Source organism: Protopterus annectens, chromosome 8.part1 (assembly GCF_019279795.1).
Source record: "Protopterus annectens isolate FY-2018-M chromosome 8.part1, PAN1.0, whole genome shotgun sequence".
NCBI lineage: Eukaryota > Metazoa > Chordata > Ceratodontiformes > Protopteridae > Protopterus > Protopterus annectens.
The window spans coordinates 437209027-437281115 of NC_056742.1; positions in this window are offsets into that span (position 1 = coordinate 437209027).

Below are 72089 nucleotides of genomic sequence, written 5' to 3' on the forward strand. Positions count from 1 at the left end.
GAGCAACGTGGAGCAACGTAGAGCAAAGTTGCCTAAACACAGTCACACTCCCTAGCCTGTCTGGACAATAGTAAAATAAAATGCAATGACAAGGTTCGAACCCAGGACTCTGTGCACCATAATCAAAGTACTGAACCACTAAGTCATGACAGCTTAGGATGAACAGCCACTGTTAACATACATATACTTATAAATGGTAGATTAACCATTACTAAGCAGGTCTGCAGTCAGCCGAGAATTTTCAAAAACGGCCAATCACAAAAAAGTGTGGGGAAATGTGGCATATTTAAGCCCCATAGGCAGGAATACTCACCATAACTGATTGTAGCTCCCATCTGCAGTTAGAATGGCTGCTGCTGGAGAGGGTACACACTTTAGAGCGCAACGCTGGGGCATCGAGGAGTCAAAATACATGGTTTGGCTCCTTGTCCACCCTTCATGAGTCAAGACTCCTGCAGGGCCAGTTCCAAGGGATGGAGTACAAGGCAGAGGCTTGGAACCGGTTAGCTCATAACCTCACCAGTGTCACAGGTGTTCCTCGGACTGGTGATCAGGTCTGTCACCACCATGCAGACCCGAAGAGATGGAAGCAGGACCTACTGAACCAATGAATACAGGTGGCCCGTGGGATGCAAGATGCCCCAATACTGAGTAGGTAGCCATGGAATGCAGTATGTAAGACTTGCTAATTTATTCTATATAATGGATAGGTATGTCTCAATATCCCTTCATTTACTTCAGAGCTGCAGGCGTCCGTGCTGCAAATCAACAAGCCTATGCAGATAGGCTGCTAAGGCTGTGCCACCAGGAAGGTTAGTAATTATTCTGCATGTATTGTTATATAAAATAGGTGAGAGAGCTGGAAAAAAAGTGTTGTAGCCCAATTATACAGCCATAAAATGCCCTGAATAATTCCTCTGCATGTACTGTTATATAAAATAAGTCAGAGAGCCAGAAAAAGAGTGTAGTAACCCATTAAGAAAGGTAAAATATGTCCGGAATAATATCTCTGCATGTACTGTCATATAAAATAAGTGAGCGAGCCTGAAAAAGATTGTTCTAACCTATTAATAAAGGTATAATATGTCTTGAATATGTCTTCCATATGCACTGTAATATCAAATAAAGGAGAGAGTCTGTGGAAAAGTGTGTAATGTAATTAATAAAGGTATAAAACCTGGAGTGTGTCTGTGTCACTTATTTTGAAATGTTGTTGTACCCTTGCATTATACAAATAGTACTGTTTTAATAAGTGCTGGTAACCCACAGTTGGGCAGTCCCATCTAAAGTGGTTGATGGAAGTGCCAGTAGTTGTGAAGCATATATACAGTCCTCAACAGTCAATTACTGGCTGGCATGCATAAGTAAATCTGGCACATGAGTAGCTTGTTAATTAGAACCCCAAAAATGTGAGTGTTCTACACGAAATGTAGGGTTCTGTACAAATCTAACTGAAAATGTCATGTGAACACATCCAGATATGTAGATAAAGAAATATGAATAAAATCAATAAATATGTAGCAGTAACATCTGCATCTTGGACAGTTAGTATGTCGGATATAGGTCAGGGATATAATGAACTAGCCAAACCCAATACACAACCTAATGCATGTTGCCAAGTGTAATAAGACATGTAGGGGATATACACCTGCAGTCAATAGAAATGTAGTGTAGACTAAAAGTATTTATAAGATGTTAATTGAGGTTTCTTTCTACACCCTACTGTATGTGCATAAACAATGCAATTCCACAACTCAATGGATAAGTGTAATCCCAAAACATTTGTTGGGACATATGTCCTATTGTTCTATAAATATCTGCATTCACTTTGATGCATGTGCCCTGTTCAAACACCACAATCATGGTGGTCTGTTGCCACCAATCATCCCTGCATGCATGTGTTATGCTTGCTGTTCAACTGTTGGAACCTTGGTGTGTTGGGTTAATGGGAATATTACTGCATGCTGTTACAACTAATTTGGAATGTTGTTGTTTATGTTGTAATTAAACACACCTAATCACAGAGCGTATGGGAAGGCCGGCCCCAGCGGACCCACCTGTTCCACCTCAGCTGGCGAGTGCACCTTGCACCAGCTGGTCAGGTGCCCAGCCCCGGCTCCCCTCCTCCATTGGTCCTGTGCCACCTAAGGGTGGAAGTGCTGCAGGGGATGCGGCTTGTCCCCCCCAGTGCAAGCGCGGGTGGAGAAGGGCCACCTGTCACCCTTTGAAGGGTCCAGGCTATGGTGTGTAGGGAGATCCAACATTCAGTTGCTGATCCCCTACGCCATCTCTAGGTGAGAGTGGCACATCTCATGGGTGAGCCTGCCCATCCTACGCAGCCCCCAGCACAGCCACCCTCGGGGCTGTGATGGTGCAGTGGTGACTGCCCATGGGTGGGATCTTACTTCCACTGTTACCATCTGTGGGCTCATGGGCTTGCGATTTCCAAACACCCGTCCCCGTCAATTGTGTTCACCCACCCCATGTGTCATACACCGCCCCTGTATGCATCTTGTTTGTCTTGTCTGTTCTCCTCCCCAACCTACCTTCCCAAATATACCTACTTCCTCTACCTCACTTTCCACTCTCACCTGAAAAAAAAAAGAAAAAGGGCAATCTGTACCCACAAAAAAATTATGCCCCATACATAGCTGCCCATTTCGCACACATGTCCGCTGGACATGTAAACTGATAATTATAATTGGCAGTACAACATACTTAGTTGTCCTCTCCCCTGTCCCAGGGGTGGAAGGTTTCAAATTTCACTCCAAATTTATTGCATATGCACAGCTGTTGCTGGTAAAGAAATGGGCAGCTATGGACCTTCCCTACACCCATCCTGCACATCCTGAGCTTGTTTTCCTACTGTCTTTCCCTCTTTGTGCCCCCTTTTTCACCACTTTCCTATCTCCCAATTTTCTTTTCTTTCAAAGAAATTAGGGCGGGGGTTAGCAGGAGTAAGCACTTTTAAGCAGTAGTAAGTGGGTTTAAGCGAGTGTGCGCATGTGTGCACTTAGCTAAGTATCGCTAAGCATTGCACAAACCCACGCAAACCTGCTTACAACTGCTTAAAAGTGCCTTAGTCACTCTATGTCAGGGCCCTTGTTCTGCTCAGCAGCAAAATAAAACACCTCTGTTAGTCTCGAACCCCAGACCTTATGCCACACTAGACTGCATGAATTACCACTAAGCCACAGCAGATATGCAATAACTTGGTGCTAAAATAAATATGTCATGCATTACAATGAGTAAATGTAAAGGAAAAATAGGAAGGCCATAACACAAAGCCTGTTCTGTAGATCTTTACCAGCAAATGTTGTGGAATTGCATTACATGAGTGTGATATGAGAAGCAGCCATTCTAGCAGCAAAGAATGTTACAGAGGCACTTTACTACCCCCACACAGTATCATAGCAGGACAAACAGTGGCATATCTGACTAGAGCAGATGCCACACTACCTAACTGTGATTACTTTTCAGGGATGTCCCTGATTGTGAAACATATTTTAGCTGTGTCCCTCTGAATCCCTCTGAAAAGTATTGGCGTCAGTCAGAAAGGTGGGGTATTACACAATGAATACTGACAATAATAACAGTAGACACAGCTTGTACTTCATAAAAGCAGTACTAATCCATATGCACTGCATCACTCAATTCTACACTTACTGTCTCTATTATGTGTAAGGTGTACCTCACTTTTAACTACCTATCCCTGACTCCATGCAAAGATGTATCTGAGTGTTTCATAGGCCTGGCAGAGGCACAAACACACAGACATATCAGCTATTCTGCTGTTACACACTCTGCAAATAGCTTTGGTAGGACTTCCACAAGCATACCCATATGTAGGAGTACAACACAGAAATACCAAAGGATGTAGCCATGTACTGGTAGCAACTGACTGTAACAATGCCATTGTACCAGTGATGAAAACACTTGTGGGTTGCACAGACAAAGAATAACAGTGTAACATTTGACTACCATCTGGATAGGTTTACAGTTGGGAACTATGCAGACAAACCACCTGCCCTGATAAACTAACAGGTACACACCAATCCTTTAACTCCAGTAAGATAACATTCACCCAATAATACATAATGCTTTCTGTATGTCAGCATCCCCCCACAATTTAAATATACTTGTGTGTTTTGGGTCTACCAAGGATGTAGGTCGGCATACACAGTACTGGAATTGTCCAGTTGTCCTGAGAAGCCTCTGCTAATGTCAACAATAAAAACACAAACCCTGCAGAAGTGAGTACATTAATATTCACAGTATAACAGTTCACAAACAGTTCATGTGCCAAAAGAATACTTCTCAATAACTACATTTGTATGGCAGTTAATTATATGAGTAGAAAAGAAACTACATAGTCAAATAAATGTTGTGTAAGCATTTGTAGGGGTGAGTGAAACTCTACACTGATACCTCTGTACTGCAAGTGGCAACAGTCAGGTTTGAGTACAACATGTACATCACTGTCTACACCTCTAGCTTCAGATATAAGAAGTATACCAGCCTTCTGACTTACACAACAGTGTCCACAGCAAACAAGCATGGGCCCCACTCTTGAAATCTGAAAGGGCTACGCCTACATACCTTAGCAATTTATAGCATTGGGTTGCTATGACAGTGAGTACTGCAATTACCACACAGCAGGGTGTATGCATTTACCAAATGCTGGGCACCAATTGGTGCAGAGGGCATCATATGCACATGCGCAGATACCTATAAAAGCAGACTGTACTTGCTATCCCCACATGCAATCATTACATTGCACATGTCAGCAACTGGAGAGTAGTGACAAACTTTAGTACTTAATAAAGAAATATTTAATTAAGTAAAAATATATTTACTTAATTATAACATAAATATATTAATTAAGAAAAAAAAACTTAGTTAATAACCAAAAATAAAACTTAAGTAAAAAACTTTACTTAATAAATAAAAAAAAAATTGTCAAAGCATACACGGATGGACCTGAAAGTGACAAACAGGTATGTAACAGATTTGTAGTTACCGGCAAGTAGTAGATGTTTATGAATAGTACTGTACATACTCTGAAACATGCATATGTGGCAGCAGTAGGTATATATGCACTGATGCCATGCATAACTACTGCCATGGACAAATTAGTGTGTAGCTGTGTGCAGTGGGACATAACTGTGATATATGTAGCTCAGCATTAAATGTCGAACATCTGAACATGTTATCTATGGTCTGTACAGTACTGCGTATAATGGCAGTTTGGGGGAGTAGTGCAAACACCTATATAAACTTGGATGTGACAGAGTAAGACATGCATGATAGTCACATAATATGTAGCTTAGCACTGGCAACTGCTGTACCAGGCTAGTATAGTAATCTTAGCATTTGCAGCTATATATACTCCCTGTACTATTACTGTATGCACACATGTGACAACTGTCCATGTTGTAGCAAGGCCCAACAGGTCATCCGTGAGGTGTACGGACTTGCAACAGTGTGGACCCTGTGTGTGTATGGCACACACATATGGAGAGATATTTATGTGTCTGATATATTAGCATCTGAACATGTGCATAGAGCAAGGGACATACTGCAACTGTTTGTGAAGGGTGGACATTTATATGTTGGTGCAGGTTGTTATGTGCATATTTATATGTAGGTTGTAGTGTGTGGCAAACAAGACAGCATACAGTGCTGGCATATGACATGTGGTGTTTAAATGCCATGGGTATGATTTGTTAGGTTTTTAGTCTTCCAGATAGGGGATCCTGCTAAAGATACATGGGCTGAGAATACCTTCCATGCATTCTGCACAAGACTATGCAATATCATTACATAACTGCATCCCTCTGAATCTTTGCATAATTGATATTCCCACCATGAAAGGTAGACTGTATAGGTGCCTATATGTATAGCTATATGTACACCAATGGATGTTCATATGTGCGTTCAAGCTCAATGTTGTAAACGTATTGCCATCCCTTTTGTTAAAAACCCTGTACCCATGAACTACCAGATAGGTGGTAGTCTACTCAACACCGAAAGTGTGATAAGAGACTACGGGACACAGGTGGACAATAGTGTCCCTTTTGATAATCACAGTGCCACACTACTCATGTAAACTGAGTACGGTCCACATGTCATCAGAAAAGGTGTGTCATCCATGGAAAAAGAGGTCAGTGTTCCACTGTACTCATCAGTCATAACACCCATCATAGAGTACATTGGCCCTGTTGGTATGTACCTCAGAAGACATCCACAGCAACTGTAGATGCCAGACACATACCTCACAAAGAGTATTACCAGACTCAACAGATGCCCTATGCAGACTGTCTTACAAAACCACAGCTACACTGTGTCGCATACCGCCTACCCAGAGGCAACCTCTGCCTAACATACAAAGCTATGCCAAACCCACAGGTGTTGGACATGCTCCATATAAACAGATTAAACTCCATACAAGCTACACACTGTACTGATCTAAACCCTGTAACGTCAAAAAGCAGAACATGCTGGAGTGGTACATTATCATCTCAGACACATACCATACTCTGGAACTAACTACCTATCAATAGCAAATGAAGGTCCTCATTAGCAGTTGTCATGAATAATCATGATGACTGGATGTGAGATAGGAAACACAACCCAGGAATCACCTCTGTGGCTCTGTATGACAAGGGCACATGAACCTACATTACATGGGTGTTGAAGGGCAGGGTACCATATGGCTAAGCTTCCATAGGCCCTATGGATAATAGCCTATTAGCTACCTAGGTCCCGATACACACACGCATGTACTTGTTGCATTACTTGCTATGTGAGGTTGACTGGGTGTGATGGTGAATGTGTAGGCGAATGTGTCAAAGTTGTGTATATGTGTGATAGCCTAGTGGGAAACTGTGTATATCATGGTATATAGTGTTGTAGCTCTAATCCCAACAAAAGATACGTATGCTATTGCTAGGCAGGAAAAGCAGTATGGCGTACGGTGTGACGTAGTCCCATGGAGTTGACCGGAGTGTGCCATTGTAGGCTAAAGCAGTACATGTATGCTTATTGATTGTTAACACTAGTGAATACAAATCCTGTATGAACTGTAGTACTACCTGAAGCTGTAGGCCTAAACAGCACAGTATGGTTTATATCCACATTGCTTGGAAACACTGTTTTGTTTGTTACCTGTAGTCCTCACACATTACATACCTCAGGCATGAGGTTTTGTAGGTGCTGGCACACAGCACTGTATGGTACACAGGTAAAACTAATCTGGGTTGCCATATCTTTGTGTCTTGTAGGTATGTCTGATGTGTGTGTGGGTATGCCTGTAACATGGCCTTGGTGGTATGTGTGTCACAGGATATAAGTGCATATCTAGCAACATGTATAGTGTAGTATAGCAGTATGCCACCTATAGTGATGAATGTGCACATATGTTACTGAGGGGTTTGCTATCAACAAGTAGTATGGTGTACTGGTAGTGCTGTAACTGTACTTTACATTCATTTCAATGGATGACAAATGTCTGCATGCATTAGCTTCATGTACACCTCCTGTGGCTAGTGTGCCATGTACTGTTGTATAGTCTTACATACTGGTTTCACTTTGTTGCTGTGCAGAACATGGTTTGGTATATAGTATGTGCCAGGCACTGTCAGACAGTTGTGGGCTGAGCAGTCATATGTGGTATTAAAAGTGTGTATCTACTGACAGCCAATAGGTTGCTATATATGGCATTTCATTGATGTCTGTACTTTAGAATGTTAAGTGTGCCACATGACTTGCTCACAATTACTGTTTTATTGTCTTCCAGGGACATATCTCACAACAGGAAACCTGCGTATTCCACTGAGGAGGAGGAAGTCATCTTAGATGCCCTGATACATCATCACAACCTGCTGTTCTCCAGATCCAGCCAGGACCAGCATGGGCACACGGCACTGTGGCAGGATGTTGTCCATTGGATGAATGATGTAGGCATGCATAACCGGACTTATGAGCAGGTACGCCATCACTGCAGTGATTTAATCAGACATGTCCGGCAGCATGCCTCCGATGTCCACAGACAACAGCTTGCCACAGGTGGTGGTGCAGCAACACATCCCCCCCTCACCAGAGTGGAAGGGCTGCTCCTCAGCGTGGTGGCTCTTGGCCAACCGGTGCAACAGACATGTGTCATCATGGAGGCCAGAGTCGCCCAGCACGTCAATACAGAGCGTGCAGGTAACATGGCATATCTGTAGACTACTGTTAGCTCAATTGTTAGAACATGCATTTATCAGATGTGTACTGTGTATTCAGAAGATGTGGAGACTGGTGTCATGCAATACTGATAATTTGGAACATAATCTGTATGCCTGTGACTGTCACCTCTTGTACTACTGTAAAATTGCAAACACACAGCAGCAATGCCATAGTTGTTGACACTGACAAACTGTCTCATATCCTTGTAGGTCCCTCTGGTGTGATAGCAAGACAGCAGACCCATGCTGGTGAGTGTTCTACATTTAATATAGCATATAACATGTGCATGTCATAGAAGACTTGTAGACTATATACACATGTAAAACACCTACATAGAATGCATGCTCTGCATGTTCTCTGTGGGACTATGCACATCCCAGTAACATGAGTAGCTGCCTCAAACACATGCAATACACAGAGCATCCCAAACAATTGTGGTACACTGTAGTGGACATTGTATAGGCAGAGTCAATACACATGCACACAACATACACCACTTTGTCATATGCAGTAAGTATTAATATGATACACATGGCATATGTAGACACCTGCTGTAAGGTCATACTCCAGTATCCCAAATGTCATCAACACAGCACACATACTATACCTGAGGGGTAGAGGCCTATCATGGGGCGGTGTGACATGCTTCAACACACAACACATTCATGTTAATCAATGCTCCCTATTGAACACCTTACATACCCATGCAACAACTGGCTGTGAAATGGTTAATGTAGCCAAAGTGGTGCAGGTCAGGTACAGCAAGATAGTTGCCAGTGTGACATACATTAGTGGCTTGAGTGACCACATGATGCTGCCTGATGATGGCTCATGGTACTACACTACATCCAGTTACAGTAACTACAGTACTACACATAGCATTCATTGCTATACACCTGACAGTTGTGTGCATCTGGCCATGGTATGTATACCTATAAGTGATGGTGCACAGGACATTGGAAAGTGTTTCAGACTTGCACAGCAATGTTGTGTCCATGTACACATTGTGTTCCAGGGTGAGGCCAATCATTGAACAACACACATGCATCAACGACATGTATACTGTTATCAACAAAGACTCTCTACACTCACACTGCATGCTGTTGAGCAACACACATCCTGCATGCTGACACGTGTGATAGGACTCTTTAGCTTGTGATACGGTACTCCACCATCAACCACTAATGACTATGTTCCGTATTGCTGTCGGTGTGTGTGTGTGTGTGTGTGTGTGTGTGTGTGTGTGTGTGTGTGTGTGTGTGTGAACTTGACTGAGTAGTGTATTTGTGTGCATGTGTTCATGTGTTCATGTGTTCATGTGTGCATGTGTTCATGTGTTCATGTGTGCATGTGTTCATGTGTTCATGTCTGCATGTGTGCATGTGTTCATGTGTTCATGTGTTCATGTGTGCTAACATCCTGTGAAGTGTGTTTCCTGTCTTCCTCTCACAGGTGCTGAGGTATTGTTGGATGAATGCAGCAGGGAACCTGAAGTCACTGCCACAAATAGTGGACGTGATGACACATGTGTAGTGGCGCAGGCAGGTTTGTCAGGGTCTGTCGTTGGTCCGCCAATCGACAGTACACAGCTGTCCACCACATCTATGCACACATTCATACTGCCGATACATCCCTCAACACCAATGGCCTTAGTGGAGGAACAGCATACAGTAGGCATCGACCAGGATAGTGTGGTATCTATGGCACATGCAACCGCACACAGCAGACATACCCAGGCACCTGGAATGGTACCACATAGGCAGATGTCTAGGGGTTCTCGTGGGAGCACTGCTGGTCGTAATGCCCCTGGCAGACGTGCCCCCACAGGTCTCACAACCTCTGGTATGTTCCGAGCTGTAATGCAGGCACAGGAACATATGGAATGGTACACCAGGCAGGGACTAAGGGTGCACAGGGCGCACAACACCACTATCAATGACAGTATCTGTGACCTTGCTGGTGCCATCCGTAATTACACTGAGGTCATTGATAGATGTTGGGGGGAGACACTAGATGTCCTCCGCAATGTAATGTCCATGTGCCAGGACAGTTCAGGACAGCTGAGACGTGGACATATGCCAGCAACATCATCAGCTGGCAGTCGTCGCGGACGACACACAAGTCCCAGCTGCTCCTGTAGTGGCAGTATCAGCCCCAGCAATGTTGGGGCTGGGCTGTCAATAGACCATCCTAGATGACCACGTGCATGTGGCTCTGGCCAGTCCCAGCAGGGACATGTGTCCAGTCGATATCCCTCTGCCTCTGATGATAGCACCCAGTCTGGCTTAGTACCCGATACTGTCCTTGGCACCCCTGGCAGGCACAGGTACTGCATCCATGGCTGGAGACAGTGATCTGTACAGCCTGGCAGGTACAGTCCGTGGCTGTCCCACAACCTCCAGTATTTGGCAGCCACAAGGTGGAACTGTGTGCATGCAGACACACACACATAAACCAAACACCTAGGGCTAACACATACACACACACACATTACACCAACATTGACCCATACTGCACTGTTGTCCCTCACACACACACACACACACACACACACACACACACACACACACACACACACATATCGATTGGATGGGTCATTGTTGGGCTCTGGCAAATCAATAACACACCCTGTGCATATGATGAAACTGTGCCACCTCCTGTCATCTGTGACAATGATGCAGGAACAGGCTTACATGGTGCTGATGCACAGGTTGACCTAATAGCAGTGTAGCAATGTTAGCATGTTGTCAACAGCTAAGTGCACTGATATCCTTGTAGGTATATCTGAGCAGGCATGATGCATTAAAGCTATGATTATCAATGTAGTATTGTTTACACCAGTGTTAATTCCAAGAATGTATTGTCCGCCCATGTGCCACTTGGCTGATGTGTGCGGTACTGGCAGCATGTGTTGGTGAGTGGATGGTACATGTGTGATGTGTGCAGTACAGATTTGCAGGTGTACATTTGTGAACATGGTGGAGGTACACTGTCTGCATGGATGTGCATAGTGGACACATGGGAAGGGTGACATGCCCTGTATTATACAGTGTTAACACTTCATATTTCCTATTGGTGGCCAATATGCATTTTACTACACATATGTTACAACTAGGGTACACATGTGTGTATGACATGGTTTGACACTATGCTGTGGGTGATACTGTTTATATCGGTCATTGGTTTGCATTCTGGTCGTATACATAACCTCAACAGCCTGAATTTACCCAATCGTTAGATGATGTCTCGACAACTGACACACAGATGTAGGATACACAGTAGCATTTGAGTCCTTCCGGTATTATACTATACCAGTAACCAGTGGTATTGCCCGCCACCCATTCCTGGGACCACTCCTGCTTGGCATGTAGCTGTCCTAGGTGCAAGCAAACACACTAGGGATATGTCCGTCCAGATCTGGTAATGCATACAGTGGCCTACAATGCATTCTCCAGAGGAGACACTTATTCTCCACAAGGGTATCATACAGACAGATACCTGTTGACCAACACATGCTGTAAAGCTATAAGCCAACTATATCATAGTCATCCACATTTACTATACATAGTATCCTGACAGAACCACATTGGTAGTAGCCCACAACATATAGCAGGGGTACCGATGTGTACATACAGCCACATGTTATGTCATCTGTCCTTTGGTATTCACATTTCCAAAGGTAGGCTGATGTCCCTCAGTGCATCACATAAGCAAGAAGGGGTCTGTACGCATATCCACGGAGGTGTTGTACACCTATAATGAATGGCCATTATTGACAGACTGTGTTTTGTTTGAACATGTCTGAAATATACCCCAGGCATGAACCCTCACTCACACTATTCTATAGAAACTGTCATGGGTGTGTGTGACACAGATGGCCTAGGCCACAGATCACTACAGAGGCTGGCCTTGCCACATACAAACATATGTGACCTAAGGTTTGAGAAGCAGCAGCACAGACTGTCAATGGTAACGGATGTATTCATGTAGAAAGCAGGCTTCACACCTATGAACTAATTGAGGTCACATGTACATATATGTATTTGCCACACAGATACCATTTGAGGTCACATGTACATATATGTATTTGCCACACAGATTCCTGAAGTGTGCAATGCACATACTGTTGTTTTACTGATATGTCATACAGTTGTAAAAGCAAAACCCACACCACATTGACCGACAGTATCACACACACTCCGCAATTGCAGGATTCAAACCCCTACCTAACTGTTATGATACTAAAGAAACGCCCATTAACACGACGCACTATATGCTTTACTGGGAAATTTTATTTCCACTGCTATATTTGTGGGATACTGACATCATCAGACTTGCCAAAGAGGAGATTACCTCTTTGAATGTGTTTTCCCAGTCTCCAAAAAGGGCACTCCTCTCAAAGGAAAGCACACACACAGCAATTCTAGGATTCAAACCCCTACCTAACTATGTTGTGATGCTGGAGTGGTACGCATTAACACACCGCACTATATGCTTTACTGGGTGATTTCATTTCCACTTCTGTATTTGTGGGATACTGACATCATCAGACTTGCCAAATAGGAATTTACCTCTTTTAATGTGTTTTCCCAGTCTCCAAAAAGGGCACGACTCTCAAAGGAAATCACATTCACCCCCCCAAAAAAAACACTGAGCAATTGTAGGATTCAAACCCCTACTTAAGTATGTTATGACACTAGAGAGATATGCATTAACATGATGCAATATATGTTTTATTGGTGAAATTTGTTTCCACTGCTGTATTTGTGAGATACTGACATCATCAGACTTGCCAAAGAGGAATCTACCTCTTTTAATGTGTTTTCCTAGTCTCCAAAAAGGACACTCCTCTCACAGGAAATCAAACACACACACATAAATACACCCCCCCCCAAACACACACTCAGCAATTGCAGGATTCAAGCCCCTACCTAACTATGTTATGATACTACAGAAATACGCATTAACACAACACGCTATATGCTTTATTGGGTGCTTTCTTTTCTCCTGCTATATTTGTAGGATGCTGATATCATCAGACTGGACATGGTAATGTGTGTGCACTTTGTTTTATGCAATCCCAGGAATGAACCATGTGGGTCAGCAGGTGTTAACAGCTTGAACAGGACTCCACAATTCTTAGCTTGTGTGATCTATCTGTGGACAAATTGCCATTCCTTCATATGACAATACATATTTATGCACAGGTTGTTGATTTTGTGGATACAACATGTGTCTGTGATGTTGATAAAGGGCTATTCAGAGTCTATGTGGGATGTGTGTAGCTCACGTCAGTGATGTGTGTCCTGGGTGGCTGCCTTGCAAACAGTCTAGCAGGTTTGGGAACCATAATCTGCCCATGATCATACCACAGTTGGTAGGGCTGTGTGTTTGTCGGCTGCCAATAGCTCTGTTTATGACTTCAATCATGATGGACTCAATGGCCTTGTAGATCAGACGACATAGGCTTATAGGACTATAGTTTCCATGGTCTGTTGTGCACCAACACTTGTGGGGTGTGCCATATGTTGCTGTAACACATTCAACAGTTTCAGATCCTGTAGAGAGGGTGAGGCTCAACAGACTGTTCAGGTGCAGGGTCTGTTTGCTCTGTAGTTCACTTATGACACATATAGGGAAACAATGTAATCCAATTGATGCCATGTTTTCGGCTTTGGAAGGAGCTGTTTACCCATTCTACATGTAATATTTCCTGGTATGATGATAGGGACTTTTATCAGTGGGAGGTGAGTATGTATGTATGAGCCTGTCTGACAGGATGTCGGCATTGTCAGTCAGGTACAGTTGGCCCTGACTCAGGACATATATGAGTGTACATTGCTATGTATGACATAGCTGAAGGAAGTGTCATGGTTCTATCTGGACTCCTTCGCAAATAATCTTTCCAAAACACCGACAAACCTGAGCACTAAACCCCTGTTATACTCTTTTTACACACTTAACACTCTACTGATCCCTTTTGATCAGTCAACAGAGAGTATGTCATCATAATATCCTGGCACGTCCAAAGGTTGGTTTCGTGTGTACTCTCCAGTCCAGCTGGTGAATATGGGAATTTTGAGGCAATGTTACAACTGCCTTATGTACACAGACAACCCTCACCTCCTCCCAACAAACTCAGATATATGTGAGAGATGCAACTATATAGACAAACAGGAGGCTGAGCTCTCTCGACCCATGACCGGCACAGTCTATCAGTTGGTGAAGGTAACCACACACACCACAAATCCAGTCTCACATAGACCTATAGCGACAGCAAACAAAATACATTACCACACAAATACATACTCAGAGACTCTAAATAATATCTGCCTAAGCAGCAGAGACCACCTAAGCAGACACCCAAACAACTGCTACCCCACAACAATACCCACATATCACATGGTTCACAAAGTTAGTGTGCCACACAGTCACTGCCCTTAGGGTTAAACAACACACCTAATACACTTGTAATAGGTGACTCTATTGTCAGACACACTGATGTCCCACTCACCAGGCTGATATAGGAGAAGGGCACTTTGAGTTGTCTGTCGGATGGAAGGCTCCGTCACATAACACATGCACTCAGGTCACTCCAAAGCAAGTACAAATATTGCTCCATCATTGTCCATGCTGGTGTGAATGACCTCAGACGTTCCTCCATGGACTACATGACAAGAGACATAGAGGAGCTCTCTGATCGTGTAACCCAGGCCAGTATGACCCTGACCTTGTGTAGCATTTTACCCTCACCAAGAATGATGGCACAGTATACAGACAAGGTGATCAATTTTAACTGTTGGCTAACATATTGGTGTCATTCAAAGGGGATCCAGTGTCTGTCAGTCTGGGATGACATGCTCGAGATGCCACGTAGCTTCTCTATGGACAGCTTGCACCTATCACCCCTGGACTTTCGAATACTGGCTAAGGCTGTTGCCACCCCCATAGTGCCTTTTTTAGCCAAGGCTCAAAAGACAAACCCACCTCCATAGACAATACAAGGTAAAAGAAACTACGGGTAATGCTGCTCAACACTAGATGTCTAGACCTCAGAATGCATGCACTCAAGACTCTCCTCAGTATGGAGAATGTTGATATCTGTGCAGTAACGGACACCTGGTTCAGGCTCCCAAAAGCACCCCAGCACTACCAGGTTATACTTCATAACATGCTTTTCGGCCACAAGACTCGGACCGACCAACAAATATAGGAGGAGTATCCGTATACATCACAGATACACACACCTCCAGGTTAGTAGCACTGCACGAAGCATCAGAGACCATACATGTGCAACTAACAGTGGACAAAACTGCCTTTCAGTTTGTAGCCTGCTACAGACCACCCTCCCAAACTCAGGAACCCCACTCAGCTTTCCTGGGAACACTGGAGAATATGACGGTCTCTACAAAAACCATTATATGGGGTGACTTCAACTACCCAAACATTGACTGGGAATACTACTCAAATCCCAACACCCTCACCCAGCAGTTGCTAGAATTTCTAAACTCAAATGCTATGTCACAACTGGTCACCACACCCACAAGAGGGGAAAACATATTGGACCTGATCATCACCAACATGGGGACTCTATGTTCCACACCAGAGGTATACCCCTCATTGGTAAGGTCAGACCATACATTTATCTCACTAGACATCCATATCCCATCCCCACCCCCATCCTAGGTACTCTCGGTGAAGAACTTACCAAAAGCAAACGTCACACTTCTCAAAACCGAGGTGGTATCCTTCAAAGACTCTGGGACAGAGGTAAATATGGCTCATACTGCTGAATCCTTTACAAACACATTCTATTGACACCGACTGGAATGCATGGATCGTGCTATCCCAAATAAAAACAAGACTCACTCCTCCAAAGGCAGGGGACCTGTCTGTTGGACCCCGGCCATAAATAAGCTATACAACAAAAGGAGGGGGCTACTATATGATAGAGCACAATCCCAAAAAGGGAAGGCATCTCTGATCAGTACTAGCAAGAAGCTACGTTCACTCATGAATTAATCTAAGACTTGCTTCGAAAGGTAAATTGCACCAGACACTAAGGACAATCACAAGGTCTTCTTTAGTTATGTCATGAACCTGGATGCCAACTCCCAGATATGCTGTGAGTTACTGCAAAATGACAATACATACACTGAACCCACAGACATTACCAACATCCTGGCAAACAGGTTCAGTGCAAATGTCACCCCCCCATCTCCCCTAATGAGCAAATGTCCATCCCAACAGTGTAGCCTCCCTGACATCACAGATGATCAGGTGAGTGCTGCCCTCTCCAAAGCAGACAACACAGCATCAATGGGACTGGACGGTGTCCCGGCCTGCATCTTACACAAGCTTCATGATGAACATAACCCTCACATGAAGTCACTGTTCAATATCAGACTTACTACAGGATATGTACCCAAGGAATGGTGTACAGCAACAGTGGTCCCGCTCCACAAAGATGGTGCCACAGCAGACCCCGGACACTGTCACCCTATAGGCCTATCTAGCCTGGTCTGCAAAGCTATGGAGCATATCATCATGGAACTCATGCATTCAGACATCGGGAACCTACAGACACTGGATCCTACACAATTCGGCTTTGTTGTGGGCAGATCTTGCCTCTTGAACATGGTCGACTTCTTTAAACAGTTGCCAGGTCCATAGATGTAGGGAAGGTAGCCAACACAGCCTACCTGGACCTCGAAAACACCTCCAACACAATACCCCACTCGGGCATCATACATAAGCTCACCAGTTTAGATATTGACACATATGTCACAAGATGGATTGCTAACTGCATCAAGGATAGCACCCACATGGTAAGTATTGCAGGTGCCATGTCTGACTCTACACCAGTTACACGTGGCGTCCCACAAGGCTCAGTCCTGGGACCTCTCTTGTTCAGTATATATTTCTCTGACATACAGGCTAACACAGTAGGAATATGGCTGACCATGTTCGCAGATGACTGCAAACTCGGTGCCATATTTGACTCTCCAGCTGGCACAAGCATCCTCCAAAAGGGTCTCACAGAGATGGATAACTGGTGCCAGAGCCATGGCCTACAGCTAAATACCATTAAATACATAGTCATCCCCTTTGAGAATAAGAAAGTGCCCACACATTACCATATAGGTGTTAATCCATTAAGTACGGTAGAAGTTATTAGGGATTTGGGGGCATGAGTAGTTAGTAATCCCGCCTTTGACAATCACGTTGCCAAAGTGGTTAGACAGACCTTCTATATAGCCCACCTTATCCCAAAAGGTTTCACATCTAGATCAAGTAAAGTCATTGTGCCCCTATACACATCAGGCCCATGATTGGATGCAATGCCCCATTTGGGATGTACCTCACCCGACCTAGGGATCTAGGGACTCACACAGATGCCCTGTGCAGTTCGGCTAAAGTAACTCCAGCTCTACTTAGTCGCTTACCGCCTACTCGAATGCGATCTGTGCCTGTTGTTTAAAGCCATGTCCAACACAGAATTAATGGACATGCTCCACCTCAGGATATCCGGATCCCTTAGAGCTACACGCTCCAGGGACTTAAACCTCAGCACAGATATTAATAGGACATGCTGGAGGGACACATTTATATCCCAGAGGCTACCCTCACTCTGGAATGGGATACCAGTCCCGCATAGGCAGAGCTCCCCACTGAACCCCTACAGGAGACATCTTGATGAGTGGATGGGTGATTGTATGTTTACCCCTGGGATCTCTTCTGGGTCCCTGCTAGACAGAGGCACAATAAACTAAATGTACAAGGCCTATCTTGTGTGACCTACTATTCACAGGCACAGTCTACTAATCTAACAGGGCTGCGAAAGCCAAACACACTCTGGCTAGGCTTATAAATGCCCTAGGGCAGATAGCCTAGTATCAACCTATGTACTTATGGTAATGTTCGGGATGCACATTGTTTATTGATGATACTGATTGCAGGTTTTTTATCTTCTTTGCTTTCCCACTTTCTACAAACAACCTAAGTATCTGCAGAACATATTTTATTATGACAGGGTTCCAATATATTATATATGTGTCTGTTGTCATATAACTGTGTGCACAAGGTGGATTGGTGAATAGTGAGAGGTTCCTGGGTTAACACATGCAACTGCCGAATATGTGTGGCCCACTGCTGTACTCAGACATGGCCTAAGTGTGTGAGCATGCCCAGTCTGGCATTTCAGTGTTTTGTTGCCTGACATTTGTCTCATTTATTCAAGTGTGTGAGCATGCCCAGTGTGACCTTTCAGTATGTTGCTGTCTGAAGTCCACTACATTTGTTGATGTGTGTGAACATGACCAATATTAACATTTATACTATATGTGTGTTGAAAATCAGGTTCTATTCTTACTGCAGGGCTCACCTTTGTGTCATAACTCGACAGGGATTATGCTGTGCCTGCAGAGTTTCCATGAGATACTTTGCATAGACTTATCAACATTTCTTCATACAGGCTGCCCACCAAAATACTGTCATGGTTTAGTGGTTCAGTACTATGACTGTAGTGCACAGTATCATGGGTTCGAGGCCTGTCACTGCTTGATATTTTCATACTGAGCAGACCAGACTGCTTAAGGGCCAGTAGAGCAAATATGAGCATGTTGGCTTTTGTTCAGCTATGCCCAACGTAGACCAAGCTTGTACAACATTGCTCAATGTTAACCAACATTCCTGAATGTTGCCCAATATTGCTCAATATTGACAACAGTTGTGCTAGTTTTAGTGTGTACACTTGTTTTACATATACTAAATGGTGGTGAAAGCTGTTTAGCACTGCTTTATATTGCTTAACACATGGCAATCATGCCTCAGGTGGTGCTGCAGCACTGCCTATGTCAGATGCACATACTGCACTCCCTATACATGTTTGGAAACAGGTAGTGTCAAGTTAGGCATCACTTTTGCTATATGTGTGAGTCAGAGAGAGGTATCATTTCCAAGGTTCCTACTGAGCCAATGTATGTGCTATACCTTGCCTCTTTGCCAAGGCCAAAGCATACTGGGCACGCCTCCTTCTGCCTACTGGGGCGGGCTCAGGTTGTTCCTGCTCTGAGTCACGCTCTGCCTGTGATGGCCTTGGCAATGGTGGGGGGCTGTTTGGCCCAAGCCCATGCTGCTCCTGCTGCCGCTGTTCTTGCAGGATCATATTATGTAACATAGCACATACCATGACAATTTGGGTACATGTAGTTGGTCAGTACTGCAAGGCTCCACCAGATGTGTCCAGGCACCGGAACTGTGACTTGAGCAGTCCAAACACACGCTCAATTACATTTTGTGTTTGTGCGTGTGCTTCATTATGGCATTCCTGTTCAGGTGTGCGTGCATTTCTGATGGGTGTCATCAGCCACGGCTCCAGTGCATAGTCAGCATCCCCACTAGGTGACCATGAGGGATGTCCCCATTGGCAAATGTCTGGTACAGCTGTGTCAGATGCCAGATATGGGAATCATGGTAGCTTCCAGGGCAGCCAGCACACACATTCAGTATTATGCCCTGGGCTTCACACACAACCTGAAAGTTGATGGAGGGGAAACCCTTGTGGTTAAAGTAGACCCTACCCTGCTCACCAGCTGGTGCTTTGATGCATATATGCATGCAGTCTATTGCACCCACTACCTCAGGGTATTCCACTATTTGCTGGAAGAGACGCATATTGCTGGCTAATACCTCTCGGGAATTGGGGAAAATACATGATCACCGACATGTGCTGACATGGCATCCAGAAACTGGTGCAGTACCCTGGATGCTGATGCCTGTGATATCCCCATCATATCACCAGTTGGTCTCTGGAAGGTACCTGTTGCTAATATTCTTAGGCCAACACATACCTTGGTTTTCACTGGGATGGGTTCCCCTCTGTTGGTTCTGTGTGTGAGGCATGGCCTGCAAGAGGTCTCTGTCCACTCTATAGCACTCCACTATCTCCAGCTCATGTAGCCCCTGATAGGTTACCCTGGGTCTGTACACTCCTCTCCGTCTCCTCACTGTGGGTTGTCCAGCAGCATTCACATTGTCACCACCCTCAATATGTTGCATATGTCGCTTTATAACAACAATAGCAGCCCCTAACATTTCTTTGTATCAGTAAAGCTTTTTCAGTTTTCACTTCTATTAGCTTACTGCAGTGTTGCAGTGTCTCTGAGGGAAACATAGTGGAATGTTGTTTGCAGAGTTTTAAGTGCTGGGCTGGGCTGGGCTAGTGTACTGCCTGTGTAATTGCCTGATTCTGATTGTTTTCACTTGCTCGCTCTGCTAGTACTCCCTGGTTAACTTCCTACTATTTGTTGTGCTTCCTTTTCCCTTTCTGTTTACTCAGGGGTGCAGTGCCGCGCACATAAGCACAAACACGCACACACCAGCTCACACGCGCGCACACATGCTTACATGGAATAAAACTTGCTTATTCTTGCTAAAACGCGTGCACACCAGCACAAACGCACTTGCACAACTTTAAACAGCCTCAGACATGCTTACTCCAGTTTTAACACGCACACACAGGCATACACGCGCGCACACAGTCTTACTTGGATATACAGGCGCGCACCCGCGTGCATACACGTTGCAAGCACTTCAACGAGAAACTTTAGTGTTATCCACGGCATACACCTTCAATTTCTTGCCTTTAGCTAGGCTACCTGTTGACACATCTCTTCCAGTGATGTGTAACTGACAGCAGACACATGCCACTCTGCTCCAATGAGCTTAACTTCTTTCATACATACCCCCCTCATGATGTCACCTATCTTCTACTCTGTTACTCCCCTTATCCTACTCCTACACTCCACTGACTGTGCTCATTTGTTATGCAAACTTGGGATTCACTATCCTAACCCTCATTTGCATAGGATTGCCTACTAATGCTTGGTTACATCTCTTAGACTGAGCTTCCCCCCTTAGCAACCTCTACACGGTAGCCATGTTGTCTCCAGCCTGCCATTCCCTTGCATTGTAAATTAAAAATTACCATAAAATCCACATTTGTGGATTTTAATTATTGGTTTTCTGGTTTTTAGAGCGCAGCGCATTTGCGCAGTGCTGCGCTACACTTAAACACCGGAGATCGGGATGAAAAAAAATTATTTTATTTTTATTTTGCATCGGTGGACATTGCCAATGGCCATATTTTTGGCCATTAGCATGCTTTTTCAACTGGATGCATCCTTTTTTTGGAGCTGTCATGGCTCCGTTTTGCTATTTGCAGAACCGTACACAGTTGTCAATGGAGTACATTTCTGCAAATAAAACTACTCTTACTCGGACAGGTTTGGGTTTCCTGGATCGCAAATGTACCTCATTTGCATAGCTTTCGCCTGCAATTGAGGTAATTTGCATATCCAATCCCTGTCCGTGTAAGACTCATTTTTAGGAGCTCTGTTGCACGCCCCTACTGGCTGTTCCTGGATTGCTCGGCGGACATGTAGGCTGCATGGAGTTTTACTCTACTCTTAGACTCCGTGCAAGCCTTCGTGAATCCGGCCCAGTGCGTTATTGCATGAAAGTTGCCAAACCCACTTTGGAAGAATCGAAAGTACCGGCTAATGGTATGGAGCAGCAAGGAAAAGACTACTGAAAATGGTGTATGAAAATGACTATATAATGATATACAAATGAAGGTATGCAGGTTAATGAGTCCATAATGAGATGTAAATTAGCATCATAAAAAGCAAGTTGCCATTCATAGTCATAAGGTCCATTAAGCACCTAATAAGTGTATGTCACTATAAGAGCAAACAGCAAGTAGAAACTTTCAGATTTACAAGCAAAGATGCTTTGACCAGCAGTAGCAGCATTCTTGAACCAACACTGAAAGACAATCAGTGCAATGAACTAATACCTAATACTGAGATGATCGGTTAGAATGCTGAATTTTCAAAACATTGATTTTCATAACATCAGTCCTTTAATGAGCAAAATGGCAGAATATCGATGTGCCACAACATAAAAAGTAAAAATATTGCCAACACGTTTCCCCCAACAAACCCCTTGCTACTTATATATGCCAACTCTGAGATTGCACTACAGTTGAGAATGGTCAAAATTCCAATCCGGCTGTACAGTGATCTTGCAGAAACATTCACTTGCACGGTGCAATATTTTTACTTTTGGTTTTACGGCGCATCAATATTGCACCATTTCACTCATTTAAGATCGATGTTAGGAACATCAATGTTTTAACAATTCAGTGTTCTAACATAGATCCATGGTGAGATGTGATGGCAGGCAACACAAACAAAATTCATACTGCAATAGCTTACATGCCTCCAGTTATCCAACCAGCACCTGGTGACCATTTTGTGTGCAGACATTCCATATTGGTGTTGGTTGACATGTACTGGCCACAAATGGAGTTAGATGAAATGCATAGACTTCCTATACTGGGAGACATTAAGGTATGTATAGGTCTTACCATGTTTGCTATTGCGACTTTTCTCAGGGCACATTGGATATATCACAGGCATTGGACTGCTGAACACTCCATATGTTTCTCAATATCCTGTTTCCACATGATCTCATCTGCAGCAAACTATGAAAGAGAGCCACCACAGAGCATGGCTTGTTTGAGATTGCTCACCTCTGTGAAGTAGCAGTTGCCATAAATTGCATGCATGTGGCAATAAATGCTCCACCTGATATCGGTGGGCAAAAGTACATTGGTAAGTAGGGATACCATTTCATAACTTGCCATGTAGTGTGTAATGAAAAGGGTTTGATAACCAGTGTGGCTGCACACCCCCCCCTGGCAGTGCCTCTTATTCCTGTATCTGGTATACAAGCCAGCTATATCAACATTTGTCCTTAGGGAAATTCCACAGGGTCAGCTAGCTGATAAGAGCAGGCACTATGGGAAGCAGATACACACACACATGCACACACATTATAATGTAGCCAAATAATGTGTACAGACATCACCTCACATATCTTTTTACTGTTTCAGATGGTGCTAGATAACCACTGGAGACTTGGTTGATGATGCTTGTAAGGAACTCAAAGCCACCAAATAACAGCATAACACCCCTACCACATTTTGCATGATACTGGTAACATGATGTATACTACATAAGAGAAGCATGCAGACCAGCCATCCATGTAGATAATGTCTACACCTGGAAAATAAGCCCCTGTCACACCCCACATACATCATCATCTGCTGCTGACATGTCAAGAGATGGTGAGCAGAAATAACAACAGCCCCTCCCCCAAGATAATGATGGGCACAGTACAATAGCTCTTGCTAAGCTGTAACATCTATTTCATCTATTTAGCCCCATGATGAACACATACAGACTGCAGTTTTACACAGGGCAAATGTGATGAATGCAATGTTAATGAAAAGCTATGCTTGGTAGTTTCTGTCAAATAACACTCGGACATCTAGATGTACACCACACAGGAAGAAGGGTACTGTGGGTCACAGCTGTTATCTGCACAGGTGACAAAGGTCAGAATGCCTCATGTCTGGTGCCACATCCTGGGTGGGTGGGGCATATTACCCAAGATTGAAACAAGGGTCATGAGGCAAGGGATACTCAGTTTCATAGATGATGTCTTCCGATGACAGCAGTGAGATAGTGCTATAAGACTATAGGATGTGGGTGGCACTATGTGACTGTGATGCAGGTCACTTTACTGACATGTAGTAGCAGGACTACAGGCCCCATGTAAAAGGCATTCTGGGGACTGTGACCTCTACTGAGTCTGATGAGACAGTATCCTATCCTTTGAGGGTTTTCACTGCCCATGACAGTGGTGGTGAAGCAAGACAATCTTAGACTCACAGGAGTGGACTGTGTACCCTGTGATAGCCTTCTAAGGTGACCAATCCAACTCCATATTTACTCCAAGCCACAGACAACACTGCAGGACAGGACAGAACAGTGAGGATGCACTTGCTATTCTCCGTACATGGGTGGAAATCAAAGCCATTTGTACAACCATTATCCTCTTCAGCCAGAGCATGACACCAGTCCTGGACACCATGCATTTACAGTGATTAATGGGATCCTTACAGAAGTCAGACATCACATCACTCTACTGCAATTCAGCCTGGAAAGTAGCAGATTATGCCCAGATGGTGGTCTGCACATCTTTTGAATGAGACCTAGCCCTATCCTGAGATCAGGATCCTCTACTAGACTGATGTATTTAGGATATACACATGATACAGAGTACTTCTCTGCTGTGGCTGCCACAATTAGAGCAATTTTTCTGCTCTCATCCACAGGAATGCTGAGAGGTCAGGCAGTACTGTCTGTAGTTTAGCAGTGGGTGAGACCATACCTTCAGCCTGAACAATGTATGACTATCCAGAAGGGAGACAAGCAATGCCAATGCGTTAGCTAACTGTGATAGCCATAGTCATCATCATCACCTGACCCTGAGTAGGTAATATCATCTACCTGTTGTTGTCACCTCTGTCTGTGTAACAGACATTGTAGCTGTGACCAACCTGTGAATATATAGTTCAGGACAGAACAGAGTGAATCTGAATACCCATTCTACATCTGAGGCCTTGTGTTACACGTGCGAAAATGTATGCAGATAATGCAGGTACTGAACAGAGACATACCTTTAGTGCCATACTTATTTTCCTGAACACCTAACATACCTATGTGAAACATATCTAGTGGTATATGATGTCTGTCCCAGCACACGTAGTGCAGTCACTCTATGGACATGCAATTTGGTTACTGATACTGTGCATTTCCCTGACATACATGATAGATAAGCTGGCCTCTCCTGAGTCTTGTACCCATGCCTTCAAGCGTGAAACCTCTGCCTTTAGCATCTCTGTACAGGGATACCAGGAACTCTTCCTCATTAGTTAGGCTTGTAGTCAGGGTGGGATAAGTGCCCCACCTGCTTATGTCAGTCACCCACCTCCAATACTGCTGTGTTGTATGATTCTGCCAACTAACAGCACTAATGTTATGGATCACTGTCTCCCAGATGTGGTCGCATGGTGGCTTTTGAACAAATCTTCTCCTTAATAAGTGGCACTTATAGGTCCTGAGTGCTGGCACAAGATATCACTCTTAACCTGACTGAAGTTGTCCAACTTCTATCATCCAACTCTTCTGGGATATGTGAGAACACCTAATGGAATAGGACAGGTGGTTGTAGTCAGAACTTTTCTGGAGCCTGTACACTATCGGTCAGTACCTGTGACTTGCCATAGTTATATTCAACGGTAGATGTGTGGACAGGTATATGAACACAGCAGGCAGCACAAATATTCTATAGTAAGGTCAGTGCTTACCCCAGTTATATTTCTGCCTACTCCTAGGATAAGACATGTGCCTGTGTATAACTGGGTTAACTGCCAAACAGAAATCAGAAGAGATAAACAGGTGCAGGATTCCTATCATTGATTAGAAGGGCTGGATGTGCCTATGCTGCAGCATGTGTACTGGGTCCCAAAGTATACTGTTGGAGTGAACACACAGCATGTAGATGTGTAAAGGTTGGGACAGTATATTGATAAGAATGCCTGATTGGGGTCTGTTAGTTCTCATCTATAATGTAGATTTGAAGCTGCATATGCTGCATATGAACTGCATTGCATATTCATAGATACATTGTCTCAGTTCAAAGGCAAGGGCTTTCATACTCAGCACACCAGAAATATACCTCATACACAGTGACTTACAGTACTGGAGAAACTCCATAAATTTATGTCTACTGAAAGGTCTTATTTTCTGCTCCTGGTCATTTGCTGCAAAATGCTCTACAGAAGCTTTTCTTGCTCTTTTTTTCTCTCTGTGGTTTGACATTTAACATAGCAAACAGCCTGCTTAAGCCACAAGTAAACAACAGTTTTCAAAGTATATATTCAGCTGATGCCAGGTTCTACATAAGTCTATGAATTCTTGAATTTCACTGAAGTACACCGGTGGTAAACTTTACAACTAGGGTTGACAGCATTCAGCTACTATACCATAACCAAAGGCTCATGCAAGCTGCCTGCCTATGTATGTATGTTCTGGTTTGCAGCTGTGTTAGGCTGTACTGCTTGTAAGTCATAGTTCACCTTAGCAGTGTGAATCCCATAGCACCATCTTATTGTGCAGTACACATGTGGCAATGGATGCTGATGCTAATAACCTCTGATATGCCAAGGAGATCAATATACTATTTTATGTGTTGTGTATTCAGTTCAAGGAACAGCTGTTGGTCAGTTTTATAAGATGCATGCGACCCTCTTTCTAAGCTGCTTAGTGAAGGGATCTCTGGTTTCAGCTTTATTTCAAAGGAGACTGCTTTATGGTCAGACCTAACAAGTAATGAAGATACTAATATAATAATAATAATATATTTCTTGCCTGATAAGCATATCTGGTTCACAGTGATTGATTATTTGCAAGATTATCTTTCTATCAACAATCTTGGAAACACCATTCATTAGCAGTTGTTAACTAATTCTTTACCCTTTTATCCACTTTTATCTGCATTGTACTTTTCCTTTCTTCTCTTTAAAGCTGCCTTCTTATTCAAAAATGTACTAAATGTTTCCTATCTTGAATTTCATCTAACCAAAAATTGTCTCTTGATAAACACTGATATGATATGTGTATTATTTCTAAGATGAAAATACGTTTTTTTAAACACTTACCTGTGTTTTTGGTATATAAGGAGGTGTCCATAGTCAAATTATGAAGTATGCTTTACAGCCTTGTGTCATAATCAGGAAATATTAACTAGTGGAGAGTCATTAAATTATGCAGCGCTTTAAGGCAATGGCCTAATAAGTGTGGAAAATGTGTACACAAATGACTACATAATAACGGCAGTGAAGACTTCAGTTTGAATCCATAAAAAACATGCAAAATAGGTTAGAATAGGAGAAAGCAGGTCGTGATTCATAGTTATCATGCTAGAAGTTAAACAGGCAGATGCATATGATTATAAAGGTAAAAAATACATGAAAATGATTGGCATTGTTAGAGTGTTAATGATAATAATGCAGAAGAACTTCCATGTGGCAATCCCCACTTCCTCAGGTAGTACAAGTGTTTCCCTTGGATTCCTGGGTGAGTGATGTGATGCTGGTAGTGATTAACATCCCACCTGATTACAGATCAGGAGATGCTGCATCATTTTTGTGTTGATAGAGGCATCATATGGGCATTGGTTAATTTGTGCTGCTCACACACTGGAACTGGAGGGATACATGGACTTCTGTATATGTGGATACCAAGGTATTTGTAGTAATTGTATTAGCTACATGGATATTCCAGAGACAAACTGGGGGCATACTGAGTATATCACTTCTGTCAGACTGCAGAATACCCAACATGTACCTCAAAAATGTGCTGCCATGTAAGATTGATGAGATCTGCATATTCAACACAGCAGGGGAGAATGCCAACAGCATGTGTGGTATCTCTGATATAACCTACTTTGCCTAAGTAGTGGAAGCCATAGTTAACACCCATTTGGCAATCAAGGACTCACCTTATATTGATGGAGAGCATTACATCAGTAAGAAGGGTCATAATTCAATCAGCAGCAGGTGGTGTGCAAGGTACAGAGATTTATAACCCATGATTCCACAGATCCCGGTAGTACGTATGTTTCTTACATACGACATACAAGTAATTTGTATCATCACTCTGCACACTGACATATCATAGTCACAATGGGTTGGCAAATGCAGGCACACTGACATAATCACATATCCACAGCCAGAAACAGTAGGTACACAAGTTTCATCTCATGTATCTCTTCCATCCTATGTTCTCTTCCATCCTATGTTCTGTGCACATTGATGTAATTACATATCCACATCCACAAACAGTAGGTACATAACTCTCATCCTATGTCTCTCTTATATCAACAGCCACAAACAGTAGGTACACAAGTCTCATTCCATGTATTTCTTTTATCCACAGCCACAAACAGTAGGTACACAAGTCTCATCTCATGTATCTCTTCCATCCTATGTTCTATACACACTAATGTAATTATATATTCACAGCCACAAACAGTAGGTATAAAAGTATCATCCTATGTATTGCTTATATCCACAGCCACAAACAGTAGGTACACAAATCTCATCCCATGTACCTCTTATATCCACAGTCGCAAACAGTAGGTACACCAGTCTCATCCCATGTATTTCTTATATCCACAGCCACAAACAGAAGGTACACAAGTCTCATCCCATGTATTTTTTTCCATCCTCTGTTTTATTGTGCTATACCTGATACTGGCTAACACTTGGAGCCATGATTAATAATACCTGTACAAAACCAACAACCCATGGCCAAACAGCAATATAACACTGCAAACACAAACCAGGCATATAGCAAATCATGTGTTTGACATGCTTAAAACCTAATTCAGCTACTTAGGAATATCTGGGGTGGACTGCATTATGCCCCCATCATAGCCAAGTCAGCTCTGCATACCATGCTACATGCTCCATAACATGATCCTTCAAATGCCAGCAGGTCAGCCAGCAACACTGTGACCCTCCACTGCCACAGCAGCAGGACTTGATGTAGCCACAAGAACATCATCCAGTAGTGATGACATTGATGACATTGATGGCCGTAGACTTCAGGCAGCAGCCAAACAATCCCCCCCCACACACACACACACACACACACACATTGCTATACCGATTACATGGCTGCACAAACACAATGTATCATTGTCAAGTCCACATTTATGGGTACTGGCACATGCACAGTAGCACAGAAGTGTCACACAGATGAAAATGATGTATGTTGTGTTATATAATGGCAGTGCATCACAAATCTACATGTACATCACATGGTACGGAGGACATGATGGGCACAAATGTCATCATTTACACAGGTTCCCAGGAAAACAGACACATGTCTGTCTTCACAAGGGAGTGGAAATCTACTGCACAATGGAGGTGAAAGTCACATAGAGGGGTGGTGGTAGGGCATAAAGTGACTAAAATTGAAAAATAACAAAACAACAGAGTCTGGGCATACTATTTTGCTACTTAAAACACTCTTAGCACATTGACCAGTGGTCTTCTATAGAGTATAAACACAAACAAAAAGCACTTTGTATTAATACCAAGAATAGTAACAACCTTATAATGACAAACCAATCATGTCATCCTCAAAAAATGTCCATTCCAGTTCATGATTAAGACCAGTTGTTTCTAAAATGCCAGATTTCAAAACATATACTTCTTTTGGTTTCCAAAAAAAAAGTTATTTACATTTTCTTTCATTACAGAATACTTGTTCTAATACAGAGCATTTTAAACAAGATGCATTCTTCTGTTTATCAAATAAAACATTCACTCACTGCATTCTTAGTTTTATCAACTCAAATATTGATTAATTGCTCCTGGATTCTTAACTTAAGGCCTCTAGTAGTCTCACCAATATAACATAAAATACAGTCACACTATATAACATATATATATATTGAATTTGATGAACAGTTAACTATACCTTTAAATGAAAAAAAATGAGATTATTCATTTTTGTATAATGGAAATACAAATATCTTCTTCTTCTTCTTTCGGCTTTTCCCGGTTAGGGGTCGCCACAGCGGATCACCTGTTTCCATTTCTTCCTGTCCTCTGCATCTTGCTCTGTCACACCAACCACCTGCATGTCCTCTCTAATCACGTCCATAAACCTTATCTTAGGCCTTCCTCTTTTCCTCTTACCTGGCAGCTTCATTCTTAGCATCCTTTTCCCAATATACCCAGCATCACTCCTCAGCACATGTCCAAACCAATGCAATCTGGCCTCTCTGGATTTGTCTCCAAACTGTCCAACCTGGGCTGACCATTTAATATACTTATTCCTAATCCTGTCTACCCTCGTCACACCCAGTGCAAATCTTAACATCTTTAACTCTGCCACATCCAGCTCTGACTCCTGCCTTTTTGTCAACGCCACTGTCTCCAACCCATATAACATAGCTGGTCTTACTACCCTTTTGTAGACCTTCCCTTTCACTCTTACTGGTACTCGTCTGTCACAAATCACTCCTGACATTCTTCTCCACCCACTCCACCCTGCCTGTACTCTCTTCTTCACCTCTCTTTCACACTCGCCATTACTCTGAACTGTTGATCCCAAGTATTTGCACTCATCCACCTTTGCCAACTCTATTCCCTGCATCCTCACCATGCCTCTATCCTCCCTTTCATTCACACACATAAATTCCATCTTAGTCTGGCTGACCTTCATTCCTCTCCTCTCTAGAGTATATCTCCACCTCTCCAGGATCTCCTCAACCTATTCCCTACTCTCACTACATATGTCATCTGCAAATATCATAGTCCATGGGGACTCCTGTCTGATCTCATCTGTCAACCTGTTCATCACCAGTGCAAATAAGAAAGGGCTCAGAGCTGATCCTTGACGTAATCCCACCTCCACCTTAAACGCATCTGTCACTCCCACTGCAGATCTCACTGCTGTCACACTACCTTGTACATATCCTGTACCACTCTTACATACTTCTCTGCCAGTCCCGACTTCCTCATACAATACCACAACTCCTCTCTAGGCACCCTGTCATATCCTTTCTCTAAGTCCACAAAGACACAATTCAACTTCTTCTGACCTTCTCTGTACTTCTCCATCAACACTCTCAGAGCAAACATCACATCTGTATTGCTCTTTCCTGGCATGAAACCATACTGCTGATCACTAATCATCACCTCCCTTCTTAACCTAGCTTCCACTACTCTTTCCCATAATTTCATGCTGTGACTGATCAGTTTTATCCCTCTGTAGTTACTACAGCTCTGCACATCACCCTTATTCTTAAAAATCGGTACCAAAACACTTTTTCTCAACTCCCCAGGCATCCTCTCACTTTCAAAGATTTCATTAAACAATCTGGTTAAAAATTCCACTGCCATTTCTCCTAAACACCTCCAAGCTTTCACAGGTACGTCATCTGGACCAAGAGCCTTTCCATTCTTCATCCTCTTCATAGCTATCCTTACTTCTGCCTTGCTAATCCATTGCACTTCCTGATTCACTATCCCACATCATCCAGCCTTCTCTCTCTCTCTCATTCTCTTCATTAATCAGCCCCTCAAAGTACTCCTTTCATCTGTTCAACACATTCTCCTCACTAGTGAGTACGTTTCCCTCATTATCCTTTATCACCCTTACCTGCTGATCATCTTTCATAGCTCGGTCCCTCCTTCTAGCCAATCAGTACAGGTCCTTTTCTCCCTCCTTAGTGTCCAAACTTTCATACAACTCTCTATACGCCTTATCCTTAGCCTTTGCCACCTCTCTCTTTACCATGCACCTCATCTACTTATACTCCTTTCTACTTTCTTCATCTCTCTGACAATCCCACTTCTTCTTCGTCAAACTCTTTCTCCGTATACTCTCCTGTCCTTCCTCATTCCACCACCAGGTCTCCTTGTCCTCCTTCCTCTGTCCAGATGTCACACCAAGCACCTTTCTAGCAGTCTCCCTTACTAGCTATGCTGTAGTTACCCAGCTATTTGGTAACACTTCACTGCCACCCAGTGCCTCTCTTAACTCTTCCCTGAACTCCACCTCATAATCACCCTTTTTCAATTTCCACCATTTGATCCTTGGTGCTGCCCCCACACTCCTCCTCTTCTTCTTGATCACCAGTGTCATTCTACAGACCAACATTCTATGCTGCCTAACTACACTTTCCCCCTTCAACACTTTACAGTCTCCAATCTCCTTCAAACTGGCCCTCCTGCATAGGATATAGTCCACCTGTGTGTATCTCCCTCCACACTTGTATGTCACCCTATGCTCCTCCCTCTTGTTAAAATACATATTCTCCACAGCCATGTCCATCCTTTTTGCAAAATCCACTACCATCTGACCTTCTGCATTCCCTTCCTTAACATCATACCTACCCATCACTTCCTCATCCCCTCTGTTTCCTTCACCAACATGCCCATTGAAATCTGCTCCGATCACCACTGTCTCACCCTTGGGTACAGTCATCACCACTTCATCCAACTCACTCCAAAATTTTTCTTTCTCATCCATCGCACACCCAACTTGTGGAGCATATGCACTAACAATATTCATCATTACACCATCAATTTCCAGCTTCATAAACATCACTCTATCTGACACTCTTTTCACTTCCAAAACACTCTTGGTATACCGTTCCTTCAGGAAAACCCCTACCCCATTTCTCCTCCCATCCACACCATGATAGAACAATTTGAACCCACCTCCAGTACACCTAGCCTTACTTCCCTTCCACCTGGTCTCTTGTACACACAATATATCAACCTTCCTTCTGTCCATCATATCAGCTAGCTCTCTCCCTATACCAGTCATGCTGCCAACATTCAATGTTCCTACCCTCACTACTACACTCCTAACCTTGCTCCCCTCTTCCTGCCTTCAGGCATGCCTTCCCCCTCTTCTTCTCCTTCTCCTCCTTCAGCCAACAGTAGCCCAATTTCCGCCAGCACCCTGTCAGCTAACAGTACTGGTGGCAGTCGTTGTTAACCCAGGCCTCGACCGATCCGGTATGTAAATCTGTTTTGGTTTCCGCATATCTCATTTGGCAGATGTTTTACGCCGGATGCCCTTCCTGATCGCCTCCACAGGGAGTTGTGCCATATCTGTCAGTAAACACCAGAATAACTGTAAGTTGTATGTTGGCCTTGTCTAGTGATCTTGGACCAAATAATCTGCTAAATTCATTCAACTGGGAAAGCAGAAAATCTCGGTTTGTTTTAATAACTACAGATAAAATAGGATTTCCCTCCAGTATTGCAGAACTTATGAATGAAATGCATAACTACAGTACTTAAAGCATTATATAGTAGTGTTGTCATCCAGGATCTCCTCTTCTGTAGAGAGCTGTGTGTCCCACTAGGGGCCCATGCAGCCGGGCCATTGTAATTGGGAGATGTGGATGAGGTTGTGCTGGACTGTGCAACAGAGCCCCTGTGATGCATAGACTGCAGGCCCACATGCCCCATTTATCACTGGACATGACAACACTGGTGTAACATTATATTGGGGGGGTCTACATAACTGGTGCAACATGATCTGTAAGGAGGGAGGACTACAGGTGAACTTCAACACCTTAGATGACCATGAGCAATGGTCAAGCCTGCTATGCTGAATGCCTTCTGAAGGCCCATCCTATGTTGATCACATGCTGTCAACATTGATGTGTGCTGTGGTTCTTCACAACCACGGCACTGACATTGTGTACCACTGTGCCCCACATATGGTCTTGTTGAGGCTGGTTGTCACCACTGCTACCTAACATGTGTCACATTTGTTTCCACAGTGCCTGTAGCAAGACATCATTCTTCGCAGAGCTCAACTTGTCCAGCTTCTGCCATCCACCACCTATGGAGAACATGTGTGCAACTAGGGTGGGACATGAAACTGAGAAGTTCATGTGTGGATCCACAGAGGTAGCAATGACAAAGGGACAGCAGAATAGCTCACTAAACATTACTGGGTTAGACAAGAATGGATACACTTTGGGAGCCATATATGTACTGCAGAAAAGTGCACCCAGTGTGGTATGTAGAGGTAGGGCTGACCAGTGTAGGAACATGACTGGAGTACATGGCTTAAAAGAATATTTTGCATACTGTAGGCTATGGAAGCTTCTCTGACAATTGATGTGCACTCCCACATATGCACTGAGCATAGATAGGCAGGATATTATGGCAAGGGTAACATTTATAGATGTCGTCTGAAGTCATACCTATGGCAGGAAGCACTATACATGGGATTCAGGCAGGAGCTAGTCCACATTTATGCTTCTCAAAGTAGTATGCTGCTCAGTTTTCCTTTCTGCATCTTTTGGTGTCTAAAGGGTTGGAGCAGCCTTAAATGTAGTTTTTGACATATTTATGCTAATGAACTTAGAGTCTTCTTTTACATGCAAAGAGTTGTGTTACCCTGAAGCACAATAATGATATAAGGAAAATAATATAATCTGCCATTTGTCACCACTAAAACATGCATACTGCTCATAGGTTCATAGATATATACTAGGTTAAAGACCACAAAGGCCTTTATAAGCTTAGCCGTACAATCCAACCCAGTTGTGTCCCTGTGCATCAGGAGTGTTTCTTAGTGGGGGTATGTTAGGAAGTTTCTACAGGTTATGTGAGGGAGGGTATGTTAGCTTGGGCATTATTGTCTTCCTCTGTCAATTAGATACATGGGGGCAGACCTGGGATGAATTTTAAGTTTCCCATCCATTGGTCAAGGTTACACTTAAATAGGGTTAGGGATGGACTCTGTTTCACATGGATGGGGAACCAGTTCCAGAGCATAAAGATCATGTGAGACACATATCTGTCTCACCAACATGTCTTATTTATGTCACAAAAAAATTAAAAAACTTGTGTCTAGCATTCCTAATGCTGTTCATTTTACAGATGTGCAAACGGTCCATCAGAGCTGGATCCAAGGATGCCTTGTATGCCGGGAGTAGATCACCTGCCCATAACCTGTGGAAGTCAGAGTACAGCACTAGGGCTTTAAGGCAATCTTATACAGCAATATGTTTATATACTCTGGATTTTCCTTGTAAGGAACCTTTATGGATGTTCCAAGATCACTAGGAAATTTAAATATAATCCTTGTTTACTTAGTGACAAAAGGGTTGGTGACCACAGAGGGCAAAAACTACAAGAATTTTACTTGACAACCGAAGACTTATCTATGCATTTTAACACTTGATGGGCATCTCTTAACGTGGTTTTCAGAAGTGGATTAAGTAGTGGTAGTGCTGCTAATTTCACGTGGAAAAAAGAAAAGCAACAAGTGGAAAGGGAAGCCAAAGAATGAGATAATCTGAAGGCAAATTTACAAGTGCTGGTAGAGCTTTAAAGGCACATCCAATTAAATTAACAACTGTTTATACTGCAGTATATTCCGTTTTTAACAGTTTATACTGCAGTGTATTCAGTTTTCAGAAATAAAACATATTAAATATATTTGGAGTGGGATCAAATATTGTCAATACTTCTTGTAAAAATACACTAAGCAAATCTTGAAACCTACATGTAAGCGAGGGAGAACAAGAGGATCACAGATGTTGTAACTAGTGATTAGGAAGAATTCCAGAGCCTGGACCACTGAGACTCCATACACCCTTCAATGCAGCATCATTTGAAGGCTTTGCAGAGAATATGTATATTCAGGTATAGGAAGGGCAGTGCTGGACAGCTGGACAACAAACAGTAAAAGTGAATTTGAGGGAAGGAATACCAATGCTGTATGGTCAGCTCATGTGTAAGCAGCAGGATACTTTCCAGGATTAACAGTTACAGTATCACATGACCCCTTCCCACTTAAAACTAGGGGGTATGAACAGCACACTTGCCTTCCAAATTCTGGCCTAACAGGCCAAAGGTCCAGTAGCAGACAGGCTTTGTTTAAAAGCATCTCCACTTAGGACAGTTCCTGGACAAATGGCCAGACAGCAAGAATGATTTGTGTCCTTCCACTTATATACAGTCTTTTTTTTCCCAAGGGTATTCTTTCTTCCTGTTTTGTTTGCCAGTGCTTGTGACTCACTTTTCTCATCTTGTTTATGTCCTCCTTGGGACTGTACTTTGTCACCACCACCTTTCTCATCTATGGGCATTTACAATTCACCTGTAGGTGAGTCATCTGCTCCCCTTTCTCTCCATTTACAATTGTTTTCTGCTTCACTGGTTTTACCAATTCTTTCCCTAGCTATACAGCCTACAAGACATCAATTTGTGTTAGTAACTTTGCTTTCCATCTCTTGATTAGTTTGCATTTCTTGTAGATGCACCTCTACCATTGGTAATTGCCTCATTTACAGATGCACGTCATTCACTTCAGATATATTTCTCTCTGTTGTTTCTCCAGATTCTTACAGTCATCATGATGACCTCTGGTGAGGCTTCAGATATGAAGAGGTGTTTATTGATTTAAAGACATCCGGATAGTACACTCACAATATTGAAATGTGTCTTGCTAACTCCTTTGCTTTGACTTTCTAACAGTAGATGGTGCAACAGTAAATTTTCTCTCTGAATCTTCACAAATTTGTTATGCAATGCTTCTAGCTGTGTAGCACATTAATTGATCTGGTCTTTCTCTGATTACACTGAATTTTCTGTCTAGTTATTTTCAGACTGACCTGTGTTTGAACCTCTTTGAACACTGTCTAAACAGGTGATATCTGCTCTTAGCATACATTGCTGTGCCTTGTTCTCAATGCTGTTCTTATGAATTTCCTTTTTTTGTGGGTGGGGACAGCTGTATTTGCTGTGTCACCTGTTAATGACTGGGCTATATTCAACATTAGGTACCTCCGAGGCTCTCTGCACATTAATAAGTTTTACTTAAATCTATTTTGCAGCTTGATGTTCTATATCTGCTTATTCTACAGCAGCGCTAAGTTAACTAGACTGAATTATAGAGTATTTAATTTTAACTGTTTTTGTGATATTCATCCTTGAATATCTTTGTTTTCTTTGAGTCACCTCCTTTTGCTTAGAGTTTCAGTGATAATTTCCCCATTTGAAAGAATCCTTTTCCATTTCTGGGTCTGTCACAGAAGTGCATTTTTTTCTCTGTGCACTTTTAGTGTCATGAATTTTGTAAGAGAACGTCCTTAATCTAATTTATTTTATCTTTCTGCAGTGCATTAACTCATTCCCTCTAGTGGAGCTCTGGAAGTTTGCACTGTAACTTCCAATGGGTGGACCAAAATCTTTTTTAATGGAATCTATTTATGTCATAGTATTCCAAACAAATGTTCATATCTCTGAAACCATCTGGGTAGTATTACTATAGATTTATAAATGGCAAACTCTACAACACAAACTATTTCTACAATGGTAGTATTCTTTAGGTTCTAGGTCTTAAACTGGATTTTATAAGTCACAGTAAACATAGAAACAATGAAGTTTGCAATATTTTGGAAACAACTTAGTATATCTCAGCAACCACTCAAGTTATACATATACTGTCTGTGATATTCGGTTGGCAATACATTTACAAAAACATGAAGTTTACGGCACTATAAATACCTACAGTAAGAACAATAATTAATATCTCTTTACCTGCTCTAGACAGAGGTCAAATATCAGTACAGTTGTATTTGCTATTCTGTAAGCTTTAAGATGAAATTGTTTGATGCTTTGTATGTAGCATGGTTTGGGTATCATTAACACATATATGAACAAGCAATATGTGTTGCTTAGAGCCATCAGTAAGATATATCAGCAGAAACAGAAGCATCTTGAGGCATCACTCAGTTGTATGGGTTCTCATTCATTTTAAATGTTGTTTCCATATCCTGCATATATTGACTAAGTGTTTATAATTCACTTCTGTATCTTTGTAGTCTACAATATTAGTGAACATGACTGAATCATCTAGAGCCAGTTTTTTTACTGGTGAGTGGCTAGCCCACAACTCCATCACTGTCAAAGAAGGTAGAAGAGGTGTTTAGAATCGAGAGAGAGAGAGAGATGGAAAAGGGGGGATGCTGCTGATGATGAGGAAGATCTTTATAGGGTGCACACTGTCTTTGAAGTTCTTCACTGGTTTATTTACACTTTAAGATTTCTACTAATGCATGAACTGAGAGAAATTACTATACATAATTTAGAACTCCTGTATATTTCATCTTTTTCACTTTTTAAATGGACAATGTCACCTTAAGATTCACCCTGACTTCTTTTCTGTTTTTTAAGTTCAAACGTCTCTCCACATGTTCATTCCAAAATTGTTTGCATTGTCCATCCAAATCTGCAATACAGACTCAGTTTCTTTTTAGCCTGTCTTAACCTATCCTTTGTAATGCTGTCAGACTGTTCAAAAATTCTTTTGAATAAGACAGCACTTACCATATCCGTTTTACTTAAGAAGAGAGCTAAGGAGAGTGAACTCCACGAAGGTTGCTGTCCCAAACAACATACTGGGCAAGGTGTTAAAAGGCTGTGCTGATCAACTATGCACAGTGCTCAAAGAAATATTTAACACCTCTCTTGCCATGGCAAAAGTACCCTCATGCTATAAGCAAACTAACTTCATCCCACTACCTTAGTAAACCAATCCCTCCAGCTCTAACGACTACAGACCAGTCACTCTGACATCCACTGTTATGAAATGTTTTGAGCAGAAGAACAAAAAGCATCTTTCATCATGCCTAACTCCTGATTTTGACCATCTGCAGTTTGCATACAAAGCTAACTGTTCCAGGGCTGATGTCATATCAGTAGCTCTATGCATCTCCCTTGAGCATTTAGAAGGCAAGAACAACTATATGAGGATGCTGTTAAAAGACTTCAGGCTCTGCATTTAATATGGTGGTACCAATGCAGCTGATAGAAAAACTGGCACATTTAGGAATCAGTAAACATCTCTGTAACTGGATCCTGGACTTCCTGATTGAGAGACCACAGAGGGTATGTTCAAGTAAGAAGGCATCACAGTGCATCACAATTAATGCCTGGGTTCCACATGGATGTGTTCTCAGCCCACTGTTATTCACCATCCTGACCCATGACTGCTATTCTAAGCACAAGTCCAACCATATCATTTGCTGATGACACTACAGTCATGGGGCTCATCACAAAGGTAGATGAAATGGTGCACAAAGAGGAGGTGACATCTCTGATCAGTTGGTGCAAGGGGAACAACCTTTACCTGAATGTAAGCAAGACCAAAGAGATTATCATCGACTTCAGGAAAAGGAGAACAAACCACCCAGTGCTCAGGATCAATGGTGAGAGTGTGAAGAGGGTTAGGAGTATGAAATTCCTGGGTGTACACATATCACAGGATCTCTTGTAGTTGGGAGACACCAGCCAACTGGTCAAAAAAGTGCACCAATGCCTCCACTTTTTAAGAAGGCTGAAAAAAGATAAGCTTCCTCCTCATATTCTCTCCACCTTCTACAGAGGTGCAATAGAGAGAATCCTCATCTGCAACTTCACAGTGTGGTTTGGAAGCTGCACAGTTGCAGAAAGGAAGGCACTACAAAGAGTGGTGAGTGAGGTTGCCAACTTTTCATGTCAAAAATTCTGGATATGTTCGTGAAAGTAAAATGTGTGCAGAATAGAAGTGTGTATTAACTTCCCCTCGAGGGTTTGTCATACAATATTACTGTGCACAATCAAACATGTTATTTTGTTCTTCAGTGTCACTGACATTGTCTCTTAATTCTGGACTATCCAGAAAATTTTTGGACAGTTGGCAACCGTAGCCCGGTTGTAGAGAAGGTAACAGGTTCCAGTCTTCCATCGATACAACATCTTTATTCTCCAAGAAACATCCAAAAGTCCACCAAAACAATGCAGGACAGCATGCATCCTGCACATGGACTGTTTAAGCATCTGGCATCAGGCAAAAGATATTGCAGCATCTGGTGCAGGAGTACAAGATTCAGTAACAGTTTCTACCCTACAGTGATTAGACTTCTGAACTTGGGCACTAATCCCAGGAGTCTGGACACATAATTAAATTTTTATTTATTTGTGCAATATATACTTAAATATATTCCAAGTAAGTGCAATATTTATTTATTATATCTATAGTCAGTATTATTACCTCACTCAAGTACAGTATTAGACAAATAACTTAGGCATTTTAATCTGTAGTGTGTTTTATATTACTTTAAATAAGTTATTTAATTTAACTCGGGGGGGGTATTATTTTCATAGATGAGTGTTGGTAAATGTCTCTGCTTTTTCTTGCACGCATTTAGAGTAGTATTGTATTTGTTAGTTATGTCTATTCCTTTACTTGTATGTGTTGTTTCATTTCCTTTGTAATCTCAAGGATCGAGCTAATGCACAACATTTTGTTTAGGCTACATGTGTGTAGTTCTAAATAACAGTAAAGTTTTTTATTTTTTATTTATTTATTTATTTATTTAAATTTGTTGACCGGGATTGTCTGACTGGACGTGGGTCCATTTTCAGCGGAGGCCCGGGGAGAAAAGCTCCACAGTAAAATAAACAGACAGTAGTTACATTGGATTACATAGCGATTAACAATTTAACATAGAAATTACTTACAACATATTTACAGATGAAGAACATAGTACATCAGTAGACAACTAGAATCTTTATCTGTGAAGTACATAACAGGAATTAACAAATGTAACAATGAGCAGTTCCTGCTGTATAATAAGTACTAGGCTTATGAGCATCTGAGCTTGCTATAATCAAGGTAGTTAGTGGAGTGGAAAGAAAGGTAGTAGTTGGATGGGGTGGATGATATTAGAGTGGGAGTTGCAAGGGCATAGCCAAAGTTTACTTTGACTTGACTTTGACTTTCACAACTCTTTTATTTTCCAAGTTTATCTAATAACCATTTACACCCTCTGACATTTTATTTTCATTTTCAGAAAACATCTTTTTGAACTGCTCTGCTGATTCCCTCTCTGCTTGAAATAGTACCCACTTGTTTCCCAGTGCCACTTTGCAGTTCTACATTCTCAGTCAGTGACATGACCCTTCCTTACAGAGTGTAAAACATTTTTGAGGAATAGAGTGGTAGTAGAAGTGTAGTATTTTTTAACATTTTGAACTTTGCAAAATAGTTCTCCACTTAGCTTTTTTTTTCTCTCACTTGTTATCACTTGGCTTTTATACTGAGTTATATACCCCCATACAACTGATTTAATTTTGCTGTGGACTCTCTTTCCATACCATACATTTCTTCTAATCATGTGTTTCCATACAAGTCATCTATTTCTCATGTGGACTCCATTTTCACACTTGAAACTTCCAACACAAAACACTCTTCTTTTTCAGACTCAGTACCAGATTGTACATAAAAAGCTTATATTTCCCCTGTTAACTGAATCTTATTCCCCTTGTGATCCCTACTTTTTCCAAACTTGTAATTTCTTGTGTCTTATCCTTTCTCTACTACAAGGCATCATTCTTCTTAGGCATTTCATGGTTTAAGACACAATCTTGTAGCTTATCAAACCTTGCATTTTCAGACTTTACACCATATACATGTAGAGACTCTGCCTCTATTACCTTTATATTGTGAGTCTGTACATTTCCCACACAATGCAATTCATTTTTAGTCAAGGTTTCTTTTACTAACTGTAGTTTAGACTGTATTTGAACTAACATTTCCTTTATATCTCTTACTTGTTTAGTAAGCTCAGATCAATTTTCAGTTGGTGTTTGTATTTACTTATCCACATTTGTATCACACTCTTTTGAACAAGACTTCTATTTGTCTGCTTTACTTTCTAACTGCTTCAAATCATCTTTTAGTCCTTTCTGGCCTTTCTGAGTTTGTCAGTTCACATTTTAATTGTGTGTCCATTAGTCTGAATGACTGAAACACCACATGGTTAACTTTCCCAGTTTGATTTGCAGCAGCTGTCCCTGGTGGTTACTGTGCTAAAATATTTTACAACATTTGCATACCAGAGGTTTCCTTTATTAAAGAAGTTAAGTCTGTTTTAAACTCAAATTGCCCTGTTATCACAGAATATCAGACCATATTATATCAACCCATAATCCAATTCAGAAATAGTTTCATCATTGTTAAAAACTCTAGTGCCAAAAACATTATCCAGAACTTAATTTTAAATTTATATAATGCCCACTTCTATTAAGTCTTTTGGCAACTCAGTCATTTTGCATTTTCGCAATATTTTTCACATTATAAACACACTTCAACATAGATTTCATTGATTTCAGAGCATTTTTCTTTTGTCTCCTTCTAGGAATTGTGCCACTTTTTTTCTAGAGCGTTTAGTTTTCCAACCGCACTACTTGGTATAGTAAATTGCATTAGTTGTATCCCAACCATTTTGTCTTGTTGCCACTCATTAAATTCTATTGCATGGTGTGTTAGACCCTCTATATGTGTTTTTGTCATGCCCTGTTTAGTAAACATAATGACTAATTTGACAAAATCAGTTTAAAATGCATTTTGGCACTCTGATTGTATGCTAATAACACCTTCAGATAGTGGTGTGGCCAAGATGCTGACAGGTAAGCTGCATTTTTTTTAGCTCTGCTATTTTCATTAATTTCTGGCAGGAAATTATATTTCTAAATTATCTTATTCAGTATCTTTAACTAAAAAAACAATATTTTGAATTGTTCTGGAAGATAATTTCAACAAACTGCTTGAATACAACAACATTTTCCTATCAAATATTTGAGCAGAAGGTTTTCACTGAAAATGCAGAACGAGTCACAGAAAACCAACTTCACAGGACTCATCCATGAGGAAAGACTTTCAGACTGTTTTAAGCAACATTCAGGAACTTTCATTGAAAATGGATATGATGGATAATAAACTGGACAATTTTAAAGAAAAATGTTCTAAACAAATGGAAAAAAATACAACAGACTCTTAATCAAAAGAATATTCAAATAATAGGAATGCAAGGTGCCTTAAATGACATGGAAGGAGGATTAACAGAGGAAGCAAATAATACTGAATTCTTATTCAGACAAAACATGTTACTTTGAACAAAATAGATGATCTAGAAAACAGGTCTCAAAGAAATAATATTCATATCTTTGGCTTGCCTGAGAAGATAGAAGGTGGAAGTATGACAGACTTTTTAACATCTTGGCTTCATAGGATTCTTGGTCTACCAGATGCAATGCCATATGGAATTGAAAGAGCTCATAGATCTTTAGTTACACCATATATATCTAAGAATAATCCAACTCTAAGATCCACTATTGTCAGATTATTTCCTTCACAAGATAAAGAACTAATTTTGAAACTAGCTTGGACAAAATCTCCTATCAAATTTGAGGATTAAATAATTAGATTTGACAATGACTATTCTGCTGCAGTGATGACCAAAATAACAAGTCTTCTCCCTTTAATTAAAGAACTCAAAAAAGAGACAGACGGAAGTACACCTGCTTTTCCCAGCCAGACTTACAATATTTCTCTCAGATGACATTAAAATCTTTGATGAGCTAGATATTGCTATGTCATTTCTATAGACTAAGAATATAATAGAACAAACAAAATATATGCAATGGAAAAACAGGACCCTTAGGAGACAAACAGAAAGAAACAATTGGAAGACTAATGACAGAAAGAAGAAATTAAAAGAAAATGGCTTTCTTTTTAAATATTAATGGTAGTAGTATATCTGTCTTAAATGCAATTTAGTATTTATACAAATGATCCTTTCTTAACGTACTTATAATCCAGAAGGAAAGTTGGATGAATTCTTCAATAAGGTAATTACTTTTAACCTAATCTATTTATTTAGCTCTTTGTCTTAAAATCAGTAATTAACACACACACACACACACACACACACACACACACACACACATATATATATATATATATATATATATATATATATATATATATATATATATGTATATATGCATATATTCATTCTAATCTATTAATTAACTTTGGGTAATATTCTTTTAATTATGTACAATACTTAGATTCATATTCTAATGCTATTTGAATTGCATACAAGTTTCCTCTAGTTACTAAATATCTACACAGTTTTTTTTAAGTAAATAATAGTATATTTTGAAAGAACTGTTTTTCCATAGCTTAATACACTAAGTTGCAGAATATACTTTGTTCCTTATTTGTAAGTATGTTGTCTTTTTCTCTATTTTTCTTTGCACTCTTATTCTCTTTCTTTTCTTTATTTTTACATTTTTCTAAAAGCTATTAGTTTAATTTACAGGTTGTTTAAAGTAGAGTAATAACTTCATTACTAATTATTGTAAATATGGGGGAAGAGGAGAAGGATAAAGTAGGTAGTTCTGAACATGCTGTATGCTTTACGTCAGCTTATTTGATTTGTAGTTTAACAATGGTGAGTATAGTTGAGGATTTGTGCTTCTCCTTGTACTCACTTGATTCCTCTGGGTGATCTAGTGTTTCTGACAATGTTTGGGGGTGGCAATGATTTACACTGCTTGATTTGAACTAGTTGTACTCCTTGTTTTGGTGAAATGAGGAAGGAGTAGTCAGTTTTTTAGTAAGCGTGGATGCTATATTTGAGGAGATTTATGTGATTTGGATGCTATGTTGCTTGGGTTCAGCTGTTCATTTGTCTATTTTTCTTTGCAGTGCAAACAATGAATAGTTGCAGTTAAAGGTTTTTGCATGGTGTGCAAAGGTTTTTACAGCTGGGATTTAAAAGAAGCTCAAGCACTTACTTTAAGGTGAAGCTTCATATTACACAAGTATACCAGTCTTCCCCTAAAATCACAAGTCATTACTTGCAGGCTTGAACTTTATATGAATGAAGACAGGTTATGCATTGTGCGACTGCTATGTCAGACATTGATTGTTAAAGTGACAGTAGTTAAACATATTATCTTAAAGGGACCAACTATAATTTCCATGTGTCCGTAATTCATTTTATTATTAATAAGCACTTAAGTGCATAAAGTAAATTCATTGTACACAATTAGGATAGTCAAAACCTGGTGAAGTTGTCTGTTTTGAGCCCTTTTTAAGTAGAAAAAGAACGATCACCTTTAGTATAGAATGAATGCAATCGGGCTTCCTGTACTTAGAATAAGCATCGAGGACCTAGAGTTTTTGATGTATCCTATCATTGGTCAACACCATGCTTCTTAAATGTACATTTTTTTTAAATATAGATTGTGATTTTCTAGTGTATTATTGGAAAGCATTTAGGGATCTAATTTAGAAAGTGATGATGGACATTTGAGTTTCCAATTTCATACTCTTTAGAGGATGTATGCTGATGCAGAACTTGTTTTTCAATCAGCTTTTTAAGTTTGTAAGATCAATTAAAAAAACTTTTGTACTCCTATTATTTGTAACATTGTCTGGATCTTTTGCAATGGGAGATTGAGAGCTATAGGTGGCCCCTATTCCTTCAGGTACTTTTCAATATACACCTCTGATTGGTGGGGTCATATTTTCAGTAGATCAGATAATGTTTAGCAGAGGCATGGGTTTTTAAAGGCTCATATAGCTCTCCTATTTATAATTTTGTGAAATTGTTTTAATAAATTTAAGAATGCAGGATACTAGTTATGTTTATTTGCCATATGTATATCATTGATTTAGGAGAGGAAATAATATGGGCTTAGCAGAGATACACATTGATGAAGACTAAATACAGATTGACTGAAGACCAAAAAAAAATTAATAGATAAACCCATATTATTGTATGAACTTAAATATCAAGCTACTAAATTAAAACCTAACAAAGCACCTGATGATGATGGCATGATATCAGAACTATATAAATTATTACCCAAAGAAGCTTTACATATTTTACATAAGGTCTTTCTAATAGTCAAAAATTTAACAAAAATCCACCATCCTGGAAATATACGCTTGTTTCTCCAATTCTCAAGACAGATAAATATCCATTAGAGTGAACCTCATATAGACCAATTTCACTTTAAAATATTGATTACAAAATATTTATGGCTATACATGCCAGAAGACTACAATAATTTTACCATACCTGATTAATAATGATCAAATTGGATTTATAATAAATAGGAATACTTATGATAGTATTAAAATAATATTAATCATAATAGATTTTGCAGATAATTAAAAAGATAGTTTAACATTGCTAAGATTAGAAATAAATACAGATTTTGATACAGTACATTGGAAATATTTATTACTGGTTTTACAGGAGTACAATTTTTTAACTTCGTTTTCACAATTGCTTGATTTATTTTATGGGAATTCATGGGCTTACATAAAAATTGGTTCTTATTTATCAGAGTCAATCCCAATTACTAAAGGGACTAATGAGAGTTGTCCACTTTCACCACTATTGTTTACCTTAATTATTGAACTCTTTGCAAACTATATAAGATCAAAAATAGATATTAAGGGAATACACATGAATAATAAATTACTTTCTAAAATATTATTATTTGCTGATGATATTTTTCTAACATTAAAAGACAAAACAATTCCCTTAAGGCTGCATTTAATACATTAGAAATCTTTCAGAAAAAAAATCTGGACTTATTTTTAATGAAAATAAAACAAAAAATGTACTTATACATGCAAATATTAATGGCATGGAAGAAAGATGTTCTAAGTACGTAGGAAAAGATAAGAAGGTTACATATCTTGGAATAATCGTAAAAGAAAAAATAGAAATATAATAGAAGAAATATAAAAATAATTTACCTATTATTAATGATTTTATTGGTAAATGGAATACATTTTCATTTACCATGGAAGAGATGCTTTCTTTAAAAAAATTATTATTTTTATCAAACGTTTTATATATAATACAGTCCCTTTCACTATTTCCACCAAAGAAAAAGTATTAAAGAATGTAATTCTCTAATTCTTAAATTTCTTTGGTATCCTAACAAATCAAGATTGGGGTTAAAACGTGATGTAAGAGACTGATCCATAGGTGGAATTGGTATGCCAGGATTAGAATTATATTTATTATTGTCAATTATTAAAACAATCTCCGAATGGTTAAATAACAAATATAATGCTAAAATGGAAGGATTTACAAGAAAACATATGTATACACTCAAACCAAATAACTTATTCACAGCAAAACATAATAAATTCCTATGGATATTAAATCATCATATATTTGAAAATAGAAATGGAATGACTAACTTTTCTTATATTTCTTTATTGTCAACGACCTTTAAACAATTTATTTATAAACTTCTAGGATATAAGGCTTGTTTTTTATTGTTCCCCATGGCATATACATAAAATAATATATGCACTTTTAATTTAGATAATATGGAAAAAAGGCAAATAATTTGATATATTTGTATCAACTGGAGGGACAAAAATACAAACTATAGAATATATCATTTCTAAATTTAATCTAAATAAAGAATAAAGATATATGACTAAATATACAAAATTGTAAATATTTTGAGGAAAATAAGATCAATTTAATGCAGCCAACTTCATTACTAATTATTGTAAATATGGGGGAAGAGAAGAAGGATAAAGTAGTTAGTTTTGAACATGCTGTATGCTTTACGTCAGCTTATTTGATTTGTAGTTTAACAATGGTGAGTATAGTTGAGGATTTGTGCTTCTCCTTGTACTCACTTGATTCCTCTGGGTGATCTAGTGTTTCTGACAATGTTTGGGGGTGGCAATGATTTACACTGCTTGATTTGAACTAGTTGTACTCCTTGTTTTGGTGAAATGAGGAAGGAGTAGTCAGTTTTTTAGTAAGCGTGGATGCTATATTTGAGGAGATTTATGTGATTTGGATGCTATGTTGGTTGGGTTCAGTTGTTCATTTGTCTATTTTTCTTTAAAGTGCAAACAATGAATAGTTGCAGTTAAAGGTTTTTGCATGGTGTGCAAAGGTTTTTACAGCTGGGATTTAAAAGAAGCTCAAGCACTTACTTTAAGGTGAAGCGTCATATTACACAAGTATACCAGTATTCCCCCTAAAATCACAAGTCATTACTTGCAGGCTTGAACTTTATATGAATGAAGACAGGTTATGCATTGTGCGACTGCTATGTCAGACATTGAATGTTAAAGTGACAGTAGTTAAACATATTATCTTAAAGGGACCAACTATAATTTCCATGTGTCCGTAATTCATTTTATTATTAATAAGCACTTAAGTGCATAAAGTAAATTCATTGTACACAATTAGGATAGTCAAAACCTGGTGAAGTTGTCTGTTTCGAGACCTTTTTAAGTAGAAAAAGAACGATCACCTTTAGTATAGAATTAATGCAATCGGGCTTCCTGTACTTAGTATAAGCATCAAGGACCTAGAGTTTTTGCTGTGTCCTATCATTGGTCAACACCATGCTTCTTAAATGTACAGTTTTTTTGCAGATTGTCTCAATTTCTGCCTTGTATTTTTGTTAGTTTCTTAAAATATAGATTGTGATTTTCTAGTGTATTATTGGAAAGCATTTAGGGATCTAATTTAGAAAGTGATGACGGACATTTGAGTTTCCAATTTCATACTCTTTAGAGGATGTATGCTGATGCAGAACTTGTTTTTCAGTTAGCTTTTTAAGTTTGTAAGATCAATTAAAAAAAACTTTTGTACTCCTATTATTTGTAACATTGTCTGGATCTTTTGCAATGGGAGATTGAGAGCTATAGGTGGCCCCTATTCCTTCAGGTACTTTTCAATATACACCTCTGATTGGTGGAGTCATATTTTCAGTAGATCAGATAATGTTTAGCAGAGGCATGGGTTTTTAAAGGCTCATATAGCTCTCCTATTTATAATTTTGTGAAATTGTTTTAATAAATTTAAGAATGCAGGATACTAGTTATGTTTATTTGCCATATGTATATCATTGATTTAGGGGAGGAAATAATATGGGCTTAGCAGAGATACACATTGATGAAGACTAAATACAGATTTACTGAAGACCAAAAAAAATTAATAGATAAACCCATATTATTGTATGAACTTAAATATCTAGCTACTAAATTAAAACCTAACAAAGCACCTGATGATGATGGCATGATATCAGAACTATATAAATTATTACCCAAAGAAGCTTTACATATTTTACATAATGTCTTTCTAATAGTCAAAAATTTAACAAAAATCCACCATCCTGGAAATATACGCTTGTTTCTCCAATTCTCAAGACAGATAAATACCCATTAGAGTGCACCTCATATAGACCAATTTCACTTTAAAATATTGATTACAAAATATTTATGGCTATACATGCCAGAGGACTACAATAATTTTACATACCTGATTAATAATGATCAAACTGGATTTATAATAAACAGGAATACTTATGATAGTATTAAAATAGTATTAATCATAATAGATTTTGCAGATAATTAAAAAGATAGTTTAACATTGCTAAGATTAGAAATAAATACAGATTTTGATACAGTACATTGGAAATGTTTATTACTGGTTTTACAGGAGTACAATTTTTTAACTTCTTTTTCACAATTGCTTAATTTATTTTATGGGAATTCATGGACTTACATAAAAATTGGTTCTTATTTATCAGAGTCAATCCCAATTACTAAAGGGACTAATGAGAGTTGTCTACTTTCACCACTATTGTTTACCTTAATTATTGTACCCTTTGCAAACTATATAAGATCAAAAATAGATATTAAGGGAATACACATGAATAATAAATTACTTTCTAAAATATTATTATTTGCTTATGATATTCTTCTAACATTAAAAGACAAAACAATTCCCTTAAGGCTGTATTTAATACATTAGAAATCTTTCAGAAAAAAATCTGGACTTATTTTTAATGAAAATAAAACAAAAAATGTACTTATACATGCAAATATTAATGGCATGGAAGAAAGATGTTCTAAGTACGTAGGAGAAGATAAGAAGGTTACATATCTTGGAATAATCGTAAAAGAAAAAATAGAAATATAATAGAAGAAATATAAAAATAGTTTACCTATTATTAATGATTTTATTGGTAAATGGAATACATTTTCATTTACCATGGAAGAGATGCTTTCTTAAAAATAAATGATTATTTTACCAAACGTTTTATATATAATACAGTTCCTTTCACTATTTACACCAAAGAAAAAGTATTAAAGAATGTAATTCTCTAATTCTTAAATTTCTTTGGTATCCTAACAAATCAAGATTGTGGTTAAAACGTCATGTAAGAGACTGATCCATAGGTGGAATTGGTATGCCGGGATTAGAATTATATTTATTACTGTCAATTATTAAAACAATCTCCCAATGGTTAAATAACAAATATAATGCTAAATGGAAGGATTTACAAGAAAACATATGTATACCCTCAAACAAAATAACTTATGCACAGCAAAACATAATAAATTCCTATGGATATTAAATCATCATATATTTGAAAATAGAAATGTAATGACTAACTTTTCTTATATTTCTTTATTGTCAACGACCTTTATACAATTTATTTATAAACTTCTAGGATATAAGGCTTGTTTTTTATTCTTTCCCATGGCATATACATAAAATAATATATGCACTTTTAATTTAGATAATATAGAAAAAAGTAAGGTAAATAATTTGTTATATTTGTATCAACTGATGGAGGGACAAAAATACAAACTATAGAATATATAATTTCTAAATTTAATCTAAATAAAGAATAAAGATATATGACTAAATATACAAAATTGTAGATATTTTGAGGAAAATAAGATCAATTTAATGCAGCCATTAGTAAAAAATACTCTGCCAAAATTCATTGATTTGTTAATAGTTTTAACACAACAGGAAATAATTTATAAATTAATTTTATCCAGAATATACAAAGTTATCAAAAATACAGCAAAATATCTTAATGAATGTGATTGGAATTATTTCAAAATTATAAATTATTATCCAAGCAAAGAGGATAAAAAATGTATGTTGACATCTTCAAAACAAACAACATCTTAAATAAAGTGGAGATTGTTTACATGGAAATTTATGCATAAAATCTTATCTTCATAACTCCACATAGACTAGAATTAATGAATAAGAATAAATGAGAAAAAAGTGGTTTGTTTGAGAAGTTAAATGATAAACCAGACCGGCAACATTTTTTTAATTGTAAAATTACTAAACCATTCTGGGAAAATATAGATGCTTTTTTATAGGTTTTATTTCCTGATAAATTTAACTTAACCAAATCATTCATGTTATTCAATACAGCAATACCTGATTATATAAAGAAAGTCAACTGTCTACTTCTATGCAGAATACTATCAATTGCAAGAAAAATAATTACCAAAAACTGGAAGAGTGAGCAAACTACAAATACGAAAGAATTCACAAATATTGCAACCAATGTTTGTCACCATGAACTTCTACTCATTTGTAAATAGTTATTTTTCTAGTTATAGTTTACTTTGTTTAATAATTCATTTCTATATATTTTTTGAATGTCAAAATGTGCTACTCATTTATTAAAACCAATAAAAATACTTAAAAAATAACACCTTCAGATAAACAGAGTTGATCATCAGCACTCTGTTTGATTTCATTTTGAATTTAAGGTAAACTTAATATCTAAGCTGTCCTGATCAGAAGCTTATACTGAACTCATTGCCATATTTATGACTTGATAACACTGTGTCATCGACAATTTTACCTAATGCAACTTAACATTGTTGTCCTTTTCTGGCACTAATCCACTTTGACAATTAACGTAATTAATGTTACATGCTTTATTTATTCATTTTTCCATCTTAGTGCAGGGTATTTCAACTCATAAAGTTTACTCGGCTTCAGTGTCAGTTTTGTATAGCACAATATACTTTTAGTTGTCTGTCATTTCATGTGACAATAGATGCATTACTTAGTATAGCATATTGATTTGCTTTTAGTTCTTATGAAATGATTTAGCTGTATTTAAGAAATTGTGATTTCTTCAAATCTGATTTAAGTATCAGGGAAGAAAATGCTAACTTTATTCAGTTCCTCTGACTTTGTCAATAATAGTTTCTCTTAAAGGTTCAGATTTCCTTCCCAGAGTAGCAACCATAGGATTTAATTAGAAGCAGTGCTCCTGCTGTTTTACCACAAATCATTCTTTTTAAGCATTGCATTGCACAATGAATAGTAGAGAAGTGCTGCGCTTACTCATAACATAAATGACCTGACTTTTTGTTCACAGGTTCACAGGTTAGCACTAGGCTAACTGCCCTTGTGGGGCATTTTAAGCCTAGCAAATTACCCCATGTGAGAATCAAACCCTGCATCTTGTGTCTGCAAGGTAAACACCTTAACCATTATGACATCAATCCACAATGTTTGCAGTTTATTAACAGTTGTATTTGCTGAAGTCACTATTTTTGTTATTGCAACTTCCAATGCAACCAGCTTTATGTTCTACCTGTTTTAATGAATGCCATCACAAATACCTTCCTGTAGTAGTAAAAATAGCATTAACAAGGGTTTATAAATTCTTTGGGATAGGCACAGATATTATGGCACCACAGTTGTTGTTTCATTTTCATTAACTAGGCCAATGTTCATGCTTTATATACACTAGCAACATATCCTTACATGTACCCAGCTTCAGTAATTTCTTGAGCACATAATGTTTTACTGTAAGAACATTGTTTTCTCCAATGCATGACTATCAGCAGCTTAATGCATTCACTAGGCATAGTTTACATTTGATAAGCAATCTTCCAGCAATCCTTTCTCTGGTAAAATAGCCAGTAATTGTCATTCTATCATTGTTTTCCATGCCCTTCATTTAATATTAGAATACCAAAAAATAAAATCACCGGAGAGTGTAGAAGCGGTGGTGGTTTAACATGAAATATGCAAACAGCTGGCAAGACAGTGAGTATGCTGAAGTTACATGGGTGTGGGGAATTAAGTATGCACTGCTAAATTAATTTTTAACTGACTGTTAATGTCTAAAAGGGAAATAAGCAAAGGAATTTCCATTAAACAAATGTTAAATGAACTGCACAAACACCCTGGCACTTGACAGTCCAATAGCATGTAAAAGAAAAAGTGAAATAAACTTAAAAAACTCCAAAACACTTTTAATATAGGACAAATAAATGCACTTTCATCAGTACATTGACATCTTCAGAACCACAAAACAAAGTAAAACTAGTTTAAATACTTTTCAAGTAAATGAACCCCACCCCCAATAATAAATGTGTAATAGACCAACCTCTAATAAAAGCAACATGCACAACTAAATGTTGGTTAAGAACAACAATATAAGAAAAAAAGTGTTTTTGAGTTGTTAGTGCTCTTTGACAGAACGGGTTTGGACCTTATCCATTTAATTATCAAAGGCAACACCAGGAAATTAACTATTATTTGAGAGTCTGTGCATCAACTAGTTAGGTCAATTACTACAGACTTGTTGTTTGAAGCACACAAAGCTGAGTTTCAACAAATATTTACCATGGTTGACCACCACATTTCAGAAGCTAGAGCCAGGAAAGACATAAAACTGGCACATGATGACCAGGATTACCAACAAAAGAGGGTTTATCCCCCACCATTGACACAACAGGAAGTCCACTTTTTCAAGAGCCCCCATTCATCTTGACAGCATCAATGAACCTAATGCAGATGATTACATTGACCAGGTGACCCCTTTAGGGGGGGACATCACCACAGAGATCAGAGAGGCTTTTCAACAAATGCAACAACAATGGATCCAAAGTGAATTACTACCACAACCAATGGGATCGAACACATTCAGGAAACAAGGGCAGCAATACCAACAAGGGAACTGTAGATGGTAACAGTGTGCCTGCTACAGGATTTTTGCAATAACTCAGGTACTGTAACTTCTTTTTACAGCTTTAAAATTTACAATTTTACCAAGTTATTGATTGAGCCTATACACCATTTTGTGTTCCTTAAATGTTTTAACTTTGTCCCTTCCAACAGGGTGAAAATTGATCATTCCCTGTTGGACTTAAAATTAATTTGCAACTACTATACGGGCAAAGTACCTGTGATGAGGGTATTACAAACTGCAAGAGGAAAAGCCTTGTAGCCCCTCCCTTACACCCTGTCATTCACCTCTGTGAAAAAATATGTGAAAAAGAGATCTGTGCCTTATTGGCCAGCAAATGTAACCACCAGTTTTACAACTTGAATATTGAAGGAAGACACATTTTGAATTCAATAGTGAACGACAGGGAAATTAGGTGCATGAAACCAGATAAAAGGGGGGGGTGTCATGTCATCATGTACAACATGGACTACAATGGACACAAGTTGAACCTTTTATGTGACATGGAAACATACTTCCCTGTGTCCCTTAACAAGATTAACATAGCTTACAGGGGCATCAGGGGGGCATTGGAGGAGTTTTTTTCTGTTTGAACAGCTTAATTCTGACTTGTTTGAATTTTTAAAAGTGCAGGATCCCATTATTCCACCTATTTCTGGGATTCCAAAAATACATTCAAACACACAGGATCCTCCACTAAGGCCAATTGTGACCTCAGCAGGATCCATGATAGAACCCATGGCAAAATTTAGTGACAACAAGTTAAAGAACTTATTTTTCTGGGTTTAGGCACATACTTAAAGATTCCTGGGACTTGTTGGACAAACTTAGAAATGTTTGCTTTGAATCAGATACCGTGCTTGTTACCTGTGATGTTAATAACTTTTTATCTTGTATATCCCATGAAGAGGGGTTGGTTTGGTTTGTTGATGTGGTTAAATCTTATAGCAACCTTCCTGAAACTGATTGTATTCTTATCAGTGAGTTTATAGATATCATCTTGAGGAGCAACTTTATCAGATTTGATGGTGAATATTGCAAGAACATCACAGGTGTTGCTATGAGGGCCGCTTGTGCCCCGTATTTGCCAGTGGAGTTCTATTGAAATGTGAACTGTCTATCTTATTTAACATTCCCTTGTTTAAGTTCTGCAAGGGATATTTTAGATATTTAGATGATTTTCTGTTGGTTTGGCAAGGGGACACTGTGCAGTCAGAAGAATGTCTTACCCTGCTGGATGTTAGCACTGACTTTCTAAAATTTACACACCATGTAGACTTCCATGAGATCAATTTTTTAGATATAAAAATGTTGTGGTCACAGGATGCAGGACTGGAGTCTTGCCTGTATCAAAAACCTACTTACTGTAATTCGTTTTTGTTTTATTCCAGTTGTCATTCCAGCCATCAAAAAAGAGGCATCGTAAAAAGCCAATTTATACGAACCTCTAGGCTTACATCTAACGATGGCTGGTGTATGAGGGAATTTGAAACAATAAGGAACATGTTTCTTGAGAAGGGCTTCCCAACCATCTTTTGGAAAGTAAACTTGAAAGGGTTAAACCTGAAAGGGTAGGCAAGTATGGCCCTGTTATGAAACAAGGGTTGTGCAATGACAACAATATTGCTAAAACAACCAATTTTTTTAACAATATGATTTTGCACTACACTCCTGATGTAAAGGATATTGAAAATATCACAAAAAATGTTTTTTGTTTAATTGTGATGAAAATATTAAAGTCTATGCCACATTTCATGTATAAAAGAAAAAAAACATTAAAGATCTGTTGGAGAGGAAACCACAGGAGAATGGGGGCACTTGGCCGGTCACTGTAAAATGTGGAAGATGCAAACAGTGCAGATTTATTGAAGACAACTATGGTGGATGATTGCTTAGTGTGGCCAAATAATGGCTTTGTGGAGGTAAATATAATTGTTTCTCCGAGAGGGTGGTGTACCTTGCTATCTGTCAGTCCTGCCAGGCTTTTTATGTTGGCAAGATGATTAATGGGTTAAACTATAGAATTTATCAACACATATACAGCATTCAGAAACTTGACAATAAAAGTGCCCTGGCATGCCATTCTACAGTTTGTGATGGCTTTGAAAGTTTAAGTTTCTAGTGCTGGAGCAGGCTCACAATGGCCATTTTTGTGGTGATTGGAAAAATGTATTGATGCACAGATAAATGGTGTGGCAGCTAAGATTAAATGCCACCAATTCCCCAGGCTTAAATGAAAGTGTTTCCATCACCAGTGAACTTAAAAGAAGACACAATATGGTTTGAGAATTCTTTACACATTTGTATATGATTATTTTTAGTGGCATTTAATATTATTTTTTTTTTTCTTATATTGTTGTTCTTAACCAACATTTAGTTGTGCATGTTACTTTTATTAGAGGTTGGTCTATTACACATTTATTATTGGGGTAGGTTCATTTACTTGAAAAGTATTTAAATAGTTTTTACTTTGTTTTGTGGTTCTGAAGATGTCAATGTATTGACGAAAGCACTAAACCATGTTTATTTGGCCTATATTAAAATGTTTTGGAGTTTTTCAAGTTTATTCCGCTTTTTCTTTTGCCTGCTATTGGACTGCCAAGTGCCAGTGTGTTTGTACTTTTCATTTAATATTAGTTTAATGGAAATTCCTTTTATTTCCCTCTTAGACATTAGCAGTCAGTTAAAAATTAATTTAGCAGTACATACTTGTTTCCCCACACCCATGTAACATCAGCATACTCACTGTCTTCCCAGCTGTTGCATATACAGTGTTAAACCACCACCACTTTGCAAGCCATCTCCAAAAAACTTTGGCAGTTCATTTCTAACTCCTACAGTAAGTACACAAAGGCCTAACTTTCACAAAAATCAAATGGCTCCCAATACATTTGAGAGCCAAATGCCCATTAGGATCACTGATTCTCAAAGTCCTTTCTCCTGAGTCATCTGCCCCTCTCAGTCATAAACTCTTCACCAAAACACCACATATAATCTCAGGGGTATCTGTCAATCTCAACCCACCCTACTAACTAAAAAAAAACTAAACTTCATTTCACTGACCATGCATTCTCCATCTTAGCACCTAAACTGAATCTACATTTCTTTCTCAGTCAGAGATGTCTGAAAGCACTCAGACTTCATACAACAGCTTAAGGAGCACCCCTTCACCCAAAGGGAAGTGGACTTCATGCATATCACATTATGAAGTGATAGTACATTGCTTTACTTCAAGCATCCATTCATGTGAATGAAGTAAAATAATTTTTCTTCCTCTCTGACAAAAACACTGGGAACTTTTGAGTACATATATTAACACTGAGTCAAGCACCCTTTCCCTCTGCATCTACACAATTCACTGTTTTAGCACAAAATAAGCTGCATTAAGGTACAGAACTGTTATACTCACCAATGTAGCTGAAGCTAACTGCTTTCAGCAACTTCTGCAAGTAAATGTTTTCACTCTCTCTCTTATTGTAGAGGTTACTCTCAATTTAAAGCACACTCTACACTTTAAATTCACTTTAGCATGGAGATGTAATAGTGCAAAATCAAATTTTGCCCACGCCTTCCACCACTGTGATATATTGTAGCCACCTCAAACCACACATTAGAGCCTTCACTCAAATGGCACACATTTCCATCTTTGAGTTTTCTAATTTTATTGCATCAGCCATACATGTTGCAGGTCTTTCACATTCACAGAACACAGAAGGGGTGCATTTATGGAAGCAATCTTGTCAGATCAGTATATAAGTTTTATAACTCCTTAAAGTGTTTTCAAGTATATAATAACTAATAAACTTGACAACTGAAATAGTTTACCAAAATGCAATTGCTCATTGTTTTAATCTGTCTCATTTAGACGGTGTGTGTGCAGGCCTTTCTCATCTGGGTCTCTAGCCTTGCTTCAGGTTATCTTCCTTCAGATCTCCTGTCATATATCTGGGATTCTAGCCCCTTCCAGGTCTGAGCCCTTCTCTCTTTTTACATTTGTTGAATTTCTCTCTTGAACAGGCCTTTGCCTAGATTTTAGGCTCACACTTGTATAACTCTCTTGGACATGCCATTGCTTGGGAATCAGGCTCTTACCTTGTATAGCTCCTGTGAATCAGCCCCCCCCCCAAGTCTGTGTCCCTCTGCAGCATTTACATTGAAGCAAAATGTCACTGCTGTTCCCAGATTCATTCTCCTTCGATAGCAGAATTACTCATCTGACTTCCATTACTTCTGTTCCACCTACAAGCCAATTTATTATATGACAGATCTTTCAAACAATACATCAGTCTATTGAATGACAGGAATTTCATCCCTTCTGTTTTGTAGTACCTTCATATTATGTGAATGCCCCAGAAGAAAGCAATATATACTGACTAATCCCTATAATAATCCTGCCAAGCTATCTACACAGTGCTCATCCACATAAATTCAGCATCTCAAATGCATTAAACATAAAATATCATAACAGTTGTTCATGTGGAGGGGGTTACCCCCACTCTCCACCAAAAGAGAGGAGAGAGGAAAAGCCTGCACACCCCCTTAGATATAGACTGACTTGACCATTACACATCCATGGCCGATGTGAAGTTGCCACTACAGTGCTATACTCTTCTAAATTAAAGCTGATTATAACACTAGCTGACAACAAGATAACCTGATTAATCATACAGCTTACAAAAAATAAAGATGGTTATTGATGCATAATTTATAGGCCTACATTGGTCCATCTATGTCACATACACTGAGAATTAATATACCATATTTCAAACCATCCAAATGAAATGGAATAAGTCAAACCCATCAAATGCCCTTTTTCCGATATGAAAGACTCCGAGCACCATTTCTGAAGGGGGAAAACCCCACACCACCTCCACTAGTTTAAAAATGTCCACACCAAGAATGCACAACAGTAGAAGAAAAGAAAAATTCCCTTACACCACAGTATACTGATTTAAGAAAACTACCAATCTATTTGCAACCCACATTCTAAATTCAGATATTAAAAAAGCATAACATACATATAAAAATAGAAAAATAAAAAGACTGACTGTTACGTTTTACTTAATACCTGATTTTGGAATGTGGGTTGCAAATAGACAGGTAATGTTTTCCTTAACAAGAATTTAGCTTGATCTAATCAGTAGTAGTGTGTGGGGGTGGGTGCTTGCTGTTCTTTAATGCACTTTTACAACCCTATTTATATTGTTTGCCTGGAATAAGCTGATTTAAAATTAAACAATACGTATATTTTCCACACCTACTTCTAAGTTATAAAAGCTGATATGTTTAACATTGTAAAGTATTTCTGAGTTTTTGCTACTGAGGATCACTTGTCTGTGATGAATAAAGTTTTGTTGCTTTTGAACACTACGTGGGTTCCATGATTTTTGGAAGCAATTAGCATTGTCACCTGACAGCAAGAAGTTCTCTGGTTCGATTCTTGGCTGGAGCTTCTATTGTGTGGAGTCTGCATGTCCTCCCTGTAGTCGAGTGAGTTTTAAAGTTATGCAGGTAGGTGTGTGTGTGTATGTGTGTGCCTTCTGTGAAGGTTGGGAGCCAAGCTGGCAACTCGACATCGTAAATGCACAACTTCCAATTAATCTGTAAACTGGTGATCTGCTGTGGTGACCCCTAACTGGGAAAAGCCAAAAGACATTGCTTTTGCTTTTTTGTGACTGAGCTCATCAACAAAGTTTTAAGACTACTGTTTTTTCTGTTTTTTATATTTTTGAAATGCATTACAGAAAGTGCCGTGACAGTAGTACAATTAGCAGTGTGTCTTGAGGTGGCATACCATTCTCTCAGTGATGTTGCAATGAAGTCTGTTTTGTGACTTGAACTATTTTCCCCTCTTTATCCCAAAAACAAAATCCAGTTTTGCTGTACTTGAGTATTTGCATGGACCACCTCCATTACAAGTCACGTGTCATGAGCATGTCTTTAAAAACACAATAGTTGTAGGCAGAGCAGATCAAGAAATGAAGAGAAATAGCTAGTTGCATAGATTCTAAAGTACCTTCATAATATAGTATTTTTGTCTGTGTAAATAAAAGAAACAGAGTTCTTTGAAATACATTGTGCTTGAATTACATACACTAAGTTAATAAAATAAAGTATTTTCACATTTTCAGAAGCAAGCTGTTCTTACACTTTCTCTTTGTTAGGCATCTCATAGTCTTATTTTGCCACTGAAGTACACAAAGATTTGTTGAATCATTTCTAAACAATAGTGCAGTGTTGACATTTAGATAATATTTACATTGTTTTCCCCTGAACTTTCTTTCCCAATGTCTAGCCAATCATCACACCATGCAGATTCAATCACAGGTAGAGTATTTATATCAATTTGCACCCACAGGGCAGTGTGTATTTCTTGTGCTCATCTCAAGAGCTCCCTTACAGTGCAAAATACACATTGACAGACCTCATGTCTCTTTGGTAAATTGCATATTCAGTCTTCGGAACACGGAGACAATATCCATCCAAAACAAAACAAGGCACCTCTCATGTCTTCTACATGATTTGGTTCTTGGTGATTTATAGTTAAGCTGCTGTCAGAGTAAATTACAATAATAAACACCTAAAACACAGTTTCCAATTTCCCAGTACACACTTTTTCACATTGAGTTTCTAGAAAGATAGCTATTAATTCCTCTTCAGAAGACAGTTGATGGAAAACTAACCATGTTTTCTATGCTGATAAACTCATGACTCAAGCTATCTGTTCTCAATTAGAGATGAAGGATTGCATGTATCCTGGTAACAAACTGGCAGCCCTATTTAAGGATGTCGGCAACATCTTTTCATAATGTTTCTTTGTCAGAAAATAAGCATAGTTCAGTTTTGTTTCAAATATATATGAACTTATTACTGTCTGAAACCTCCGTCAGCACTTAGCCATAATTTAAGCTAACTGTAATTGTTAATGTTTCAAGTCCTAGTTTTACTAAGCTCAGTGAAGGCAGTATCAACTAAGAAAATGAAAGAGAATAGTTTCACAACATATTGGCCTATTATTATAACATGTCTACAAACACAACAGATATGAAGAAAGAAAGAAGATATTTTGAATAACATTTAGGTATGTAAAATGTTGAAACATATTAAAGATTTTTATTTCAGATATTAACAAGAGTATGAGACAGTTTCTTTCTTCTAAGATATTAATGAACTGTCATGTTAAGAAAGCCCTGAAGGAAAGTTAAGTGTCTGTAGCATATTAATTGATAGCACTTAAAATGAAAAATGTAAAGTTTGTAATAAAATAAAGATTGCATTTGATCAAAAGAATGATTGTAAGACAGCTCATGAATAAAGAAAGCAACTGTTTAAACCTTTAAGAAAGATCACCTAACATGTAATGTTTTTGAAATTATGTGAAATGAGAAATGGAATTATTTATTTTACTGTTACTTTCTTAAAGAGCACAGAATTCTTCAATAAATATAACATCCATACAAATTTATTTTCCTGTTAAAATCTGTGATAGTGCAATGTTAGAATAAAAATGGAGCATTCCATGCTTAAACACTTTAGGTGTCTTAATTAGCTAGTGTGTGTAGACAGAAAAATATTAAGACTGATTAATAAAACTGGGTGTGCAATATGGAGTGACTGCCTTCAAGGACATAACCAGGATTTTTTAACTGTTTATAGAATATCATTATCACATCTTCATTCATAACCAAATTATTACTTGTTTGGACATGGATGCCAAGAAATTCACATAAAGAAAGAAGCATAACGTATTTTACTGGGTTTGAAACCCAGTAAAACCCTTAGTGAGCCATCAAACAGACAATAGTAGAAGACGTATTAGGTTAACCAGTAGTAGGAGGGTGAAAGGTCAAAAGCAGGGACAGCTTTTATATAATGCTCTAATTCATGTAAACTATTAACAGAAGAACACGTTTACATCAGTATAAGTTTTTGACCAATAATAATTGTGATATTCTCTTTCTGGCATTTTTAATGGACTGTAATTTTAAGTGATTTAATGGAAATTAAACATATTTACTATAGAGAGTGCAAAATAAGAGATGAACTCTGAGACAGTTGAGAGTCATACACAAAAGGCAGAAACAAAGCTATTTTTATTTTTGCCACTATTATTTGTTGTCTGGCATTGTCAATAGTGTATAGTGCAACATCTGATATTAACAGTGCATAGGGAAGTGCTAAGCACCTCTGTAAGCATTGTTAATATCTGGTCTCTCATGCTGGAGTAACACTTAACCAGCTTGTCTATTTGTGATGTAAGCATGGCACTCAATGCACTGCACTAATGTTCATGGTTATCCTACACTCTGAGGATTACTGGAAGTAGAATTGCTTTTCCTTTGGTTCCTTTGGTCAAAGTTTATCAAAACCCCATGCACTTTAATTGCCTAAATAATGGGTGTGATGAAGTGGATGTTTTCATAGATTCATAGGTTCATACTAAGCTAACTGCCCTTGCGAGCCATTTTAAGCCTAGCCAGTTATCCCTTGTGAGACTCAAACGCTGCACCTTGTGTTTGTAAGGCAAACACCTTAACCATTAGGCCACCCTCCCATTTCACTTTCCTTACTGTTGTATGACTGTAGAATTTGTATGTGTAAATAAGGAAGTAGGGGTGAAGATTCCCACATAGGAGAGTGGGGAAGAAGAAGCCCCCCCCCCCAACCATAGAAAGAAGTTATCTCTTTTATTATAGTTTCAATTCATATTTCTCAGTATAAGAAAATGAATGAAATGTAATTTGTACTGCCATGATTCAACCTAACGTAAGCAAAACAGTTTTTAGAATGTAGTTTGTCATCCCCATGAAGTACAGGCTAAAAAAATTTAAATGACAGGGTAACGATAAAACACATTTAGTTTAAGCAGCCAGCAACTATGAGTTAAATATGTCAAGCACATCTCTGTGCTCAAAATAATAAATTATTATTTGCTTTTAAATGCATGTTGTGGCGTGCATCACATAAGCCTGGCTTTAAACATGGCTGTCTATTAACTCCTGACACAGTGTTGCTCTTTCATATCAGTATCATATCATATCAACAAACCTAACTGACAACTCAGACTGGTACCTCAGTAATGCATTCATACAGTTAACTGTGCTAGGCTTATGCAGTGAGATCAGTACAGTACAGTACAGGAACACAAAGTGACAAGGACAGGAAGTTGGAGGACATAGGAAGCTGTCTTTTCTGATGCTGGTGAATTATATTAAGTTTGATTAGCCACTCAGATGCAAGAAGACTGATTCTTTGGGGAAATCATTTGCTTAGATGCCAGCTTGTTTTTTTTTTTTTTTTTTTTTATTTAATTTTTGTGTAGGTTCTGCTCTTTTCCCCTTCTTGTTGAGGCAAGACTTGACCTCCAATGAGGCAGTAATCAAGATGATCTTCTGAAGAGATATGAGGAAAAGTTGTGTGCATGTGTGTGTGTGTGTGTGTGTGTGTGTGTGTGTGTGTGTGTGTGTGTGTGTGTGTGTGTGTGTGTGTGTGTGTGTGTGTGTGTGTGTGTGCGGGCGCGCACACGCACCAAAGATTGTATTCCACCAGATGAGTATTCAGCAATCTAGCATTCATTGAGTAGCCATCCCAGACAGTACTTTATTACACACTTCCACATTGAGTGCAATCTGTTTTACTACAACTTGATAATATGCCGGTGATGGTAAATAACTGATCACACACTTGTACAATGCAATAAGTATTTGTAATCATTCTCTATAAAATAATCACTTCTCACTGCTACTACCTGAATGGAAATCATCAGTTATAAAAACAAACAAAAAGAAGTAACTTTAGAAGAAAAAAATAAAGCAAATGTTTTCATCTGATTAATAACTATGGAAAGCCCTTAACTTTATTTGCTTATCTTACTAAACTAAAAGAATTCAGAAAGGTTGTTAATGGTAGCAGGTAGACTAGTAACATTTCCAATACTCCAGATATATTGTTCTTATTTTTGTATGTCCCGTACTGTGGAGGGAGGAATCTTTTTTTTTTTTTTTTTTTTTTATCCTTTCACCTGTCTTAACCTCTCACCTAGATCCTAGCCTAATGAATGAAAGTGGATTGCATCAAACAGTAGTAGGCTAACAAACCATTGCTCTATAAAAAATAATTGTATTTATGTATTTATTTTTGACATTTGATTACTAGGAAGGTCTGACTGGGTAGGAACCCATTTTCAGCGGAGGCTGGGGAATAAAGCTCCAAATATTACAAACATTTTAAGAATAATAATTTTGCAGTCTTTAAAAATAATACAAAAACATATGCAGTTTAAATAATTATAACATATTAGCACGTATGACGTCTGACTATCATGAAATGGTGCAGGAGTTAAAAAACATTAGTGAGATGTTTAGAAGATGGGGCTACCCCTCTAGACTCATGAGTGATATCAATAATTATGTCCAGAAAGAATGGGGAAAAAAATATTTACCCTTATTAGGTGTTACAAATTTCAACGCCCCTAGTTGATTGATTATGAGTGAACCCACTAAGAATTACAAAAAAGTGTGTATAGTACAGTATAGTAAACAGAGTAAAGACATACAAGAAATTATAGGTAAGAATTGGAATATTGTGAAAATTGACGCCATGGTAACGGAGAAACTAGGGGAAAAGACATTATTTGTATTTAAGACAGGTTGGAATTTAAAAAGCAAATTTTAAGGTGGGCTTATAGTCAACAATGAGAAGGGTGTGGTAGGGGGTACTAGTAAGTGTGGAAAATGTAACCAATGTTTTGGTATACTGGAAGACAGAAGCTTAACATTGGGGGATGTTAATCAAACTGAGATTAGATTTAAGAAGGGTAACTGTCGGACCCAACATGTGATATATCTGGCTAAATGCATCAAATGTCCTTGTTACTATGTGGGAAAAACCAACAGATGTTTAAGAAATCGGATTTATGACCACTTTTATTGCATAAGTAAGAAAGACACAAAAAATGCACTGTATAGACATTTAGTCGGAAGCCCAAGTTGTGATAGTTTTAAGTTTGCCATTTTAGAGCATGTAAAATCAAACCCTAGGGGTGGAAACATAAAGGTAAAACTGGGTGAGAAAGAGATAAAATGGCAGATATTGTTAAATGCAACTGTTTATCCTGGCATTAATGAAAGTATGTCCATTAAACCAGTATAAGAAGCAAAAATAAATTAGTGAAAAAGTATTTACATTAGATGCATATTTTACGAGTAGTGATTTTATTGGATTTTAGCAGTATTGTATTAGGAGAAGTGTATATATAAGTTATTACTGCACTGGGCACTTTAAATGCCAATTGACTACAATTAATCATGTAATCTGATTGGAGAATTTTATGTATTTAAACCCAGCTTTTTTAATTGTAGAGTGTTCTGAGGAAGTCTAATACCTGTAGATGAAAGCACTTAACCAGTTCTTACTATTACTGTGGAATAAAGGCTTTTTTATCGAAGCTGACAGTTTCATGATATTTGTGGAACCGTGATCTTGTTTACAGCGAAGTTCGTGTTTTTACTCTGGTTTTACAAGTGGCATTTCGCTGTGTCTTGTGGTTCCGTAGTTGTTAGTTTTACAAAACCATGGATTCCCCTTGATGAACTGCCATCCATGTTTTCACCACTCGGGAAGGATGAAATGCAGAAGTTACAAACGGAAATGGCCATTGTAAAGGGAGAGCTTACTCGGCTAATTCACATGATGAGCCAGGCTGAGAGTGGTAAGGAAAGGCAGCAGAGTCTGATTACGTCAAGCCGTATGCAGGAAGGATGTGCTGCTTCAGGTGGTTTCCCCAACGGCCAAGGTAATGGTGTGTCGAGTGTGTCTGGACCTTCTTATTGTTGTGTTGCGGAGGCGCTTAGGGGTACTAGTGCCTTGGAGGACAGAATAACAGGTAGAGCTAATATTTTGGAGGACAATCACAACATTTCGGGGGCTATGCCGAAGAGCACAGTGCCAAAAAAACTTAGTTGTTGGAAACCAACATGTTAAAAGTACTGTAAACATTTCAGTTGATAATGGCTCTCAAGCTTCAAATGTTATTTCTAATAAACAATGAGAGTTTGACACTTTTTTAAAGCTAATTTTGACTTCCAGTTTAATGGAAACAGCAAGCGGGACACCGCTAGAGGTGCGGAACACAGTGGTACCGACAAAACTTTAAAAATAATACATTTTTGACTTTGGGAAGAAGCTGGGTATCATTAAGGGACTTCAGTTGGACAATATGTATCTAAAAAGATGTACTGAACTTAAAATTGTTCCCATGGGTATGCGCTTTTTTAAGCAACCTATGGGCATTGACTTAAATGAAATTAATATTACTGAATGTAGTCAAATGTTTGATGGATTTGGGTTCAAGTTTATGGAATTCGTTATAAAATATAACGATAATAAATTAAGTAGAATGTTTTTAGAAGTTGAACAGTTAAATGAGATTATACTGAAAGATTTGTTATTTAGTGAATGGGAAAGTTTATACAATAAACAATATGTATGGGCTGAAAAGAACAGTAACAAACAGTATGATAGGAAATGTAATAAAATGTAAAGGGATATTGAACAATATGAAAAAAACAAGTATATAAGTGGAATAAACAAACTAACATTGGAAGTCGCTATTTTGATAAACAATGACAGACTAGTAGATTTAGGGGTGATACAGATTTACACAATAGGAAATGATGGAGAAATAACAAGAGTAATTTTTTTAGAAGAAACAAATCAGGGATGGCAAGGAGGACACAGGGAGGACGATATGGGCCGGGTATTTGTAAATTGAGAGATCTCACCTTACAACAGAAGGTGGCCCAACAAGAACAACCAGAGAAGGTGGACATAGGACAGGAAATCATTCAACATAATGACATTAAGTTTAGTTTAGATGATTTTAATAGTTTCAACTATACACATTTTAAGTTAAAAAAGAACATTTTCACTGTTTTCAAAAGGGATGAAGTACATCCTAAGTACTAAGGTCAACTTAGTGAACTGTAAAGTGGAATTCAAACTATATTTACGGAAACTAAATTTAGCTTTATATTTTCAGAATGAAAGGGGGACTTTTACAGAATGTGAAACTAGGAAAAGAAGTGCATTCACACCCCCTATGAACAACACCTTAGCAGCTTATGAGAAAGTAGTCATTGATGAATTATATAAATACTTTGCAAATAACAAAAATATCAATATAAAATATAATTTGAATAAGGAAGAATATGCCGCTTTGAATGAACTTTGTAATGATAACAATGTTCGCATTATGAAACCCGATAGAGGGGGCGGCATTGTTTTATATGATAGCAATGACTATATGAACAAGATATATGATATATTGCACAATTCTGGTAATTATTAAACATCCTCACTTAATGAATTAAACATTAGTTACCGTTGTATAGATTTGTTTCTCGAAGAATTTTTATTAGACAAGAGAATTGATACAGATTTGTTTAAGTTTTTAAAAACTGAATTTCCCACACTAGCTACAATAGTAGGTATTCCTAAAGTCCACAAGAATGCACTTGATCCACCTTTTCCCACATAATTTCTGGGAGTAAATCCAAAACATTTCTGTATGGTAAGGTTATTGACAACTGGTTGAAATTAATATACAAAAGGGTATCCCATATAATTATTGACTCTTGGGACTTTTTAAGTTGATTAAAACCAGAATTATGGAAGGAAGATATTATTTTTTTAACCATAGATGTCATAGATCTTTTTTCTTGTATTCTTATATTCCTAAGGAAGATGGTATTATTAGGTTCAGTAACAGCATTCAGAAACATACACAATTTGTTTGGGATAAAGTAGCACTTATTACAGAATTTATGGACATAGTTTTAAGTCATAATTACATTTATTTCCAAGGAGAATATTATAAACAAACTAGGGGCGTAGCTATGGGGGCAGGTTGTGCCGCCATATAAGCTAACCTTGTTCTTCTAGATTGGGAAGAGGAGTACTTATTTAAGCACATACTGTTTAAGTATGTTAGTTGCTATGTAAGATATTTGGACGACATTTTTATTTTATGGAATGGCACTATAGAGGAGATGGACATTTTTATTAATGACTTAAACATGGCTAGTGAGTATCTTAAGTTTACCCATAGCTTTAGTAAAGTAGGAATTCCATATTTGGACACTTACATTTATTCAACCCCAGCAGGGTTTAAATCTAAGATCTATAGAAAAGATACTTTTAGTAATGCCTATCTAAACTATTCAATTGCCATCCCATGGGGCAGAAGCAGAGCATTTTTAAAGGGCAATGCATCTGTACAGCATGCATGACGTCCAACTATCATGAAATGGCGGAGGAGTTAAAAAACATTAGTGAGATGTTTAGAAGACAGGGCTACCCCTCTAGACTCATAAGTGATATCAGTAGTTATGTTCAGAAAGAATGGGTAAAAATATGTACTCTTATTAGGTGTTACAAATTTCAATGCCCCTAGTGGATTGATTACAAGTGAACCCACTAAGAATTACAAAAGAGCGTGTATAGTACAGTATAGTAAACAGAGTAAAGATGTACAAGAAATTATAGCTAAGAATTGGACTATTTTGAGAAGTGACAATATGGTAGCGGAGAAACTAGGGGAAAAGCCATTATTTGTATTTAAGACAGGTTGGAATTTAAAAAGCAAATTTGAAGGTGGGCTTATAGTCAACAATGAGAAGGGTGTGGTAGGGGGTACTAGTAAGTGTGGAAAATGTAACCAATGCTTTGCTATACTGGAACACAGGACCTTAACATTGGGGGATGTTAATCAAACTGAGATTAGATTTAAGAAGGGTAACTGTGAGACCCAACATGTGATACATCTGGCTAAGTGCATCAGTTGTCCTTGTTACTATGTGGGAAAAACCGACAGATGTTTAAGAAATCGGATTTATGACCACTTTTATTGTGTAAGTAAGAAAGACACAAAAATGCACTGTACAGACATTTAGGCAGAAGCCCAAGTTGGGATAGTTTTAAGTTTGCCATTTTAGAGCATGTAAAATCAAACCCTAGGGGTGGAAACATAAAGGTAAAACTGGGTGAGAAGGAGATACAACGGCAGATATTGTTAAATGCAACTGTTTATCATGGTATTAATGAAAGTATTTCCATTAAACCAGTATTAGAAGCAAAAATAAATTAGTGAAAAATTATTTACATTAGATGCATATTTTACGAGTAGTGATTTTATTGGATTTTAGCAGTATTGTATTAGGAGAAATGTATATATGTTATTGCTGCACTGAGCACTTTAAATTATAATTGACTACAATTAATCATGTAATCTGATTGGAGGAATTTATGTATTTAAACCCAGCTTTTTTAATTGTAGAGTGTTCTGAGGAAGCCTACTACCTGTAGATGAAAGTGCTTAACCAGTTCTTACTATTACTGTGGAATAAAGGCTTTTTTATCGAAGCTGACAGTTTCATGATATTTGTGGAACCATGATCTTGTTTACAGCGAAGTTTGTGTTTTTACTGTGGTTTTACAAGTGGAATTTTGCTGTGTCTTGTGGTTTCGTAGATATTAGACTTAATAAAAAACGCTGATTAAGAATAGACACAACTTAAATACAAATGATTTAATAATAAATTTTAGCCAGTTTATAGAGAAATAAAAGGTAAGTTAGCATAATACAAACAGGAATTGAAGTGAGAGAAAAGCAGGCTTATGGTACATTTAGAGAAGTGGCCAGGGGAGAAAATTTGTTAGAAGTAAGACAGTGAAAACTACAAGGAAAATCTCTTCATCAGCAAAGTGGATGAGGCCAGGCCATAAGAAGGCTTAAAATGCATGTCCACAGCAAGTGGGGTTTGGCTTTATTGGCCTGAATATGTCCATAACAGATGTAAAAAGAAAAAAGGCAATGGGCATTCAGACCTGCCATGTAGCTGAAACATCTGATGTCCTTAAGGGGTCATTTGCATATACCCCATGTGCCTCTAATACAAGAGGTTGAAGGAATCACACAGCGGAAACTCTAGCTTGGCTATATTTTTCTTGTAGTTTTTACTTACTGGTTTGTCTATGTGACCTTTTTACTCATTGTTTCCAAAGTAAGACAGTGAGTAAAGAAGGGAGAGTAAGAAGATATAAGGTATGAATAGGTATTTGTCCACATTTAGAGGTCTAGTTTATCCTGGTGTTGTGCAAGAGCAGAGACAGCTTTCAGAATGTTTTTTGAATGACTGAACAGAGGGTATTGACTTGATGGATAGAAATAAGGAGTTCCAGGTCTTAGCAACATGGTATGAGTGCAGGCAATGTCCAGCAGATTTGATTAGTTTGTGGACAGACAGGAGTTTTTGGTCATTGGATCAGAATGACCAACTAGGAACATAGCTGTATAGAATGTTATTTAGTGCTGAACAAGAAGATGGATTCTGAATAATTTTATAGGTAGTAAAAAGATGTGTGTATGCTACTTGATAAGATAGTTCTAACCGATTTAGGCTTTTCAGTGCTATATAGTGGTGGGCTCTAAAAGGGTTATTTGTTACAAATCAAGCAACTTTGTTATAGCATTATTCAAGTTTTTTTATTTTTTGTGATGCGTGCAGGTTCGTAAGGATGGGAGCACCATAAAGATGTCTGTGGAGGAGATAAGTAGTGGCAAGTGTAGTTTTAGCTGTGTTGGTGAGAAAAGTTTCTGGCTCTATGAAACATCCCTAGTTTTGGATGTGCTGTTCTTATGCACTTTTGTATATGTAGATTGAATTTAAGATTATCATCTCTAATAATTTGCTAAGAGAAGTGACTTCAAAGGTTGTATTATCAAGGGAAAGGAATTAGATTTTGTATTTTTCATGGGAGAGGGATTTTGGGAAAAAAGTACTATTTTTTTAGGGTTGAGCATGAGTTGTGAGTTGCAAATCCATGTTTCAGTTGCTGTTAAAGCTTTGGAGGTGTGGAACATTATCCGATATGCAAATGAGTATGCAGTCATGTGTGCATTGTATTAGGGAGGCCTGTTGTGTGGATGTATGGAGGGTGTTACTGAGAATATTACAGAGGAGGGGACCAAGAACAGCGCCTTGTGGTACACTGGTGGTGACTGTGAGGTATGGAAAGAGGGCAGAGTGCCATTTTACTGACTGATACCTATTGGATAGGTAGCTTTTGAACCATAGAATGGTGGGCTGAGAGATAACTAATGATGGCATTAGAAGTAGAAGTCTGCTGTGACAAATTATGTCGAAGGCTTTAGACAATTCGAGAAATAAGGAGACTAGTTTGTTATTATTGCTAGCTTTATTGACAGTATCTATATAGGTTAGAAGTGCAGTGTTAGTATTATGGGAAGGATGGAATCCATGTTGTGTGGGGGGTAGGAGTTCTTGCAGGAAATAATTTGGCAGTTGCTTTTGAATACTTTTTCAAGTATTTTGGAAAGGGGGTTAAGAATTCTATAGGTGTAAAGTTAGTAATGTCTGTTGAATTTCATCTTTTGTGCAGAGAGATAATGTGAGACTTTTTCCAAAGAGAGGGAACATGGGCTTCCTGGAATGACCTGTTTATAAAGATTGAGAATGAATAGGCAATGCTTTCAGCTGTTATTTTAAGGTGTTCACTTGGAAGGTTATCAGCTGAAGTAGAGCATATTTTGAGTTTGCGTAAGAGTAGTTTTATATAGGATCTGGACACAGGTTTGCAAGTGAAAGTGGATATGGTGATAGGTGGATGTTGGGCAGGGTTAGGATTAGATGTTGGGGAATCAGTGGTTAGAGATGCTATACTATCTATGAAATAAGAGTTGAACTGTATTATGGTTTCAAGTGTTGAGTTATTGTGAGAGAGGTTAGGGTTGAATTTATGGTTGGGATGCAAGATTTCTTTAATAGCTGTCCAGCATTTTTTAGGGTTGTGTTTTTATTATTATTATTATGAAAATTATTATAATATATTGTTTTGTCTTCAATAATTTGCTTTTTCGTATGATTGTGAAGCATTTTGAAGGTTTCAGGTTATTGTGGTATTTTATATTTTTGCCATTCTTTTCATATTTTTTCGCTATAATACATTATCAGTCTACACTTTTTCGATAGCCAAATTGTTTTATTTGTTTTTAGTTACTTCCTACTAGGGGGTGTGAGGCTATTTAGGATATTTAGGAAAGTTGCACTGAATTCATTTACAACATCATCTAAAGGGAGGATTTTTAATAAGTCCCAGTTAGTAGGAGGTTTGTAATGAACATTTCTGGGTTAAACTTGGAAAAGATGTATCATACTAGGATCCAGTCTAATAGGGAATTTGAAGTCTTGCAATAATGTTTGGGGCTATTAATTAGTTGTGTGAAACCAAATAAGTTCTCATTAGATGTAGGGGAGTTACAGTTAATACCCAACCAATTGGCATTCACATCACCTAGAAGTATTACTTCTTGTGGAATAATCATGGATATCTAATATAGGATATATTTCTGTATAGCTGTACTGTCACCAGTAAGGATGTAAAGAACAGTAACACATATTTATTTATAATTGTTAAATTTCTGGAAAGTTATAAGAAGCTCTACTGAGTTGAATTTTGGTATAAGTTTGTCGTAAGGGGAAACGTGGAGGTTGTTGAGAAATATTAAGGCAATGCCACCACATTTCCTCTTTATACAGTCATTACAGATGATGTTATAGCCAGGAGGGGTAATTGTGAGGTGAAATTTCAGAGTTGT